Source organism: Dromaius novaehollandiae, chromosome 19, assembly GCF_036370855.1.
Source record: "Dromaius novaehollandiae isolate bDroNov1 chromosome 19, bDroNov1.hap1, whole genome shotgun sequence".
Taxonomy (NCBI): Eukaryota; Metazoa; Chordata; class Aves; order Casuariiformes; family Dromaiidae; genus Dromaius; species Dromaius novaehollandiae.
Window position 1 is genome coordinate 10,433,900 of NC_088116.1, and position 60,948 is coordinate 10,494,847.

Here is a 60,948-nt window from a genome sequence, read left to right on the forward strand (position 1 = left end):
TTGTCTCCAGCAGAGACTTGACTTCTGTTGTATTCATATGGTTAATGGAGTTCTGGATTCGCATTCTAGCAGTTCTCTAAGTTCTGATGAGCGAGCTAAAAAGGGATATTTAAGAACAATGATAAGATGGTTTCTGCTGCTCTGTGCTGTTTTTGAAAACCAGCTGTGCAGTGAAGAATAGAACTGTTCCTGATGAGAGTGTATTAGTTTAAATACAAACATTTAACATGTCTGTGCTAGCTCTCTGACCTGTAATCTGAACTGATGGGGTTTTGCCCTAAGGCCACCCAACCACTATTTTTAAGTGTTACAATTGTAATGCCTCTTGGATAGCTAGCCTGCTATTTCTAGCAGAGTCTCTAGAAGCAGAGGATTTGGTTCGAATGAAACTAGTATTTATTGAGACTGAAAGTTAATCTGATCCTATTTGTAGTTGGCATTCATATCAATCATTTGGACAACTCTGTGCAAGACCTGCTTTTTGTTCCATATTTATCCAAAGCCTACACCAACATAATCCTGATCCGTACCTGCAGTCTCGTGATGTTAACTCATGCCAGCATTTAATCATAATGATGGACCTGACACATTTCAGAAGTGTATAAGGCAGATCAAGCATTTAGAGCTGTTTCCATGAACATCTGTGCTGACAGAGTTATATCAACTATAACAGTAAAAGAGGTGCTTACCTAGCAGAATGCAAGTACTTGTTGAGCATACACTGTGGAGAACGGTAGACCACTCAGGTAAAGCAAATACGGAGGGAAGAAACGGCACTTTACGCTATAATGGAGATGTAAATAGAGTGTATACAAACTTAATAAGTGTTTCCAAATAATAACTTTAATTGTCTTTTTTTCTTGCATAGCATCTAAAAATAATAAAACTGCTATATATATTCATTTACTCCAAATAAAGGGTATCATAAGTAAAAGCATATCTAACCATAAAACGTTTTGCGACAGTGAGTGAATAGCATGGTTTCCATTTAGTTTCTAAGGAAAACAAAGACACAAGACAATACAGATATTGATTCTAGGTTTGTTTCTGTCATGGTACAAGATATAAACATTGCCATTAGAGGTAGATTCTCCTCTGGAGTCTCACTCCATGAGTGTTCACTCTGCAAAAGCCGCTTTGATTTCAGGCAGGCCAAGGTTGGTAAGAGATGTTGATGGATTTGCAGCAAAGCTGTGCAGGCCCTGCTGGATGCAATTCAGGTAAAATCACAGCCAGTTCCCAAAACGCCTATTAAAAACCACCTCTGGCAAGGTCTTGTTTTCTGCTTCTGTTTTGCCACCAGTGAGTGTCTAAGCATGCAACTTCTCTTTGCCACCTGGTGCAGTTGGGCTCCAACCTGGAAGGATTGACACCAGGGAGTCATCTGAGAGGAGTGACACCAGGGAGTGTGTTGAGACTCTAGTTGTTTCTGGCAGACATCAAGAAGGAACTGATTTATTTGCGTGGGAGGGAGGTTTTTGGACAATATTTAGAGGATGCTCCTTTGATACTGTGCTAGCAGGGTTGCACTGCATTTTTGGAGACGGTGAGAGGAGAGGACGAGCCAGCAAGGAAGCTGTTATGCCCTTCTTGTTCAGGGTGGGCTCTGTGGCAATCTGTGGCTTTGATAGCACTGCTGCTGATTTCTGTACGATCAGCCCACTGTAGATTTAGCTTTCATGTGCAGAAGATGCTGCTAGGACTTTCTCCTAAAACGTAGGGCCCGTTGATTTCAGCCCCTTCTGTCTTATAATGTTACATTGGAGCTGAATCCATGGAAGAGGATTGGTAGCTGGCATTGGTAGCTTTAGTGTTGTGAAGTGGTGCAATTTGTAAGAAGTCTGTGCTGGAGCTTAGAACTAATGTGACCCTTAAAGCAACAGGTTCATGTGTCAACATTAGAAGAGACAGTCTGGGAAGGAGGGAAATCTTCATGTTTTTCTAGACTGATAAGATGGAATCAACATCACTCACTAAAATCCTTTAAACCAGAATATTCCCATAATGTCACATATCAACTCAGGCCATAAAGCAGACAGAAAAGCATAAAGGAGCAGAGGAGGAGAATCTTGGTGAATGGAGATCTCAGGTCTTTCCACTGAGACTATTCCTTAAGCTCTCAATCGTTTGATTCAGTAGAATGGGTAGAAATAGAGTCAAGTAACCTGGTGCTGATTTTACCAGCGCCACCAACAAAAAGAAAATTGCTGCTCCCTGTTCCTGCTCTCTGCTCACTCATTGATGCTTTCAAACTTTTCTCACATTGCTTCAAGTGGGAACTGACCTTGCTACAGGGGCAGATTTTGCACCTTTTCCTAGAGCTGAGCAGCAATTGCAGCACATCACTGGAAGGGCTGGTACAGCAGGACGTGCAGGTCAGTGAGGGAGGAGGGGGGAAATCCAGCCTTCAAGAGGGAAGGTGATCTCCTGGCTCTGGGAGCCCATTGGGAGCTAGTGTTGTATCGTTCTTCATGGGCAGAGACCTGCAATCATGAAAACTTCCAGGCTTGGTGTTGCGTTGCCATGTTAGAGCCCCAGATGTGCATTATGGGAAAGCCAGTGGGAGGCAGAGCAACAAGCAGCTGCCTTCTGTTTCGTCGTAGGGAGTCTGGGCGAAGAGAAGACCAAGTCTGGTGCACCGTTCTTTATTCTCCTCTTCCTCCCCTGATTTGTGCTGCTCACTTGTGCTAGGTGTGGGACAAGGACCTTGTGTAGGATGTCTGTGTTGCTTTCTGTAGCTTTGTGCTGGTACATTCGGGAGGCCAGGACATGCCAGCCTCCGCAAGGTTTTCACCGATATACTTCTGTTGATGAAGCGCTTCGCTGGAGAGAACGGTTTGGAGACAAGAAGCTGCTCAAAGTTAGCCTCTCTTAAACCTGTATGAGGGAGGTTCATAAAAGGTACAGACCCTGTGTCAGGGTTACCAGAGATATCCAGACTGATTCTGGGGAGGCCAGCAGGTGTTTTTGGGCTGAGTGTGTGTGTCTGACAGTGCTGGTGGTGACAGCGTGGCTGGAGGGGAACAGAGGCATGGGACAGCTGAGTGCTCTTCTTGGACCTGCTCCCACCTTAGCAGGTCTTGCTTCCTAGTGTGCTGCCCAGAAAAGTTGTTTCCCTCAGTGCTCTTCTGCCTGCCCGTTGCTGAGGACAGCTGTGCCTCCAGACCGGCCGACCTCCCTGCTCGAGTAACTGCTCCTTGACTTGCTGCAATGAGCCAACGTGGCACAGGCTGTGCGGCTCCTTTGGCCTGAGCCAGGTTAAACTCCTGGACCTGGAGCCAAGAGTCGTGGCAGCTGAGCTGAGGGAGCAGCGGTGTCCTGGGGTAGGAACTGGATTTAATGGCAGTCAGTAGGGTGGTGGAGGACAGGGACATTTGTACTGTACATGGTACAAGTGCAGCCAAAACAGGACATATGTATTTTGGAAAGGTTCCTCTCCTCTCCCTTTTTTCCCCTAATCTCTGTTTTCTCATGTGTGAAATGGGGAAGGGATGTGATGCTTACCTCACTCAGAAAATACTTTCAGTCTCATAGATGAAAAGTCTTTTATAGGGCCTATGTATTATTTTTTTTCTAGGAAATCATAACTCAACCATGAAATTCCCCTTTTTTCTGGTGCTAGTTTCAATTTCTTGTGTTCTGTCCAGCAGAAATTCCCCTTGCTTCCCCCTTTAAATTAAAAAGAACTTGAAGTCACTTTGGCTTTTTGCATTTTAGTATTAAATTTTACAGTAGTAGTGTCATTGTAGCTGTAATGGTTTAAAGACATAAGCATGGCAAGTTTTATATTTGTTTAGTGCTCAAATTTTTACACTGAACAGACAAATAGAGATAGTAGAAATATTTTCCAAGACAGATGAGGTAATGCTTGAATTATTTTTAAGACAGTAATTTTAAGAAATTCTGATATTTAATTTGAACGCTATATACAGTGGATTCAATATATCAATATAGAGAATTTATTTTTTCTCTCTCCTTCTCTCTCTTCCCTCTTTTTTAATCTACCTGAGGATGTTCTGCGACACAGTTGGCCATAATGGTACCAGACATTACAGTCTATTGTGTTAATAATCCGTGAATTAAAGCATCCCCCAGCAAGCTCTTAACGTGATGGATTGCATCAATGATGTGTGTTTAAAGGGTCCCAAGCAGGCCTTGACACGACAGACCGGAGCGGTTTGGAAGGTCTGTTGTTGTCGATGATCGGCTGACTGCGGGAAGGTGTCTGGAGGGAAGGGGGAGTGGGAGGCGAAGGGAGGCTGTAAACAGCATCTTAAGCTCTGTCAGATGTTAGGGCTGCCTCTTACAAATGGAAAGCTGGCAAGAAAAACACGGCACATGGAATGAGCCTAACAGTAGGTCATGAGGGACTTCAGCGAAGGTTGAGGGTGCTCATCAGATTGCCAGGGATGAGCCCGGGGAGACCGAAATACTTAGAACCCTTGCGACGAAGAAAGGCCCAAGTCTGAACATAAAAAATAGATGCTTTTTATCTAGCACATGATACAAAATCTCTTGTGATATGATATTTTTTATTATATTTTAGCAGCTCCAAGCAGTCTTGGATTAGGCCTGTATCACAACAGTAATACACAGGAGGCTATGTTTTGTCTTGCTATGACACCAGCTACTATTGTTTTTGATCTGCAGCCTCTGAAGAGGGATGCTGCATCTTCTACGGAAGGTGTTATGAGTGCAGATTAGTTAGACAAGTGCTGGAGTGAATGCATAAGTAGTGATTTTGCATAATGAGGTATGTGAAATCCCAGTGGAGGTTGTTAAAACAGATAGACAGCCTGTGGTAAACAACAAGGAAGGTAGGCTTTGAAAACAGATGGCTTTGAAAACCTGGCAAATGACTGTTCCATACTTAAAAATCAGTTTTGTTAGTGGAAAATATCTTCTTTAAAAAAAGAAAACCTGAAAAGCTTAGCCTGCATATTTTTTATAAACCTGAATGTATTAATAAAGTTCTGTGGGTAACCATACATCAACCATCTTTCAGGCTGTACGTGCGTCTGCACGATGGAAGCGATGGACCAAATACCCTGAAATGTTCTGCGGCGGTCTGTTCGGCTTGCTCATACAGCTCCTCTTTGGCAGATGTGTTGGACCTTGTTATCACTTTGACTTTCATTGGGTGTGTACTTTGCACCAGAAGATGGATTTTGCAATCAAAGGGTTAGCTCACCTTGAAAGGTGGAGCCTATGAGTGAAATGGCAATGTGGAAAAATATTCCTACTAGTTGGAAAGGGCACAGAGAAGCCTATTGCCCAAGATATTATATAGCTATGATTAGAGCTGGGCATAAAATGAAATAAAAATAGCTGTAAAATAGATCTATCTTCATGTCCTTTCTGGTTTTGGCAGAAGCAGTAGGAGATGTAGGGCTGGGCAGCTCTCTGCTTGTTTGGGTGGTCGTGAGTGGAAGCAGCCTGGAAGGTGCTGGTGAGTCATGAGATGCCCATTTGGTTCTGGTGGACCCTGTCTGGGGTTGCACTTTGTGTTTTTCTGCAAAACGTCTGCAATGTAAGTTAGTATAGTAGTAATGCTAAATCCAACAGCTGTTGCAGTGTTTCCATGGGCCCAGTTTGGGGGCCTCCCTCTCTGAGCGGTTGGGTATCGTGATGGTCTGTTCAGCCTTCGCCCATGGCCTGGTCTGAGGATGTGAGTCCATTACAGTAGAGCAATGCCTTTCATTGTTTTCCAGTGTATGGACTTCTAAAGGATCTCCTGTGTAGGTGCAAGTTCCTCTACAGCCTGTGAGTAAATCAACTTTCATGTTTTCAGTAATTTTTTTAGCTCCCTTAGAATTAGCCCAGGACTCAGTGGACTAGATTGAAAGATAGGGTGAGCGACTGGATTTCTTTTTTTAAAAGCGGTGTTAATGCAAACAGGAGATGCCTCAGTCCCCATCACCTGCTAGGAAAAGGCAAGTGTGACTTGGGCGTCAGAGGTGGATAATCTCGTGCCCCGAAGGGAACCAAGGCCACAGGGGCTTCTCAAACACTTGTCCTGGTGCGCTGAGACTGCTGTGGTTGATCTGGGATGTGCTATAGCAAAGGTTTAGCTCCAGTGATGGCAGTTTGTGCTATTAAACCCTGGGAATCTGGAGGTGATGGCCCATGCTGTCCTTGTTTGCCAACACACTGAAAAAATGATGAAAATGGGACTGCTCCTGGGAGACTGGCCCATGATTTCTGGGAGCAGGAGCTGAAAGATACTCCTAAGAAGGAGAAATGTCCTCTTTGCATGTTGGCTTGTCCTGGTGACAACTGCTGAGGCTGGTGCTGGTTGAGGAACTGGGGCAGGCATGGGCTGGCGCTGCCCTTTTCGTGTACATCGGGTGGGGGAAGCAGGTGCTTAGAAAGTAGAAGCAAGTTTTATCCACTTCATCTTTCTGCTCATAAATTAAAGTACTTGCTGAGTAGCTCATTTCACAAGGTACCAAGTACAGCTGTTGAGAATTTTTGCCATTATGTTGCTTTTTTAATCAGAAAATGCTAATTATCCAAGCTGGGTCTGTAGGTAGGATAAGGTTGTGGGCGCTTTGCTATAATTTCCCTTTCTGAGTGTTTTCAGAATGCCCTTTTTCAATATATTCAGAACAGCAAAGTGGGCTCCTTTGTTGTTGTTTAAATTTGCTTTCAACATTTAAGGCAATAAGGATAGATGCACTGGTTTTGGTTGAAACAAACAGAATGACTGATCCGATCTTTTTTCCTTGATTGTTTTGATTCCTTGATATTCTCTGGATTTTGACTTTTAGCTGTGCCTGAAGATGGAGATCACTGAGCAGGCAACTACTGAAAATTCCCACAGGACAGGAAACTGGTTTTGTTTGGAGAGAGAAACCTTTGCTACACCAAGAAGTTCGTCAGAGCTGAGAGCTGCTGCTGCCTTCTGTGATGTATCGTATGTTTTCTGTCCTATTAGATATTTGTGCCTCTCACTGAGGCTCCCCAAGGTGCTCAGTATCATGTATACAAGCTCAGTTTTTCTGGAGAAACCAGTTCTCCACCAGGTGCTGAGAGTAACACTTTCAGGTAGCTTTTCAAAAGCACTTCAGTTATTAAGTTACTGCAAGCTTTCGCATTTTGATTGTTTATTTTTGTACCTAAAAAAGAGTTGACTGTCCTGAAAAATCTTGCCCCAAGTGTTTTCAGATTTTTCTCTGCTGTATCAAGAATGTTACAAATCTGAGATATAAGGAGTTATGGAGTAAATGAGAAGGGACAGTGCTGTCCTGTCATTGATGGGTTAAAAAAAAGGAAAAAGTCAGACATCTTTGTGCTAAAATATTCACCTGATTTTTCATTTGCTTTTCAGTTGTGGGGAACTAGGATATTTTATCTATGATGCTCCACTAGCTCTGTGGTAATGAAAACCAGAATAGCATTTTTCAGCTCTAGTGTTGCTGTTAGAAATGTTTATTACACATGGGGGCAGTAGCACACCATAAAGATGCTAAGTATGTTAATACTGGCTGGGTTGATTTATGGGCATGCAATATACAGTGGGATATTTAGTATTCATTAGCTGGCTTGTATGTTTGACAGATATTGGCAAGAAGTATTAACTTACATCCAAGTTTGTCTTAAGTAATAAGTGATGAGCAAAGAGAAGTTTGTATTTGCTGTCATAAACTGATCTGTGAACCCTTATCCTTCAAAGTTTTTGATTCCAACTTTGACACATGGCCGCTTTCATCTGTTTAAATGTTGCAGGTGCCATCAGAAGCCAAAACTGAAAAGACTGCTCTTGAGAACAACAACAACAAAAAACATTCTTGTCGTGCCTTGCAGTCAGCATTTGCATTAAGCTGCCCTATCTCATCTAAGCTGCTTCTTTTGGATATGCTTTCTGTGGAACAGTTAGTAGAAAAGTTACTTTACTTTTCTAAGGGATGACCAAATGCTTAAGTGCTTTGCTGGTTCCTTGCCAGAGCGGGCATCTTGCAGAATAGAGCCTGTGACAACTCATTTCATCCCAAAATCTCAGCTTACTTCTCAAAGCCCAGTAAGCGAAGTCTCCTGATAGCCTGGGAGTGCTGCAGCGGCGGCAGTGTCCCAGCTTTCCAGATGGCAAAGAGAGCGGTTAAATGATTTGCTCAGGGGAGTTGGGAGATGAGTGAGGCTGGGCAGATGCAGGAGGCGGACTCTGGGGATGATTTTGTTGGCTGAGTTTATTACAAGTTTGTTATATTTATGCTGCTGCCTGGGTGGTGCGATTGGGACATAATTGCCTGAGTCCATCTGTTCTGCGAGGTGTTTTCTAAGAGTGCATCAAGAGCTTTTGGGGCTGAAGACGAGGGGGCTCTGGGGCGCGTAAATGGGGCAGGTATGAACGACTGACTTCCTCCTGGAGTTGGCGGTGGGACTGACAGGAGTGATGAGTTGCAGAATGGTTGAGTGCTGATGCTGAGGTGCCCCGGGTCACCCTTGACTCTTGATGTGTGAAAGGAAATAATGGGAAAAAACGAAAGCAAGAAAGTGAACAAACAAAAACTCTCAGCAACGTGTTTTCCATCCTTGCATTTGCAATTTAAGTTAGTATTAGTAACTGCAGCCAGGAACCCACCTGAAACAATTATCTAGGGGCTTCCTGATAGTGTTCCATCAGAACACAGGGAGTCACACAGGGTATTATTTTAAGGTAATACGTTCTGTGTATTAGTCATTGGTTGTTATTGACTTGGTGACACATTGCTGTTGGTGAAATGAACTGTGATGTAATTAGGTGCAAATAATACCCAGGCATGCTGTGCTAATTATTTTTATGTGAACCCAATTCATTGCTAATATAAATAGCAATATTAATCACAGCAAGTATCAATATTTATGCAGCACGCTTCCATTTAAGTGCAGCTGTAGACGAGGATTCTTGTTACATACACTGAAGGAAGAGGCATACATGGTCTTAAATAGTCTTTTTAATCACACTAGAGGATAGAGTGTTATGTCCATTACATGACAGAAGACAAATTGTTCTGTGGTTATAACAAAGAACTGTAAAACGTTACTCCAGGCTGCTTCCCTGGCTGGGCCACTGACCCACAACCTAACCTAAAGCATGCTACTTTTTTTGTTATTGTTAGGATGGGCATGTTCCCTGTTGTGACACTGAGAGGTATTTTACTCTTTTAAAGTCATTCCAGGAGAGCAAAAAGACAATGTGGCATTAAAAGTATGAAGGGGAAAGGTATGTGGGCAAAGAGATTGAAAGCCAGATTGCAGAGCCTGCTGCAGCCCATTAGCGGTGGACTCCACTGCCAGAGTGGGTGTTAGATGGATGTCTCTGCTTTCCCTTAATGTCCACTGAAGCGGTGCGTGCTAGAAGGATGGTTGCGTGTGGAGTACCTAGGAAACACATACATCGTGAGGAAATGTTTTTGCATGGTGCAGCTCGGAGAATGCACATCCCAGAAAGGTTGCTATGTAATCCTGAAGTGATACAATAAGTTAAAACACCCCGAAATGGTTCATGCTGATGTGGATTTAGGAAGCATCCAGACCATCCCATCAGACCTCCCAAAATCTAGGTATGCAAAAGCAGGTCCAGTAGTTTGCTTTCTAGCTTTTCCTTCTAGTGAAACACAAGACATGCCCTGACCCAAGGAGGAAAAAAGCCTACCAGCTTTCTGTGCTGAGTTCCTACATACATGTGGTCCTGTGCAGGTGGAGGGAGGAAGGGCACAAGCTTCTTGGAGCCTGCAAGTTTGTTCCTGCTTCTGGCCTTGGTCCCCCTTCTGGCAGATGAAGGGTCTTGGGGGATATGTGCTGCCAGACTGTTGTGCTTGGTGCATAAGAGCATGTGTTACAAGTTGGCCTTTAGTACGGTCCCTGGTTTATGGCTCTCTCCATCTCCTCGCCCAATATCTGCTGTGATTTTTGGAGTCACCGTGGTGAGTGTGGGCCTGCACATCACAAGCCAGTGATTACTGGTTGCTTCCCTAGAAGCAGGCCTCAGACTTACCACAGAATAGACACACCTTCAGCAGCAGCTGGCCCTTGGGGAGAGGGGAGCTGGGGTGTGATTTTAACCTCATGATAACCGTGACTCCCAGTTGTATCACATCAGTCTCCCTTCCAGGCTGCAGGTGTGAAAGGTTCCTGAAGCTGACTTAGCATGGCTTACTAAAGCCCCAGGTCCTCCTCAATCTAACAAACTGAACTAATGTACTTGGAAGAAATTTGCATTTATGACTGATCGTTTTTTCCCTCCTCCCATTTCTAAACCCACAGGCTGTTACTCAGCACCTCTTGGACTGCGACTCCAATACTGAATGACTCTGGGTGCAGCAGATGTCATCAGAGGATCTGCTGCAAGAAGCACATTCTGCTCCGTTCCCATGGAAGTCCTCTTTGAACATGAAGCTAATTTGGGTGGGTCAGAATCATCTGTTTCTCAGCTTCCTCATCCTTAAAAGAGGGTTGTGATACTAGCAGGTGAGTGTGGCAGTTGGAAAACTGAACTGCCCCAGCTGGATTTTTATTCTGTAAAAAGAAAGCCAGGCGAGTTTGTGTTTGGCTGCCGGTGTGTGAGCGTGTGGATCCAGGTGCTTTGCTTGTTTGAGAGGCTCCTGCTGTGGTGCTGTCTTCCCACCTACCTATGGGTTTTCCCAGGATCTTGCTGTTAATGTGGGGGGGACTGTTTCTTGCTCAGCCTTATGCTGGTCATAAACCTGCTTTATAAAAGCAGCGTTGGACCGTGCAGGAGAGCTGCGTGAATGTAGCTTGCTGTACAGACCATGGCAGTATTGGCACGCAGGGGAGGCCCAGGGCTGGAAAAAGCAAGACTGAAGATTGGCATGTGATCCTGACCCTGGGCAGGGATGTACAGTGCACGCTGCAGAGGTGCACTCAATAAATTAGACGATGATGTATGGCATAGTACATCACATTCTTGAAGGCAAGGCATATATACTCACGAGATAATGTGGAGCATGTGAAGTATTGAATATATCAAAGAGAGATTAATCTTTATCTGGGAGTAACCCTGCACATTCTCTGTCTAGCTGAGCTGATGCTGTATAATTTAAAATGTGGGAGGAGTGTGTGTTTGCTTCTGTACTTGGACGCAGGAGGAACATATTTATGTGTTTGTTTAATCTTAGAGGGTGCCAGGGTACACATCTGTTACTTTTAATACAAGATCTCCCTCTGTTATTTTGCAGAAGAAAATGTTCTCATAGCATCTAAGGCCCTTGTCATAAATGAGGACCTGTCCCTTGTGTCAAATGCTGCCTGTGACTGGTGTGTCCTGCCCCAACAAGACTGCAGGCAGGTGAGTTTAATTCTTTCAGGTCTAACTAGAGGAAGCAGTGGCTGTAGTGCATGCTGTGCCATTAGTACACCTCTTGATACATCAACTGAAAAAATCAAAGAACAGAAAGTGACAGAATAATTACTGTGTGGTGATTTGGCAAGTATCTGCTCAAAAATATGAGCATAGCTCAGTGAAGGTGTGTGTGATTGAAAGGTTAACTAAAACTTTCCAGTGGGGGGGGGTTTGCTTGTATTTAAGGGTCAAAGTTTTGTATAGCTAAAATCCCTACAACTGTTTTCACTTTAACGATTTGCGTCTGCTATATCAACATGAAAATTTAAAACTATGGTATGATATATTAAATGATTAATTTACAGCAATTATCTTGGGTTACTAATCATTCTGTTTTTTAAGTGATAATTTTATTTGTAATCTCCATGGTTAAATTGCCATAAAATATCATAGTTACAAAGACATTCATGAGCAACTGAAAGGACATGACACATAGTAATTTAGGAATTAACGCACACATAAAAAAACATTTTCAAGAGAAAGCTACTAATATATGTACATTTTAGGAAAAACAAAGCAGGAAAAAAAAATCTGCAAAACAAGATAAGCACATGAGCATTGCAGCTCTATCACCAAATGTCAGTTTAAAGATATGGTAACTTCCAGCCCACCATTTCTGAACAAGGAGTAACAAAGGGCAGAGAAATGTAACAAAATAATCTAGTCCTGAGGGTGAGTGGTACCAGCTGGAAAACATTCACAGTCCATGCCTGATTAAGCTCTGCCTTTCTATCTCTCCATGTGGACTGCTAGAAAATGTCCCCTATTTAATAAAACTTTGACTCTTTATTTGTACTGCAGTAGCACTGGGGAGCTCCAGTAGAGGATCAGGACCCCGTATTACCAGGTGATGCAAAACAGGTTTTTTTGTTTGGGTAATCCCTAATTATAGGACATCTGAGGATAGGACAAGAGCTCCAAGGCCTGCAGTGCTCTCCAAACCTTTCCCCAAACTGCACGTGATCCATCTGCCTTCTCAGCTCCCCTGGTTGTCTGCACACCTGAAGTGGGGCAGTGGGCTTATCCTGTGGGCTGGGGACCGGGCTAGGTACCTTGCAGGCGCACAGGGCTCAGCACTGGTTTGCTGGAGCAGACCAGCTAGTTGTCACTGTGCCAGGGAGCTCGGTGATGCTGCGTCTCCCGGCGGTGCTCCTCGCGCTGTGTGATTTCCATCTAGGTTGGGCATGTCCGTGGGAGCTGCCCTGTGAAGGATGGAAATACCAGCAGTGTCAGCCAGCTCCTCTTCACCCATGTCCCTTTTTGGGTGAAATCAGCACCTTGCTGTAGTGTCATAGAAAGGAAGGAAACTATGATCTCCAAGCAATACATATAATACAAGCATTTTGTTTTTTCAGAATAACTAGTAGAAATTAGAAGAAAAAAAAAGGGAGTAAAAATCAAGATAAGGATCACAGATTTTGGTACATTTAACACGCACTTAAGTTCATGGTACAGTTGGTGGATTCATTTAGAACTGGTTACTTTACTGAAAATGACTGGTCATTTTGAACTGAATTAAAATGATTATCCTTTTTAGATCACTGTAATCGCATGAAGGAGAAATTTAGAGTTATGTTTTCCTTTTGTTGGCTATTAATAGTCTCTGCAGCTCTGCTTTAGGGGTACAGGGAGAGAACAATTTCCTTTATGGCACAAGAGAGACGTAAATTACATGGAATTAAGGAAGCTTTTTTTCACCCTATGTAGACAACCCTTTGTTATGTGTTTGTTCTTCACAGAAAACAGTTAGTCATTAATCTTACTCAGTACAGTAGGGAATTTTAAAATCAAGAGTTCAAACATGCTTTCTTTGAAGGATATTTTTACAAGGCATAGCATATCCCATGACAAAAGCCATCTATAACAGTGAAGAGAAGTTGAAAGTACTGGGGTAGAGTAGGAGCAACTCTTTGGTTACTTTGAACTGTTTTGGGAAACTGCAGTTTATACCTACAAAAGAATGGGAAGAGTTTGAAGAATGATGTGATAATATGAGATCTAGTCTGTACTTTAACAGACTTGCAGTGTTTAATGGGATCCTGGCTTGCAAACAAACTCATTTCCTTTCTCAGCGCTGCTCTTGGACACACTTGGCATTATGGGTCTTTGCTGTCACCCAGCTTTCCTTCAAGCATCCACTGTAAGTAACAATGAATATTTAAGAATGAGCAGAGGTTTCTTAATTAGCTCAATCCTGCAGGCACAACTATACTGTGTACCTTAAATTCCCCAATTCTTTTTTTCCACGATCTAGCATTACCTGATAGTACACACGCTGCCATTTATGAGAGGCTTTATAATTTAGCTGATTTAATTTTCACCCAAGGTTTCTAATGTAAAATGCTAAATGCATTTTAATTTAGTCTCCTATAAAGGGAATAACTGATCACCTTTTCTGATATGTTTATTTTATGGAAGCATATTAGCTATGATAGTACCTGGCCAGGTGATTTCTATGCCATTAACTCCTTTGAGCTGGTTATAAGTAGCTGCAAAATAAATAATCTTTGTTTCACCATCCTTTCCTTCAGCTTTCTGCAGGTTTCCTTCTATCTCTGAGAAGGAGCCTGTTTAGGCAATGTGGATTTTACTTGCCCACATCAAATTCAGAACGAGTGATTCTCTTGTCTCCAGCTTTCTCTGCATCTGCATACATGCACACTCAGTCTCTCAAAATCAGGCAGAACTTCAGCAAGCGCGAGTCAGGGTTACAGGTGGTAACAATGACCAGAATCACACTTCATCAAGCTATACAAAGCTGGTGGCAAAAAAGGTCTTTTGAATCTGTGGTTATTTAATAAAGAGGACCTGTTTGCAGAGAGGTCTGCACTGCACAAGAGCAATTTAACTGCGCACTCTGCAAAGGTAGAATAATGTAGCTATAGAAGCTGTCTCAGGCGGACCCTTCTGAAGTGTGTCCTTGGTGACCCCAACTGCCTGGTCTTCCTTTCTCCATCTGCTCACACCTTGTTTCTCCAGCAATTGAGCTCTAGCACTGTTGCTTTGTCCAGAAGGCTGTGTCGCTGCTTGACCTGGTTACTCTAATTACTGGAATTTAATCCTGTTTAGTGCAGGTTCACTGAAATGTCTTGCAGGGAGTTCACAGCAAGCACAATGAACTGAATGGGAGAGGCAATAACATTATTTTTTTAAAAAATGAGGCATTTTTTTGCTAGAACATGAAAAACTTACCAGGAGCTTCTGGGCAGCTTTTCCACTTGGTTGTAATATTCTCTTCATTGATGCTGTGTCCCAGTGATCAATAAAACTTGATTAAGGGTAATAGTGAAAAGCAGCAGTCTGCAACCTCATTAAATATAAAAATCCAGTACGGTATAGTGACTAGAGTCAAATGATCATGACTCAGAGGACAAAGATGTGGCTTCAGAGTAGAAGAAACTGAAGCTGATATTTCCTAGGTTTTTCTTCACTATCTCTGCTGCACAAGAAGAAAGCTGCCACTTCCATGAGCTGAATGTGGATTTACAGCTGGACAGGAGATGAAACTCTGATTAAGTGTCTTGTTGAAGACATGTTTTCTTTTCAAATGAAACCAGAAGGATTGTTTTAGAATGATTTGGAAAACAAAATAATTGAGAGAGAAAATATTTTCTTGAGGCTGAATGAATGCTTTGCCTAATCTGAAATGAGACATCTTATTTTTGTATTAAGTAACTTTAATCATTGTAGTCATGATTAAAAACAATTGATATTTTGGAGAGAAAAACCATTCCAAATTCTAAAATTTGAAATCTTTTTTTTCCTCTAGATATCTTTTCAAGGAAGAATGTGATGGAATAGACAGCAGATGCCAAGTATTTTGTTGCCATCGAATATGGATTTTCCCATTCCACTAAAGTTTGGGTGGCCCCAGCTCTGATGCTTTGTGATGGAAAGAAACGTGAATCTTGATTTTGGGACTGGTGAGACTTCCCCTCTTCTATGTGTGATAATAGAATTAAAAAGTTTGGTATTGCCCACTGCAAGGTTTTAAAAATAGAGCGACTTAAAAATCATGAACTATTGTTAATTGAACATTGTGGAGTCTTTTGATTTGTCTTACAGTTTCCGGGTCATTAGAGTATTCATGGTCTTTTCTCTATCTTTTCTTTACCACCACAAAGGTGTAATACTCACTTTTTCATTAAATTGGACTTTATCTAAACACATGCCCCTGGTGGCTGTGGCTTAAAACAGTGAAGCATGATTGGAGACCCAAGTTAGCAACACTGTAAACCTCTGAGATAGGAAAGTTTCTCCTATATTTTTTGGTGCTTGCGGGAGCATGAGTACCTGGTGAGGAAAGAAGTTGGCATGTCAGAAACTGCCTTTGTTCTTCAGGTTTAAACACTTTATATTGCACAAGCATTACAGACTCTTATACTAAGGCATTTGTAAAATATATTCCAGGTAGATTCTGTCTGTCAGATCCATCTGCACCTCTAAGGAAATGTTCTAATTATCACATGTGAGAAAGCAAAATGAGATATTCAGGTAGAGGTACCTGATGGATGGTAGCTTACATACAGGTCACTCCTTGTTTCAATGCAAACTTGGCATCATACTTTATAACTTGCACAGTTAATCGAGGCTGTGTTTGAAATTGTTTCTCTTTTTTCTTTTCCCCCAAATGGAAAGTTAAAATGCAATCCACTTTCTAGAAGCTGTTTTCAATTTTGACCATCCAGTAACATGCTCCAATAATGAAACCTATACCTCCATTTAAAGGTCCTTTGTGTAATTTATAGACCCTATTTTCATTCCTCATAAATTCCCACCCTACTTTCTAGGGAGGCGAAGTGTACATTAGCCACTCTCTCAGGAGACTTCCATACTGTGCATATAATAACTGTGAGATAATAACTCAGCCTAGGAGGGGCTGAGTGCATTCAGTTTCCAGCACCATGCAGAATTAGGTCTTTGGCTTGACCCCAGTATGAGCCAACAAGGGGCTATTTTTCCTCCAGGCAGTATGATTTCTGGTGTGTAATTTTTTTCTAAGACTCTGACTCACAGGAGGAGGGGCTGTGGATTTTCCTTTTGCTCAATTTACGTGCAAGTCTCTGACAGGAATGCTCCTTTGGAGTGTCTTTAGGATGCTGTAGGGCAACTATATTTCTCATTTTAAAATATTTTAAAAATGCCTAAAACCTTCAGATGTGTGTGTTTGTATTCATTACAGAATGCAAGCACCAAGATACAACTGCTGACATGCATAGAAAATCAGCTTGGTCAAGCTATGCCAGTGTGGCAGTTTCTCTTTGGTCCTGTGGTTGGGGACCTTTTAGATTAAATTCATTAGTTCATGGTAGTTTTGAGATGTAACATAAGCTTCCAAAGGGACCTTAAGCTTCTCTTTTTTTTATTAAAATGAAATCTTCCCTTGGCATTTCTCTAGGCACTTCTCCAGTCACAAATAAAAAGGGAGAGTGCTGAAGGGTATTCTGCTGTACACTTAAATGCCAGCAATCCAATTAAAGGAATGTTTAACCTTTTGTAAATAAAGCCATGGCTCGTACTGCCTTTTGGCTAAATGAAAAAAATTAACTAATTTATTATTAAGCTTCTTACCCAAGACTGATCTATGTATTCATGGTATAGTTTACAGCATTATAAGCCCGGAATACTATTAAAATTATTCTGTTCCAGAAGGTCAACTGGCTGCAGATTCAGAGACCATGTTTTCAAGACAGGCCTGCGAAGGGATGTGCTTCTCACTAGCTCACTGAGTCTTTTGCAATCTCTAGTCACAAAAGTCCTGATCCAGATGTTTGACACTTCACAACATTTTTTGTATTTCTGTTTTTGAGTTCTGATCTTTGTAAAAGTGAGGGTCATTTTCCAGTTGTAGACAGTGGATTTAGGTAGGAACGTGTTCTAAGTTCTGATGTGTTTTGTTTTGATGCTTGGTCAAAAGCCATTTTCCAAGCTAAAGAGTTCTAAATCAATTTTTGATTGCCTCTAGAAAATTTAAACAGTTTCAAAGGCTGTGTTATAATTTACCCTTACTCTTTTGCTTACCGCTTTTGCTTCTGCTCAGAAACGTAGCCTGTTGTGGTGCCCTGTCCAAGATTTGGCAGAGAAGCCAGACCAGGCCTTGCTCAGACTGGGCTGCCAGCAAACCTGACAAAGGCTCAGTGGTGGAGGAGGGGGAACATTTTCCTGTTTTCAGTGTCCTGTAGCTCTGGAGGGCTTTAAAACCAAAATCTATGGTGGTAGGAAGGTACTTTTCTAAACCCCTCTAACAGCTGTGATGGTAGAGTTGGACCAAGACAAAGTTCTGAAGTAGCAATGCTTTTACTAGACCAGCTGATATTCTTGAGGCGTAAAAGCCTACTTGACTTCTGAAATGAAAGCAGTATCCTTCAAAACTAAATACAGCTGGAGAACAACTGCTCAGCGTGAATTTCAAGTCTTCCACTTCTATTTCAGATCTGAAGAGAAGAGCCTGTGGGCCTAAAAGCTTGTGTAAGTGTTCCAGTTGAATCAGTTGGGTGAATATAGGATATCATCTCCATGTATGAGTCTTGGCTTACCTTTTTGGGTGTATTTCTTGCTTTGCTGTCATGGTATCCCTGAGAGAAGCTATACTAGAAGCAGTGGATACCTATGGTGCAGCAAAAGGCACGCCTGAGGGACTGAGCCACTTAAAGCAGCGGATACCACTATTACACTTACTACAAGGGGGCAACGGGCAAGAGATCTGAGCCTGAAGGTGAGCCCGACTGGTCAAGGGCAAATAAATGGTTCTGAGTCTACCTGAGAGCCAGCTGGCTTGGAAGCCCATGTAGGGGGGTGGCAGTGGGACAGATTACCCTGCACTGCAGTTGCCATTTCTGCTAGTTCTCTTACTTTTCTCTGCATGTTTCATTTGGTCCAAACGCTTTGCAAGCCAAGGCTGTAAATGTGACTATCCCTTATACAGAAAGAGAAGCCCTCTTCTCAGTTGCTGTATGTGCACACGCTGCATGGAAAAAGGTTAAGTGATAATGTGAAAGATCAGGCAGGAGTCCAGCACTTTGTAGCCTCTTTGGGACAGCTGTGTATTAACAGGTTTTTAAAATTCCTTGTCCATGAGGCCGCAGTATGAATAATAACAACAGCACAAAGAAGGCTGGTGAGTAGAAGAAACAGAGGCCAGTACTGCACATTACATTCATGTTAAGAATAAGGTCGTTGTTTTGTGGCCAGAAGCTGGCCAAGTGTGATTTTTCAGTCTGTGCTATCTGCTTCAGTAAAGTGTTTTGCAGCTCTGTGAATAAAAAGGTTTGTGTTAGAGGTAGTAGGAATTGCCCATATAGTTTTCTATTTTGTCCAAATTGAAAATCATAGACCAAAACCAGGCCATGTCTCACTAGCAGTCAAGGTTCAGTAGTGAGGTGCCCAGGAGAACAATAGGGGAGATCACATACAAAAATCACTGCAGCAGAAGCCTTAAAATGACCTAAAACCATAAAGAGATTTGCTCCTTGATGTGATCTCTCATTCCGGATGGATTTTGCTGCTTTTTCCCCTGTCAGTAATTATCAACAAGAAAGTTGAAGAAATGAAGATTTCTGTAAAACTATGAAGTGTCGCTGATTGAAAGTGGATTTACTTTGCTTTTGCAGAATTTCTGCAAACAGGGCTTGACTTTGAAAAACCGTAAGTCAGACTTACAGCTGAGTTGATGCTGCTTGCATTTTATGTTACCATAAAGTTCAGAGAGAATCTGGCTAGGTTCTTGTACTGTTTCACTTTTTTCAAGTAATATTCAAATGAGACTGGTTTTGCCTTTGCAGAATCTTTCCAGGTAGGGTTTTCTTAACCAAACCTGAACATATGTTGTCCTCTCCCCAGTTCCCTGAAGAACAGCAGTGCCAGAGGTTTCAGGAAGAAAACTGTCCGTTTTGAGGATTTGAGTGCCAGAAGTCACAGAGGGCCTTTCTGATGCTGTTAAGGTATTTCCATTGACCTACAATGGCATTTCTGTTCGCAGGCCTAGTAAATCAAAGCTGCTGTTGAGATTCCCTAATGCTAATATAGCACATTGTGATACTCATCCCAGTGTGCTTCAGGATGGGCCCCTGAATGTCTCTAATTGGTGAGAACACAGAGGTCCCTTGTCTGCACGTCTGCTCCGTTTGTGGTTTGCCAGCTGGCTCATTCTTTTATGTTTGTATTGCTCCTGCTTGCAGCTTGGCATGGTTTGGGGTTATTTTTTTTGTTGTTGTTTTATTTTTTGATGTTGGTTGTAAGGCAGATATGTTTTCTTTCCCTTGTAAGCTATAGAAAAACCTAAAGCTTCTTTTTTTTTTTTTAAAGCAGTTCAGCTTTTTGAAACCATGTAATTGAAGAGCTCTGAAATAATTGGCTTATTACAGTGCACCCATAAAAATGAATTTGCATCTCATTTATGAACTATTAGATTCCCTATTACATGAGACTGATTGTTCTTAATGTGACTTGCATGTAATTTAGCATTCTTTACTCAAACACTTTGTAGCTAAACACGGGGGGGCGGGGGGGAGTTCATTCCAAAATCATGGCACTAAAGCCCACGTTACAGGGCATTCACAAACTGGATCCTGCATGTTGTGCTCTCAGCATGCTGTTTATATTCCTATCCCAGTTACACATTGTATTGCAGAAGCTCAAGACTGTCCAGCTTATTCTATTCTTCCTCTTCATCCCCAGTCGGGGCTGGTCACGCTGCAGCGAGAGGTGTGGTTACTAAAGACCAATGTGACCGGCGAGCATGCAAATAATTGCCCGGTGCCCTTGACGTAGTTTTGCAGCCTGTATCAGAGCCTTTGCTGTGATTTTGAGCCAGTGATAGGGAGATTCTCGTTTGCTCAGACACGTTGCCAAGTGCGCTACAGGTAGAGAGGCTGAGTGCCTGGGTGGTGGCTGGAGCCCTCCTCTCCGAGGGTGGTTGGGTGGAGCTGCCCCAGAGCTGGGCAGCAATTCCCACTGTCAGTCTGGTGTCGCTTATGGTAAAAGCATTGACTAGACTCAGTAATGGTGTGCTGTTGCTTGAGCTAATGTGTCTGACAGTGAAGGCTCTGTGCTGCAGGTGGTTGTAATGAAGTTACACCTGTGGTCCAGGGATATGTGTGAAGACTTCTCAGTGACTACTTTTCAGCCGCTGGGCTGTGAAATCTGCGTGTATCAAAACGTTGGAAATATCCATGCTGTATAATGCTACAGAAAGCTATTCCATTAGATCAGAAAACAGGGCTCTAACGCAATCAGGCATCGTTGCCTCCTGGTATGCTTTGGTCAGCATTTCCCGTTTTGTGCATAAGCATTAGTTTAGGTGATTATAAAGTCCACTCTTGATATCTGTGACTCTGTTTTGAATCGAAGGAGGGGCAAAGATGACAAGAATAAAAGTGCAGTGAAACGCAGGGTGACCTTGTGGAGCGGAGGAGGCTTCTGAGTGACTGCTTGTACAAATAACATCGAATGATTGAAGGGAAGGTGACAAGCAGGCCCCTTGCATGAAAGTCTGCAGAAATATTGAACTGCAATTTCTGAATATCTTATTTACTGTAACTAGCAAATGGCAAAAGAAATGCGTAAGTATATCTAAGTGCTCTCCAATAGAAACAAAAAGTCACGATCTTAACAAGAGGTAAGAGACCAACATTAATCTGTCTTTGGACACAGCCAATTAAGAAAATATTGATGCTGTTTAGCAGGAGCAAGTGTAGCAAGCCCCAGGGTCATAGGTTTGAATATCAATAGTTTCAAAAATACTTGGATACTCCTGTATATGCTTTTTTTTTTTTTTTTTTTTTTTTTTCTCCCAGAGAGCTGGCAGAGAATTGAGTTTTTAATTGACCCTTATCTTTAGCTGCATCCGGTATGTAATCCTTGTGTGTGTTATGGGGCTCGCAGGTGGCTGGTGACATGGCATAGCGGGTGCTGTAAGGGGAAGGAATACTGGGCTAAAAAATTATGAAAGGACCTTATGCTCCTTCAGGCAAAATAAAATATATGCAACTCCGTTAACTTTGGGAGAATAACTAGAAATATTGTGAACAGTTGCATCAGAACAGCAGTGAAATACTTTGTATTTCCCTTGCCTTTCTTAACTGTAAATCCTTTCTGAATTTCAGTTCGGCAGGGCAATAAAAGCAACTGGAAACACATGGTAGACCAACCAGGCAGGGAAACACCACCTATCCCTCAGCCCTCTAATCCTTGTGCTATGCTAATTTATAACATGGATTAAATTCGGCATCAGAACTGTGGAGGTACTGCACCTTTAAAAGCTACCATTTTAGGTAGGGAAATTCTTCACTTTGTGCATTAGAAGAGATTAGAGATGTGTCGGTAGCGATCCTGGGTGTTTCTGTGCTGCCGCGTGGTGTTGGGGGAGCAATTACTCCGCGCTGGAGCCAAACCTGACTTTGGGGCTGCAGCTATTGCAGTGCCCGGCGCACTGCGGGAACGGGGCTGCTGTGTATCTGCGGCGTTCGGGCAATAGCCCCTTACAGCTGGTGTTAACATATTTCTTCCGCTTCCTCTGCTTTATTGCATGGCCGCTGCTGTTATTGTTTTGCTCAGAGGTGGTTTTACACCTTGGAAGCGGTGGAAGGTTGTAATAAGGATTCGTGGTTCAGGGGTTAAGCAGAATCGATCTGTTAGCTTTTCCAAGCCTGGTGCTCTGCTGCCCTGGCCTTTGAAGGATAAATGTCTTATTCGGACAAATCCACATTGCTTTTCAGAGAGATTCAGCCTGCTGCACAGCTGTTGTCAGGGAGCATGATTGCTGGGTAGAGTGGTGGCATAAGGCAGCAAAGACCTGGCTTCTACCTTTTTTTTTGGAGGAGGAGGAGGGTGGAATCATACACTTTCAAAACAGCTAGTTGTTTTACAAATGCTGTTTGTTAATTCCTGAATAAACACGTGTTTGATCTGCTGCCATCTTAGAAGGTAGGTTCTAGGCGCTTTTTGAAAAGCCTCCTTTCTGCTTCCTCTGGTTGGCAATCAAATCACCCATCAGCCTGGGTCAAAAATGCTGAGTCTGTGCTGGGGCTAAAACTCTAGTTGTGAGTAAAGAAAGAGTCAGTACAGGATCAAGGCTATTAGAGCTGTTAAAAAAAAAAAAAAAAAAAAAAAAAAAAAAAAAAAGTATTTTAGGAGGAAAACAACATTTTTACCATCAGAATTAAAGATTAGACTGCTGGAGTTTCTTTCAGGAGAAAGCCCGTTACTGTTTTGCTTCAGTGTAGCAAATGTTAGATGCCTGGGGGAGCTAAACTGTTCTGGTTTGGCTGTTTGAATGAATTTTGGCTGTTTGAAACAGCCCCCATCTCTCATGGAAGGTGCCACACAAACACATGGCGAGGCATCGTCCACGTCTCAATGCTCACTTGAAACGGAGGGGGGAAAGTGGTGGGAAAATGTTTGTCCTCGTGCCACGGAGGCGTGGAGAAGTTGTGCGGCTCTGCGGGCGCCGGGCGGGAGGTGTGCGGCGAGCTGAGGACTGAATCTCCTCAACACGCGCGTAGCTCTTGTCTCCTGGAAGTAGCAATGCTATTTGTTTGCAGATATTGCTGTTTGTTTTCTACAGCCTTTTTTTTTTTTTTTAAAGGATGCACCATGATTATTATTAAACTAAATTAAAAGGGCAAAAGTTGGAGAGAGACAGGAGAGAGCAATTTTTATACCTGTTATCATGCTCATTACTCACTACTGCTTGTGGCTTTTTTGCTGCTACAGATAACCATGCAGACATAATGCTAATTATCTGTGCAGGAGGTCGTTTTTGCATGCTAAAGGAAAACACTGGTATGTCTTGCTAATTTGATTTTAATATCTGTGCCACGCTATTGTTTGGCCTAGAAATTAGATTGCTTTTTACTAATATAATTGGCTAATTAAAACATCTTCTTCTCTAGGAGATGGGGAAGATACCCCCAGTCCTTATGTGACTTGGGACATAATAAAGTAAACATGAGCAAGTTCCTAATCCAACAAGAGCTCATTTAGAGCACAAAGAAAGGCGTATGCTCAATGCGATTTTCTTAATAAGTTTTTGAGATAGAGTCCAGTCCTCCATTTTCACAGTGGTGATACAAATGCTTATCAGACCCAGTCCTTTGGGACTTCTGTGGAGATCTCTGACAGGTAGCTGACTGTTATCAATTCTGTATATTTGCAGTATCCTGTATATTTAGTTATTGTAAATCCCTTGCAAGGGCTAGTTCTAAGATGTAAAGCAGTAAAAATGAATGAAGTTGCACCAAAACGTGCTCCCTCTCTCCCAGCAGACTACATATACCTGGGTTTGCAACCTGACCATGCAATCTTCGCATCTCTTTGCTTCCCATTACCATTTACCACCTGCTCTGAGTCCATGGAAGAGAAATTAGACCGATTAGAGGCACTGCTTTCCTCTTTCCCTCTGTTTAGAGATGATACGGAGTAGCCAGGTGGGGACTGGACAACCGTTAGCTCTGCCATAAGGGCCAAGGTGGAGCAGAATGGGCAGTGATTTTCCATAAGCAGGTTACTCCCTCATCCCTGTCTTGTTTGGCGGCTGTGAGAGCCGTAGGTCTTCCCTGAGGATGCACTTTGGATTTCACTCGAATACACCTTCAGACAGGACTCAAGGAAAAGTCACAGTCTATCTTTGAGTCTGTGAGGAGTTTTAGAGACTTATGCTAATCATATTTAATTTGTATGTGCAAATGATTTTAACTAAATGTAGGCTTCCCTTAGTATCTTCAATTAAAAGCCCTGGATGTACTCCAAAGTTACAAATTCCTTCACTAAGCCAGTAGGGAATGATAATGAATTATTGCTAATATAGCCATAAAGCTTTTATTTGCATAAGTAATATGAAGCTAATGTGTGGATAAAATTAAACTTTAAAATGAAATATTATTAAAACTGTTAATGAATTTGGACACATTACTGAGCAGGTATATTTGGCAGCTGGCTAGAACAGATAACTCTAATAAAAGTCTAGTTGAATCAAAATCAATATTGAACATTACATAACACGTTGAAGATAGTTTAGCAAGTTATGTGTGCTCATCTCCTCAATTCTGATGTGCTTCATCATTGTTAGCTTTCATAATACTGACTAAAACAAAAGAAGGTCTCAGAATGCAGGAAGGAGAAATGAATCCCTGAATTCGAGTATTTCAGTCTTTCTACTGTTATGGTTACATTGGCTTGAGAGAAAATGCTCTGAATGCTCACCAGTATGGAAGAAGAATTGAAGATTAGAAGTCATGTCATCGGTAGGTGGTGGGCATGTGTACTGCTCATACCAGCAACGTTGTTCTTATATTAATAACGTTATTACCAAGGTTGCACGTGTTTCTCCTTGAAATGTTTCGCTGATGATTTTCCATGCTTTTCCTTATTGCAGAAGTCTTTCCTCAATACCCCCTGGACTCTTTAGGCTGTGACAGTTCAGGAGAATCACTCCAGACTGAAATCATCTTAAGACCCCTATTAGTGTTAGATGAGGGTAATTATTCCAAAATAGTAAATTCTTTCTCTGTAAGTAAGCTGTAAAAGGCTACAGGGGGAAGCGTTTTCATCAGGTTTTCCTTTCTACCACTGGCACACATGAAACAGTCTAAGTAACGTTTCTCCAAGTTGGCAGATGGCATAGTGGGCTGCTTATGGTCTCTTCTGACAAAAATGCAGGCGAATTGCTTTGATTGCCTTGCTGGTGTCTCCTGAATGTGTACATCAGGCTTGCCTCTATTTTACTCATGTAAAAGCCCTTCTTCTGACTCTTACACACGTGTTACAGATTTACACAGGCTTAGCTTCACTCCTGATTTATATCCAGCTGCTCCAGTGCAGAAAGGTTCAGTTACAATTAAAATTTTAGGCTCTTGTGCTGCTTTTGTTCTATAATGTAATGTACATAAAACTGTACGAAGTAACCCCTAGATATTTTATATATTTAGATATTTTGGGGCTACAGGTTACATTGTTGCCACTGAGTAACAAACTTATTTTATCTTCTGTACAGGAGGATTCTGTATATCACCCGTTTGCAGGAGCTGAAACTCTGGTGTACCCGGAAGGACAAAAGTTGTCAACTCTCCGCTGGGGCGTCACCCGAAGTGGAAAGGCCTATGTTGACTTTCGCTGTCTATGAATCTGCCCATGTCTCTGCTTTTTCAGTGTAAGTGTTTTGGAAATAACCTAGGGAAGTTACTGCATTTCCGTGGGTCTCGCATACCTGACTTACATACACAGCTTTGAAAATCCCAGTCCTTAGCAGCTAAGATTGGATTCAGTGTTGCTTTGTGACACAGAAAAGCTCATTAGGTTTTCCTTTATTTTTTGTTCTATGTTTTATATTGAGGATGTTTTGCAGAAAAAAATTAGGAGATATTTCCCCTGGTGTTTCATTTCAGTTACTGTTTCTTCCAGAGGATAAAACTAATTCCTTTTTTGTAGTAAGGCAGAGATGTCTGTGAAGCTAAACTGAGTTGGATCTGGATAATATGATAAATCAAACTGGCTAGCTTGGCATTTATCGTTTGACTCTTACATGTACGATAACCTACCACTGTTGAGATACTGGCACATTTTGTGCCTCAAAAAGGAGATTGATATTTGGAGATTGAGTAGCAGATAATGGTGATGGTGTGTGCCTGTCTGACAGTGCGTTTAGTGCACACATCTACCACTTTTGCACATGTGTTTTCCACCTTTGCAGATGTGTGTGCCAGTTTTCTTTTTTTTACTTGGTTTCATGCCCAACTTAACAGGTACACCTTTTCTTATTCATAATTTAATTCTCTCCTAACTCAGTGATTAATGGGAAAAGCAATAGAAAGCTGGCTGTACTGAGTAAAAGTATGCTGTCCTCTGTAAAACTGTATGCAAAGCTGATCTTTGCACCTGAGAGAAGATTGCAGAATTAGCAGATGTTATTAATTTCGGGGAGATCAGTACTTGGTTTTTCTATGTACCTGGGGTTGGACCAACTCTAAGGTGTCTCACCTGGGTGCTGGTCTGTGCTACAATCAAGTTATGAAGGTTGTCCACCCTGAATTACCAGGTTAGTTAATTCGGGCGTGCTTGCACGAAAACCTCGTGAATTTTCACTGGAGACTGCGTGAGTAACCAGGGAGCAATGGGATGCTGTCCAAAGCTTCTGGGACAGCAGGCATTTCTGATGCCTTTACTGAAACACACCTGAGCTTGCTTTCCCTGGAAGAAAATGTGGTGTTCAGAGGATGTAAGCCGTAAATAGATGAAGAGGAAGGTGCAGGCCATGCTTTTTAGACCTCTGATTCAGCAACAGCTGAGTGGATTTAAACTGTGCTTTTGATAGACAGATAAGCACAAACTGTGTCTCTGTGCTGATAGCTTCAATGTCAAATTTCAGCCTTGTACACTTGGAACTGCTGACATGTTGAACCTTGGAAATTGGTCTTCATAATGGAAATAGCAACTCAGTGACCCTTAATTATAGTTGCAGCACTGGCCATGGCCTACCTTTTCACACACAAGAAGAATTCAATATAAGAGGGTGAGCACAGCAGAAGCAATTTGTCATGAGTGATATTAGTTGTGAATGTAGACTTTCTTCATGCTGATCACCTGTCTTAGTCAACCTGAGGCAAGTTGTTGAACTCAGTGGGGGCACTGTTAGTGCTAGGAGAGTAAAACAGAAACTACTTATAACCTTTTTTTGTGTGTGTTTTTAACAGTCAGGTTCAATATCTCAGTGGAAATGTGCCTGTTGTACTGCTCTGCTACTAAGATAGCTTGGGAAGATTTGATAAAGTGGTGTTAAGAAGTTAAATCGGAAACGACTCTGTTCAGATGTGAGTTTACTCATGTTTGTTCACTACTGCTCTTCAGTTTGAGAAGAAGTTGGGTGCTGACACCTAAGTCGCCCCTGTCAAATGCTCAAAGACAAGGGTGACGTTTTGCCAATTTCTGCATGTCCCAAAAGGCCTTTCTGTCGAAAAGTGTGCTTGAAACTCTGGTTTATAGGCATAAAAAGATGAATAGAATTGTAATAATTTGCTTTAAAAGCTGGCTAAGATTTGGGGAGTACGATGGAAGTCACCTATAGCCTAAGCGTTTTTCTTCTGTGTTGTTCTCCAAAGGAGTACAGTAGCAAAGTTGAAAGAGATTGCAAGGATCTGTTATATATTACTCTACAAAAGCAAACAGATGGCTTGCTGTTTCTCCTTTTTTAAATGTGTAGCTACTACTTTCTCATTAGATCTCTTGGAATGGTTTCAGATATCAATTTAGTTTGCAAAACTGAGTTGTTTGACTAATAGGTATATCACAATTTCAAATCAGTTAGAAATATCACTCGCCAGAGGAGGAGATGGTTTACTTGAATGTCAATAATAAAATTGTGTAGGCCATGAGAATTACTCTGGACTATTTAACATTATTACTTTTCTCTGCAGCAGGGACAGCTGAGCTGATATTAGTTGGCAGGAGTTGCTAGAGATGGGGTAGGCTCATTAATGACTGGATGTAAAGTAGCTCTCGGCAGCCTTTGAGGGACTTCCACTGTCTCTTGGAGTGATTCCCTCTCTTTAGCTGCTCCCAACCTTTTTCCCATTCCTCCAGCCTGTCCTGTTCTGCACTTGCTGCTGGAAGGACCAAGGTAGGGTCCTTGCTTTAGGCTGCAGTAAGCTGCAGTCAGTGCACAACTGTTACTTTTTTTTCCCCCCTCCTGTATTTGCTATTATCTTAGTATGTTATTTTCTTTTCTGGATCAAGAAGTAGGAAATATAGATAAGCAGTTTCTCGTATAGTGCGAACTGTAACTAAGGGTTGTGCCCAGGACAGTCTTTTGGTAATCTGGCTTGTCTCTCATAATTATGTATTTCATAAAAGTCCTCCTGACAGAATAAAATTATACCTGAGAATCTAATTTTTAAGAGGAGGGGATTGAATGAGGTGATATGTGTGGGTTTTAAAATCCTAGGTGAATGATTGCATTATCAGTGTTCTTCCTAGAACCGTGTTGATCTTTATAATCCAGTCTGCAGTACATTTATTTCTTCAAGTCCCACTGACACAAAAGCACTTGCTTAAATCCACTTCTGTCTGATGAAGCAACGTTTCTCTGGTTAACTTTCACGGAAATTAGTTGGCCTCAAATGTCTACATTAGGTGTGGGCATTTGTACTACGGCATGAATGTGCTTTGGGAATGTGCTCTGTCTTCCTGATTAATCGTAATTTTCAACGCAATTCATCGGTAACAGAGAACAAGAAAGCAAGGACTTAATGCACAACAGGAGTACATGCAGTTCTTCTGCCACATGGCAGGACACGTTTTATGGACTTTTGAAAACTTCTCCTTTGCAGCCTGCCTGGCAGCTGCCTGCGGGGGTTTGACCTGGAGCGTACGGGCTTTTTAATAGCTGGGAAGTGCTGGGATTGCATGAGAAAATTTGTAAATAAATAGGTATTGGGTTTTTTTCCCCCTCCAGCGTAATCTGCAATAGATGAGAGATATGAGTTGGCCCAGCTTTGCATGCAGGAAACGAGCATTGAGATCTGAGTTGGGATAACGTGGTGAGAGCAGAACGCGGGCTGTGAGGCCCCCGTGTCACTGAAATAAGGCAGAAAGGTTTTGACACATAGGCTTGGGGAACCGTGAGCCAATCTCGGCTTTCTTTGTATTGCCTCTTTGGGGTTGTATTTCAAGGGCAGCAGCTGAGGTTGAGGAAGCATTAGTTTTTAAATTAGCACGGGCCAGTTCATTTTCTGTACTCCAACCTGCTCTGCAAAGCAATCCATCCTAACAGAAAAGGGGGGAGAAGTTTCTCTGTCCCCTCTATGGAAACCACTTCTCTTGACCTCTCTAGCAGTAACAGTAGGACCACTGGAAAATATTGCATTAAATTCTCCTTTGTCCTGCAGTCAGGGCAGCGTGCAAGTGGATAAGCAAGCTGCAAGGTAGCTGCTTTTTTAGCTTAATGGGTATCTTCTGCTGAGATGCAACATAAAGCAGCATGCGGGGCCTCCTGCAGAGACTTCTTCAGTCGTGGAAAATCAGACGGACTATGCCATGATTTGAGTCCTTTGGGATAGACTAAGAGCAGATGAGTCGAGAAAATTCAGGTTTCCTACCTGTTGTGTTGTTTAGGGCCGCAGTGACAGGATATGGCGCAATGCACGCTGCCCGGCTGGCCAGAACGATGGCCTTTGGCCCTGGGCTTTGAACTTTGTGTAGCGTTTATCTTTATTAGACAACTTAAGCTGAATCAATAGCTTTGTCCGTGTGCCTGCCCGGTGTTTGATCACAGGAAGCATTTTTTTCTCCTTTTCCATTTATGTTGTGGTTAATATTTCCAACAACTTTTTACCCCCCGGGGCTGCAGCGAGTGAGGTCAGCCTGGGTCAATGCACAGGCTTTTTGGTGTGTTTTTTTTTCTTTTCTTTCTTCTGTTGGCATCGATCTCTGGAAGACAGTGAAAATATTTATTCAGCATAGGCACGGTGACAGATATCTCTTGTATGAAGAACTATTTGATGAGCCGTTAGTTTTGAGTGCCTTTCCTATTCATTGAACTAATTAGCTCTACAAATCTTGCTGTCAACCAGTCATATAACCACTTATTTATTTCCCCATGTGCAGAATTTTTATTTTGCTGCATATACACAGGGCTATAAAACCAAATGCACCAAAAATTGTCTCTTAGTTGGATATAAATGGAAACAAAATACGCTTGGAATTATTATTACATGTGCCATTAATTTTTATTTGAACTGTCTTATAAAAATGCCAGACTGCTCTCACTGTTTTTCAGTGTTGCACTCATGTAAGTGTAGAAAGTTTTGGGTTTTTTTCCCCCCCTCCCCTTTTAATGCTGTTTAACAGTCTTCAGTGGGAGAGTGTAAAAATGACTATTTCCAAGTCAGGGAGAAAGCAGGTTTTAATGCTTGCGTGGGTACCGGGACTCTCCTGCTATCCCTGGTTGCTGTCTCTCTTTAAAATAATTATTTGCTTTTAACCTCCTCTCATGGTCTCCTTCCCTCTGCAATTGTGGCATTTTTGGCAGCCTTTTCTACATCATAGTAAGTGGATTTAAGTGTTTCATGCAATTAAGGCGTTTCTAGCTCATGAAAACGTAACCGCAAACCCTGACCTGTGTTGTGTTTAGTCGCAGCGGGTCTGGTCGTTTCTGGTATTGATGGCACACGGTGCATTATCATGAAAGATATTGAGAAAATGGATTTTGTGGGAAGCAAAAATATATGAATGGTGTAATTCCTGGCATGTGTTCCTCTTGTGATTTGACTGCTGTTGCTTTTCTTACTTGGGACAGTATTACACAGGCTCCAGAGACTTAGTGGTATTTGGCAATAAGCAGAGCTGCTCTTCTGAAACAACGTGGTGCAGCCTAGCAGGTATGTGATCACCCCGTGAAATATGGCCTGATGTTACATAGCGACGCAGTTGCATTTAAATGTTGCCGGTGATCCCAGGAAGTTGTGCAAAGCAATGGCCCGCTGGGATCGTGCTGCCTGTTGGGAAGGGATTTTCTATTTTGCAGTCTGATGCACTCGAAGTCCTCAAAGCCAAGATTCCTCTTTTACAAAAGCAGCATCCTCTGCTGCTGAGCCTGGAAAATGGAGCTTTTTGCCTATTGGAAAGTTATGCTACCGGCATGCTGTGCTGAAATGGCCACGTACTATCAATTTTTTTCCTCATATCAAGCAAATTTTCTGTTGTTTTTATGCCATCCCCTTCCCCTGGAAATCTTAACTACACCTCATTTTGGAAGCAAAGGTAATGGGATTTTGCAAGATCCTCCTACAAGCACATGAATTAAACTGTATTTGAAAGAATGAATGCATTTACATTTTTTTTCCTTCCAACCAAAAAAGCCCAGTTCAAATGAAGCATAGACAGAGTGTGTGCAGCCCAAAGGCAATGAGTGGTGAAAGCATAGCTGTAAAATGGAAAACTGCTAAATAGAACTGCACTAATTAGCTCCAGAGTGCTGTTATTTAACTATTAGAAATGTGTGTCCAATTTTGATGTGTGAACTTCAAAAAGGGTGTTGGCAGAGTGGAAAGGGTTTGGGAAAGGGTTACAGGAAAGATTTGAAAATCATGCTGTCTAAAGTGAGACTTAGCCTCTTAATCTCTTTATCTGGTTGAAAAGAATAAAAGATTACTTGGGGAAGAGATCTGTGATAATAGTGTCTCTTTAATCTAATGTTAGAAAGCACAAGAGCCAATGTTTGGCAGCAGTAGCCAGATGTGGTTAACGTATACTTTTTTGACTGTGGGTGTAATTGGAAATTTGAGCAATTTACTCAGGGGTGTTGTGGCTTGTGTGTACTACTTGAAGTCTGTGTTGTCAAGACTGAATACTCCAAGCTGTCGATTTGATGAAGTTCTGGAAGAAGTGCTCTGGTTCGTGTTACACAAGTCATAGTTGTAGGGGAGCAGTGGGGAAAATGATGTACCTCGCTTTAAGATGGAACTTGACAAGCTTGTGAATGTGGTTATGGGATGTGACCACCTTTGGTATCTGTGGAAGATACACAGATGCCAAGGTGATGGCAATAAAACAAAAATTAGTAAGCTCAAGATTGAGAGGGAGACTTCAGGTCTGTTTCGGTTCGTTCTCTGATTCTCTTGATGCATTATTGAATGATGATGAGAAGAAGTCACGTCTTTAAATCTCTGTAACATCACAAGTGTGTAATATCTCTCTTTAGAGAGAAAGAAGGCTATGGATGATGGAAAGTTATTTAAACCAGCACAAAACCCTTGAGTTAGAACTCTTTTTCATGTGAGGGTCTGTGTAAGAGCCTCGCTGAAGTGGGGCCTGTAGTGAAAAGTTTGAAGTTACAGCCTATGTATATACACTTCTGATGGGGGGGGGGGGGGGGTGGGCAGAAGGGGGCTGTAGGCTCTGTCCTGTAGGCATTGGTCAGAAATAAAGTCCTCTTTTTGTTGTGCTCCCGCTGATTTAAGTGGAGCTGAGCATTTCTTGTTTTGCTGAGGTTTGGGTCTCCTGAGCCCCAGAGATTACTATGAATTAGCCAAATATATAGTAAGAGATTTCATTTTATTTTGCTTGTTCGTTTCCTCTTGTTCTTTCCCAGCTTGTTATTCCCCGTTAGGGTTTCTGTCCATTTAATTTAGTATGAGTGAGTGATGGATTTGTGGTAGGAGTTTAAATTCCCTCTTAGTGAGTGTCATCTATTTGCAAGATTTGAAATGGGAGACCTTCAAGTAATCCACCTTCACATGTCGTTGGTTGGCAGGTACTAGCTGGACAAAGCCTCCTTTCCTTTTGTGCCATTTTCTTTTGCTGCCATAACATGTTTTGTGCATTCTCTCTCTTCTCCCTAAATATCCTTCCCGTTAACCAAACCTTATCCTGTGCAGTTCTGGTCAGTATGTTTTCATTTTGGTAACTTTGTAAATTGTCCTTCTGCATGTGAGCAGGTATACTGAAGACTCTCCAGCTTTTTGCCAGATGTGACTGTAACCCCAACCCTTGACTCTGGCTGAAGCAAGCAGAAATTGGACTTGAACTGTAACATCTCGGCTGTGATCACCTCAAGGTTAGTGACATTTAGACCTAAGGTTTTAACTTGGGCCCTCATCTAGTTATTAACACCAATTCCTAAAGGTTAATAACTTGTTAACTATATTAACTAATTGACCTAAACATTTAGAAATGTCTCTTCTTTGGCACTATAGCCCCTTTTGGTCATCATAAGAGCACAGTATGTTACTTTGATTTCCTTTTTTATGCATCTAATCCAGACCATAGTTTCACTTGACGCTCTCCTCAAAAGAAAGCTCTCTATTATTGTACCTAGTTCGGCAAAACTTCTGGAGAGGAGAGTAATTAACAGCTTGTTGAGGTAAATGGAAAGATTTGTTTTGACCTATGTGGGCCTCGGATCAGACAGGTTAATTGGAAAGACATTTAGACAACATGCTTAAGGAATAGGAATTGACTTTAAAGGGAGATACATAGTGCACTAGCCTTAAGTACAGTGTAATGTTGTTTGATAAAGCAGGGTTTATAACAGTTGAAACTGGAGCGGTCTTCTAACCCGCGATGCCTGTCCTCTTATTTTAATAGTGAATTTTACAAAACCTACTGCAAAGCAAACTGCAGAAGATGTAACTTATTTGAATTACAATTTAAAACCAAATAACTTACCTGTAGCCAGTTTAAAGTAGGTGAGGCATTATGTTAAAAACATATATCCTTATGGACTGTTTCTGCTGGTGGCCAATCTCAGTGCTACCATTTTTCAGATGTGTTTGATTATAAGTCATGTTTATACCTCAAAATACAGATAATTGAGTGTTCTGGTATAGTGGTTATTAGAGATCTTTGAATTTTAACTCAATTTATAATACGTGTAGCATTTTCTTTATTCCCAATGCATTAGTACAGTTTTGAAGCGTTTCTTTGATGATAAGCATTTCTGCCATGGCAATACTAGAAGTGTTTTTCCCTATCAGCAATGGTGCATGAATGCTGAAAACTCACTAGAGAATTGCACTGTGTGCTGAGAGAGATCTTAACTCAAAAAAGGGGGGGGAAGGGGGTGCAAATAAATAACTGGTAATTGCATTTAGAAAATTACTGCAGTAAAATTAAGAATTAGTCGTCTTTGATGCAGAGTTTGATTTTAATCATTATACACGCAGCCCTCGTCATATCCTACAACCTTTGAATGTGTTTCCGTGAACATGCCGTACTCAGGCTGCTGCCAGGGGAAGAATTTACTGGTTTTAAAACATAGTTTCCAAAATGGCTTATTTGCAGGTAGCCACACATGGCAGCACGCAGGTGAGCTATGTACGCAGCATGCAGAAGTACCTTGCCATGGCTTCACTGAGCACATCCATCTGGCCCTGGACTTGCCGCCCTCTGATCTCGTGCCACTGCAAATAGGAGTTTCAAGAACTACCATGGGAGACGAGGAGCGTTTGCCTCAAACACACAAATCATGTTCCATTCATGACAGTTTCTCTTTTATTCTTACACTAACTTACAACAGCCTTGCCTTGCCTCCGAGACTGAGTTCCCTCTCTTTCACCAGCATGTGAGCAGTGTTTTGAAAGCTGATGTGTGTTTTCCAGACAGGCTGTCAGAGACCTGCAGGCAGAGCTGTTGTAGGATATAGACACGGTCACAAACTGAAGCAGCTTTTTGTCATGTTCCTCAGAAAAACTAATACTAAGAAAAGCCAAGGCTAATTTTTTTTAAAAAAGTTGATATTCATCACCTAGAATTTAGCAGCTATAATAAAATTTGGGGAAGCAACAACTGTTCTCGATGAAACATCAGAGCAAATCTCCCTTGGACTTTTTATTGCCATGCTGGTTAGCTCTGCTGGAGGAGGTGGGCAAAACCTCTGGGAGGGCTACACTGAATACTGTATTTAACAGGAGAGGGTAAAAAAATAGTAAAGTTTTTACTAATGTTGGCTTGAAGGGTAATTTTCTTGTCAACTATATAATTAATGCACCATACATTACAGTAGCCTATTGTTATTCTAGAACGCCAGGATACATTTCAAACTGAATAGCTGTTTAACAAAACACTTGGCAGATTTATTACCCTTAGGTGATTCTGTCAGTCAGCATTTTCACACGTTTAGCCTGAAGTAGGCAGAATCAATTTTGGTATCTGTTCTGTGAAATGCAAAACTGTTTAAATTAACACCCCCTCTCCACCCCCCCGAAGAAAATCAGGACTTGTATTGGATCTTCACCTATTAGCAATGAAACAAGAATTACCCTTGCAAGCTCCTTGGGTTTTTCTTCCGCAGTCAAGGCATCGTCTGCCACTTCCAATATCTACAAAGAGGTATTTTGCGGTCATTTTCAGATAACGTCTTTGGCGTTATGTTTGTCTCTTCTTTACTTCACAGAACACTTACTTGGCCACTTCAGAAACTAAGGTTCAGCAGTAACTGTGTGCGTAATGGGAATTTTTAAACAAGGAAACATCAAGTTGAATTTTGTGTTGCCAGTTCTGTGAAAGAAATCAAGTTGCAACTGAATGGGGGGAGGCAAGTGGTATCTTCTGAATTTAGTGATACTCTCATGATAGGCATAGCACTTTTTCCAAAAGATGCTGGTTTGACTTTCTTGCTACAAAGAAATTAAGAGTTCAGGAATGGAATTATGTTATTTTTCATTTTTCAATAGGAGGAGATACAGGTTTGAAGTAGGAGCCTAAGGAAGAATACAAAATCAAGGACTCAGGTGGGAAATGAAAAATGTATGTTGCAAATCTGAAGCAGCAAAACATCAAGTAACAAAATTTTCACGTTTTCAGTGTTGCTTTTAATTGGAAAGGATTGGGGCAGCACAATTTTTCACTCTTTTTAAATACTCTGAAATACTGTTGGGGAAAATTTTACTTTAAATTAACATGAAAAAGGAATACCTTGAGTATATCCATTTTTTCCTCACTGTCAGATTTCTGTCATATTTCTTTTGTTACTCTGCTTTCTTAAAATTTCTTTTTTACTTTTGAAAAATTGTGAACTGCCAGAACTGTAATTTCTTTCCTGCTTCCCGATAGATATCTTTGCCAGAGGCTGAAAAGTCAGCAAATGGCACAGGCAAGAATGGGGAGAAAATCTTAGTTCCCACAGCTGATCTTAAGTGATCTCCTATGGACAGCTTAAAAAAGAGAGACTTGTACTAAAAATAAGAAGTCAACAACTCATTCCATTGCCCAATACTCAAGTAGTTTTAAAATATTTAAATTTTTGCTTTTAACTTAAAAAAAAAAAAAAAAAAAAAAAAGTGTTGTTCATTGCACAGCAAAGCCTAGGGAAGAAGAACAACATTTGAAATAAAAGGACTGTAGATGAAGAACTTCAGCCAGCTTAAGTTTTTTCTTCTTGTCCACAAGTTGGGCACCTAGATACTGCACCTGCTGAACTGCTGGTAAGATCAAATTCACTTACCTGAGAAATGAAGGTGCATGAAGCAGGCCAGGCTGGTTGCTGTGAGGTTGTTCAGGTGTTAGTTGTAGTCACCTCCAACCCCAGCTGGTGGCAATCCATCTGTGCCATCAGACTGGGTGGTGGTTACAGTCACTCCTGCTTCAAGCGGCCAAAGTAGTCTGCTGTGAATCTGGCCATAGCACTGGACCTTGCCACAGAGAGAGGCTTCTCAAATATGACCAATTTGGATAGTTTTGATTAAGGACCAGCACATGCATATGTGCATGTAGCAGTAGCTGGCAGACAGCTTTCTTGGGAGGTGGAGGGTGGGTGGGAGGAAGGGACTGTGACCTTCCCCCTTTCTGCTGCCCTGCAGGACCAGGCAACGTGGATCATGCTCTCGTTGTTCCTCCCTTGTAGCTTGAGGCTGCGTTGTCCTATGGGCAGTGCACTAAGGAAGGAGTTTGCGACACTGAGGCAAGGTAACATCAGTCGTTCTACAGCAATAGAAGATGGGGAGGTTTGGGGATCTTGAGAGCTCCAATGGTTGTTGCTGGTCTTCAGTTGTGGACAGGATACTCTGTCCCATCTGGCACTTCCTAACCATAGCAGGTAATTTTTTCACTCTGGTTTTCAAAGCAGCTTTGGTTCTTGGTGTACTGTACAGAGGTATTGGAAAATGATGGATTTGACCTCATATAAATGCACAGTAAGAGTCCTCAGGCCAACAAATTTACACAGGTTAAGGACTACCTAGGCCAAGGCAGCAGTATCATCAGACTGCTGAAGTGTGACTGAGCTTAAGGTCTCCTGGAAGAGCTGCTAGGTGTCAAGTCCTAGTCCAGTGCATCAGCCACAAGGCTGTCCTCCTTCATTTCTAAAAATCTTTCTTAAAGTCCAACCAACGTTTTGGAGCCTGATTCTATATGCTGCAGTATGTAGGAGGAAGTCAATGCATGGAGCAGATTTCTGGATGAGTTCAGCAATAGGAGAAGTATGAGATTTAAACCATCAGAATTGGTTGTTGCATGATTCTTATGATTTAAACATGTCATAAAAAACGTGCTTTAAAAAAAGAGCTCCTAAAAGTGACAATGGGAAATTCATTCCCTTTCTCCATTCAGCTATACTTGTTTGTGTGTGTTAACTTCCATATGTCCACCTGCAGTTGACCCTATGGCTGTGCGTCGGGCACCCGTGGAAATGCTTTGTAACCCAGCACTGCAAGAGGTGTTGCCAGCTGAGCTTGTAAGTCATAAACTGTTTTTATTCTGTAAATTCTTAAAAAAGTATCTAACTTTCACTAACTTTGAGTAATCTGAAGTTCTTTTTTTCCTCTCTGCTACTGATTTTTGGTGAAACCAAGTCATCTCAGGAAAATAAGACACTTGCACTTCATTTTGCATTTTTATGGAATCCATTTCAATTTCTGGTAAAATAAATAAAAATAAAAAAAAATGAAATAGAAGGTGTGAAACTCTGACCCCAATGGTTAATACTGAGACCCTGTACTGCCTCTTGTGACTTTCAGAGAGGAAGAATAGATCTTATGCTAGTCTGCGTCTTTTTTTGTTGTTGTTTTTTTTTTTTAACTCTTTAGCAGTCTTGATTTTGGGGGCATGTTTTTGTTTTGCTTACTTCTTATTTTCCTTAGCAACAAGCGGTTTCTAGATACCTTGTTAATCTCTGGCTAAGTTGTATTTACTACCTTGTGTGCTATGGGTTGTATCCACTAGAATTGAGTTACAGTATACAACAGCTGGATAAATGAATCAGGAGCGCTGGCCAAGAATTCTTGCAGATGGAGATGATTTCATGGGACAAATCCCTCCCTGGAGTAGAATGACTTCACTGGAGTTATCTTACAGATTATCTGACCTGCAGTGCTGACACTGCAGCAAATATGCGTGCAAGTGCTGTGGCTTTCTGGAGCCAGAAGCTGCATCTCCATGGTTAGGTTTAATAACTATTTATCCTCCATGACACATGTCCAATCCCTGGGGACTCTTTGCCCCCCCCCCCCCTTTTTTTTCTCCCCCACGGTCTTGTGGCAGTGGGTTGGTTGGTTTGTCACTGGTGTCCCAAAGCTCTTGTGTGAGGTATACATTTTTTTCCTTACTCAGTTTTTTGTGCTGTTTGTAATTTCACAGGCTTCTAGTGTGTCAGATTCTCTCCTGAGCCCTTGTGCTTGTCTTTTGGCAAAGCAAACCTAAGTATGGTAAACCTGTAAATGATGCTACATAATGCACAATAAAATATTGCTCAGATCCTTTGGTATGCAATGAATATGCAGTTGGGTGCAGTATGCTGGACACTAATGGAGAGATTTTCCAAGTTTTGGGTCTGGCATATTCTTAGCAAAACATGTAGTCCTAAAGATTTCAACAGATAGAGTTTCAAGCATACCCTGAGGTACGTTGCTTTGGTAGCTAATTATCCTAAAAATGTATGCCTTATTTTCCATTCGAGTGTGCTGAGTTTCAGCTTGCAGGCATTGGGTCATATTAAAATTTTGTCCGTTAGATTAAAACACACTGTGCTGTAAGTGGTGTCTGCTTGCATAGACTCTTCTAGCCATTGATCGAGGGACCTCTTATCCCTCTTTTTGATGAGCAAAAGTGCTTGAGCGTCATTGCGGGTACGTCTGCCTTTGGTGCACCGTGTGGACACGTGCCTGAGGGGGTGCTGCTGTGGGCGCTGTGCAGCGGGAGGGCTTGGTGGTTACTGTCCCTCCCCTTGTCACCCTTCCCGCAGGGCAGGTGCTGCGCCTGGGACCCGCAACAGCAGAAAACGTGCGCTTCACCCAGCATAGCTTCCCCTCGGAGAGGAGTTCAGCTACAACGCCAGGCTGAAGGAACTGCTGAAGCACAGGCACGTGTTCCCCTCGCTGTCTCTCCAGCACTGTGTCTATTGACAACACAACTCGGCAGTACCGGGCCATGAGCAAACTGGTGGAAGCTGGCTCTGTTTTGAGCTGGGGGTTTGACAAGAGAACTCCAGAGGTCCCTCCCATTTTGAAATTATCCTGTGGTGCTGCTGCACTACTAGATAATAGATCTACAAGAAAAAAAAGAACTTGAAGAAAGCAACTGGTACTCTAACAAGTTTTTTTAATGGAAAAATGAATTTTGTACAGATTTGGTTTTGCATTTTGTGTTTTCATTCCTTACTAATGCAATTACCTCATTTTAATCCAGGTCTGTTCTGTTGCACTTGTTCCTGAATGGAAAGCTTTCCCAGAGACTTCTCAAAAAGACAGCAAAGGTATGGTTGTGTTTGCCAGCCATCTGAATGGGAACAAATATGTTGATCTAAATTTGTTCAGCTTTACTCAAGACCAATGAACCCACTTTGTATTTCTTCAGTTGGCGTTGTATGAATGGATGAGCATTAAGCTTGTTTTCGAGGTAGAAGAAAATTCATGCAGAGAACTAAAATGGCATATTTTTACATTGCAATATATGTGAATGTGAACTAGGAAGAACTTCCCTTGCTTTTAGCAAGCAGGATAAATCCCTCTTACTTGAATTTTATTTTATATGCTTCCACTTGCTCTGTACCTCAAGGCATCCGTGAGCCATCCTGAAGTATCAAATGATAAAGAAATAAAACAAAAGAGCAGCCCCACATTTGTTCTCTCAGTATTGCCATGCAGGTGTTGGAACGAGTCTTCTCTGTTCCTCACAGAACATCCCTTTCTTATTCCACAAACAGCATCTTTGCTGTGGCATTGTCTGTTATTTTCATAATTCATAATTATCTTGGTTCTTAAAAATTTAGACATACATTTAAAAGCATGATCCAATCTTTCCTGATTGCCACCACATTGTGTTCGAAGTAATTACCATTCATTTGGCTTTTGAGGCTGTTGAATGAATTTTCCACATGAGATTCCTTAATTTGTACATATTTTATTGCTATAAAATAGGTATTGGCAAGCTGCCTAAACTGTAGTGAGGGCCTTTAATTCCTATCCCTATGTGATGAAACAAATTAAGTGCAAACAGGGATGCAGAAGATAGACTATTTAAAATGTATTTTGCTAGCATTTCTAAATTGTCCTTACACAGGTGCAAATGCACAGGTAAAATGAAGGTAGCCTAGTTCTGCGCTAAGGAGCCAAAAATGGTTAGTTTTCGTACAAGAAAGATAATGTTCCTATATAATATAAAAACTCTATTTCTATCCTTGAGCTATTATCCCCAAGAGAAAATGTACTCTGCTTGAAGAGGTTATTAGTGCCTTTGTGCTGGCTTCCTGCATACTAAGGAAAACCTTCCAGAATATTAATCTTTCTCCTCCTCCTGCACACCTATTCTCTGATGGCTGAGCAAGACTGGCCTGCTAGCTGGGTTTTTAGAGGTACTTTTTCGAATATTCTGAATATAGTTTGTCCCACCAAACTGGAGGTGTCTGACTGTTGTAAGATAGCAGCTATTAGTGGAGGTGAAATGGCAAGGAAACACCCAGTATTGGGTATGGGGCTCAGGTCTCCCCCCGTTAAGTTGGCACTATATCCTTTGGGTACCTACAGATAAGTTTCCGTACATAAGAATGTTGTAAATAGAGAGCAAATTATAAAACTGTTCTTAAAGCATGCCGGGTTTTATAGCTGTGTTTTACTAAACAATGTTGTATTTGTTGTTCATTTGCGTTAAAGAACTGCAGGGAAGTTGATGCATTTCCCCAATTCCCTGTCAGAGCACTTCAGGTATGGCCTCTAAGAAAAAAAAACCAACAAAAAATCAAAATAACAATTCTTGATATGTTCCCTTGTATAGACATAATTGGTACACAATTCTGCCCAGCCTAAACTAACAAAGCCGTCCCTAGTGATCTAGCATTTCATGTTTATCGTAATCACAAGGTTCTCATAAATTAAACAGCAGGAGCATAGAGGCTTTGGATCTGACTAATGAGCACTTGTTGACAATCAGCTATTCTTTGTGAAATCAAGCCTTGCTTCATGCTTCTAATGGGAAAGTACAGTAGCTCCAGAAATGCAGAGCTTGCTAAGAAACATGGCTAATTGTATGTATCTGAAGCAAAAGGCTTACAAATCAAGAGACGTGCTAGACACACCAGGGCTTCCAGTTAGGGATAATTTTTAGTGAGTGGTGTAAACACCAAGTGTGACTGGTGGCTATGTTGGGTTGCGTGGTCAGAAGGTAGGCTCTAAACAGGTTGGCTTATTCTGTTTCAGACAGACCTGCTGCTCTGAGGTCTCACTGATGTCAATATAATATAGGGTTTGAATTTGAGGACCGGATTTGCAACTTTGAATTTAAGGAATACTTCAAAACCAGCAATGTGCCTGACACTGGATTTCATAGGGAACAGCACATCCTCCCCTTCCAGCAGCTTCCAGTCAAACTGAATGAAGCCTGTTGGGGTTGTGTGCTATTTGTACCTTACATTTGAGTAAATGACAATAAAATTTCACACAAAATAATGATTTCATGAGGTTTCCTCCCTCCCCCCTTGCATCCATTCAGGATAAACCAGCTGTCAAAGGCACTTTTTTCTTAATAGTACTAAAGCTGTCTTTACCTGCTCAAAACACTCATGTCCTGGCGTTCTCATTTGCAGTGTTCAGCATCTCTGCTGGCCTGGGAGGAAGATCATGGAAGCATGTGGCGTGCTCCAGGCCTCAGTGCTGAATTAGTCTTGCTGTATATGAAGACATATGAACTAGAGCACAGTGCTTCATGGGTGGTTGTGCAGAGGTGCCTGGGAGATGCAATTTCTTTCCGGGCTGATGTTTCAGTGCTAGCCGTTTCAGTATCAGTTCCAAGAAGCCTGCAGTTTCTCTGCCGGCGAAGAGTAGCCTTGATGGCAGCAGATATTGGCACCTTGAAAATAACAGGATGTAAAATGGCCTGTGTCTCAGGTGGGATTTTGCCTTTGTTTCTCAGTTACAGCCAGGCTGTAACTGAGCCTGGCTCAGTTACTGGATTTGCAAGCTGACCTTGCGTTCTCGGTTCCAGCTCCAGAGCACGCTTGGCAGCGGCTGGTTCATGTGTTGTTGCACTGTGCTGTTGTATGCATGGCCCTTGTTTTACCTGCAGATCAGAATAAGTCAAAAGGCTTGGTCACGCAGTGTAGAAGAAAATACACTATCGGATTGTTAAGGTAATCGTTATACTCTTACGACCTTCTTTTTTCTGTGATCTCTTCCTCTGGGAATATTCATAGCTCCTTTGATGACTCTTCACTAAGAAAGAGAATCCCAAAGAGGACGAATGCTCTGTTTTATTATGGCAATACATAACTTAATTTTGAGGCAGATCACAGATTTCTGTCTGACATTTCTACCTTTCAACTGTTGCAAGTTTTTCAGCAAACAGTGAAAGAATTGGAAAAAGACAGAGCCACCATGTTAAATGTTAATACGCTTTTCTTCTCCCTCTGGAGGTAGGCCTCGATAAAACGAGTAACAGTTTTAAATCTTGTTTCAATACGTTTTTATGTGAAAATATATGAAGTGTAGTCTGAAAGGACAAAAGAAAATTCTCATTTGTCCTTTAGGCAAAGCTTTTTAAAGTGTTCATACATAAAATATTATAGAGAATACCAGTGGCATTTCAACTAGAGACAAAAGAAAACAAGGGTAAAAATCTCCTGGATTATTCTGAAAGCAGAAGTTTTTTTTCCTAGGTTCTTTGTGAAGAGCTTGTAAAGTGGTGCAGGATACACTGAACGGCTGAATGCAAACTTAGTTGAAGAGAGAATTCAGCGAGGGTAATGCTAGCTGTGGGTGGTGCGTCTATCCGTGGTAATAGCTGGTCTGTCACCTGGTTTGCTGATGGCCTTTGTCTTCTGAAAACAGACGAACATACAAATTTAATAATCAGCTGAGCTTCCACATTAACCTTAAACTCATAGGAACATTCTCTGCAATTTGGCTTCACCACATAAAAGCAAACAGTGGTCCTGGACTCAAGTCATAGTGCACTGAAATCTGAATGTAACAACCTTCAGTCCTTTGGCTTGGAAAAATATTTCTTATGTTTCTCAAAGCAGCAACGCTCTATCAGAGGGGGGCTGTGGTTAAGAAAACAGCATGGGTAAACTTTGGAATATGTGTTTTAGAGAAAGAAAAATATCGTTTGGGTGTCAGGTGCTTCCTGCCTCTGGGGATATGGTTTTGCTGTATGCTGGAGCACCTCTTGCTGTTTCATAGCTGCTCTCTAGATTTGGTCAGTTATGAAACTGTGGAATGCAAAAGTGAGTAATTCTTTGATTTGTGCCTTTTTCTGGGGGGAAGAGGAAGGACCACTTGTGTCTCACCCTGTCTTGGTAAAGGGGGCTGCCTTTTTAGCTCTCACGATTTCTAACCTAGCTGCAGCTGTCATGCTTTGGGTTGGCTGGAGCCTGCAGCAGAAGCTGAGAGGAAAGTTCAGATAGGTTGATTGTACCAGAGAATCTCAAAAAATATTATTATCTGTTTATCTTATACCTTGCTTCCCTCGATAGACCCAGCTGCGTGAGCAACTGAGGCCCTGAAGTTGCCAATACCATTGGCTCATGCCTGTGAGCAAAGAGGGGGAAGATACTGGAATCCTTTCAGGTAACGCAAGACATCTTGGTTTTGAATCCCCTGTCTGTCCTCTCTGCCCAGATCAGCATAGCCCCTTCTGCGGTAAAGCTATCCCCAGTTTGGAGCAATGCTGGCTAGCAGCGTGATGAGGTCTTGTGTGCACGGTCTTTGACACTAATGGGAGCACAATGTGTTTGTAGTGAGGCTTGTTTTATCTGAGAAGCCAATATAATGACATTGTGGGCATTAGAGGGATTTGCCAGAACACCTGTAGCTATCGAGGCAGCCTAGAAAACCTGCTTGGCTGAAGGTGAGACCTCACTCAGCAGTGCAGGCCACAGTTTACTGACAGGCTGGATGAGGTAATGAACTGCCAGATCAAGCAAAACCGCCTTTCAGGTCCCCTCTGACTTTGCATTCCTACATGGGTAACACCATATATGCCCAGTTTCCATATGTATATTTTATTTTGAACAATTTTTATCCTCCTGTTATTGACATATCATAATTTCTGTAGCAGTAGCTGTTTATTTTGATTTTTTTATTATTTGCAATACAAACTGACCTTTTACTACATAACCACTTGAAGAAGAGATGTCCTGCTCGCATAAGCAATGCCTCAAGAGAAGGGCAGCCCTGCATAATTTCCTATCCTTTCACAGAAAGCATTCATATTGGAAAACTGGGGAATATTACTTTCTGGCCCTGCACACTCTCCTGAGTAGAAAGGTCCTGAAACACAATTTATTGTAAAACACACAGTGGTTACAGAGCTAGCACAGTCAATGATATTCCTTTTATTACCACTCAGATGAGAACACAAAATGACATTGGAAAGCAGTGAACTCACCAGAAGGGCAGAGAAAGCCATTAAATTCAACACGCATCATATTTCATAATCAGAATCCTGCAGTCAGAGCTGACACCACTGAATGAGTTTGTTGCAGTCATGATAATATAAAACCCACTGCATCTGCTTCCCTTGGCACTTTTCTTTGTAGACCCTTGCAGTGTATGGGCAATTAATCATCAGTAGCCAGGGACACTGCAGACCAATGCACTTTGTATTGCATAAATTGAAAATGCATCACTATTAGAGAGAAAACTGCCTTCTGTACATCTCTATTTAGATAAGCAGTTTCCTAAAGGGCTGCCATGCTATTATGGCTAACCACTTAATTGGAGTTCTTTCCACAACCTAGTAATTGGGGTTGGGGGGGGGGAGTAATGCAATCTTTTATATAAAAAGTATGAGAACAACGAAGGGAAAATGTTGCTTTCCTTACCTAGGAAGCCTGACAAGGCTCAAGCTGGAGCTGAGAAAATGCAGTCAAATATACTGCATCATTTAACCTCACTAAATTGACTTCAGAAATAAGAAGGCTTGAGCGTACCTGTGAGGGGGGAGAAGGATGTTGTTTAACCTGTGTGTTAATGAATTTTCAATATTCAACAGATCACCAGAGAGGAGGTGTTGCCTTTCCTTCCATGCTGTTAGCTCTGCTCCCAGAAGAAGAGAGTAAGCTAAGGTTTAGGAGGGGGAAAAAAAAAGTTGCAGTGGCAACCTGAGAAAAGGCAATTGCAAATTCAGCACTCAAAAATTGATCTGTTTAAAGAGAACCCATTTTATTCTACCATCATTTGTCCAAGTTTTCATATGTAATGAGCAAAGATCAGTAACTAATGAAAGCAGAGGAAATTTGAAGTAATTTAACAATGAAAATATAGCTTTAAAACTGCATTTGTTTAACTCTAAATTACTGCATGGTATAATTATTTTCTCTTGAAGGACTGTGACAGCATTTGCAACTTCATAGATCTTCAGTTATAAGCTGCCCACACTTAATTCTAATTCTAATTACATCTACCATCCTCTGTTGGTCTTGCTTCCTAGTGTGTGCAACAGGTGATGTGTTTAAGCAGGACTTTTTCTGATAGCATGGTAATTATGTGAACTTGTGTGGAATCCCATGTTTTCTGATATTGGCTGACTCAGGTTGGTGAAAGTGCTTAGGTCAGGTGCAAATCAGAACCAAGTTTAAATGGGACCTAGGTTAAAATACACAGAGCTGGTTCCCAACTGTGATCATCATCTCCTCCCCCAGCATCCGGTTGCTTTGTAACTTGGAAGCATTTGAATTTCTGCTGTGTTTCTTCACTTGACTTCTTTGGCAAATGTTCTCCAGAAAGTTGTACTTCTGTCTAGGACCAAAAATATTTCGGTCTTGACTGATCTGAGCAGTTCAGGATCTCCTGTCACTCAGGTGCTACCTTGAAGTGATGTGTGCTGGGGAGATGTTTTCAGAGCAAGTCTTGTGGGGAGGTTATTACCTAGCCACAGGAGAAGAGGAGGCTAGGATATCACATGAGAAGGTGGCACTTTGATTATATTGATTAAAGGATGGAGAGGGAGGGTTAGGCTCTAGCTCATGTTCACAGGCTTTTGTTTGTATGTACATTAACAGTGAGACATAGGAGTGGTGCCCTGAGCCTGAATCTGGTTGGGCTGGCTGACTTGTCTGGCACAACTTGCTTCTCCATAAGGCCCTGGTTCTGATGAAGAGCTGAGAGGTTTATGAGTGGCCCCTCCATGCAGACAAGAAAGTGGGGGCATGGCAAAATCCTTCCCAGAAGTGTGACTCCTCACTTATTTGAGGAGAAGTTGGTACATGTCATTCTCATCTAAATCATATGCTGGAGAACATCATCTTTACAAGGGTCAGTTCCCTCCAGTGGAGAAAACATTAGAGACTGAACTTTGAAGAAATCTGAAATTAGATCTACTTGGTTAAAAAAAATAAAAACAACAGAAGTTGGTTAGTCGTCTTTATCCTGCTAAGTTTAACGAGAATTTCATTCTAGGTCAACTGGTGGGGAGTTAAAACCAACTCTAGTTGTCAGCTGTGTGGTAAAGCAGTCAGCTGATCTAAAAGAATACATTGCCAGCTTTAATTGGAGGTAACACGGAATGTGTTTTGTTTTTAAGTAATTGTGTGGTTTTCTGTGATGTAATCAGGGAAGGAGAACCAGGGCAGGAGTGGAAAGCAGTTTGAGTCTGGGACCACTGCCTGCTTTTGATGCCTCTATCTAGTACCTAAACAGTAATGAAACCTATAGCAAAAGGCAAAAATGGATTTGGGGAACTTCTAATGCTCTCTGCTATCTCCTACAAAGGACTTGGAAGCCTTGAGAGTTACCTTATACTGATTAAAAAATGGTAAATATGCAATAACAATATTTAGGTTAAGAAAAAGCCCTTTTGAAAGACAAGGAATACTATTTGCTCACAGTATTCCTGCTCCTTAATATTGATTTCTATAAAAGGAACTATTCAAAATTATTGAACATTTTTCTTTAAGGGAAAAAAAAGCAATGCATACACACACACTCAGACTTAAAAATATCTGTGTTTAAACTTTAGCTTTGAATACAGGTCGTTTTGCAAAAACTAACAACATCAAGACACCGAAATATCTTGTTGAAACACATAAATTATTATGCAGAGGTTTCCTAAATAATTTAACAGAGTAAACAAAAATTATGACTTTTTACCAAAAAAACACAACCTGCTAGCATTTTGTTCCTGTGATAACAGATGAGGGTTCTGTGTTTTATTCACACTGTACTGTCCTTGGTCAGAGCCATGTTGCAGATGCAGAGTGATGTCCAGAAAGCCTTGTCAAATGTTGAGGTTGGCGGCCTTTTTCAAGTTTCTACTATGAATTAAAGTAGCTGTACACTAATATTCTAGTCTTTACTAGGTAACTAATGCTTTACTTTATAACATAAAATATTCTGATATCAACCACAATCTGCTGATAGGCTTTTTGTGAATATTATTTTTAAAATGGCTTTGCTACATGGCCTTTGCTACATATAAAACTATATTTAATATCAATACAAGATCCTCCTTTGGCATTAGATGGAGAAGTTATTCATGAGAAGACAAATACCAGTCAAAAGGAAATGCTTCTGAAGGATAGGAAGTTTTCGTTCTTCATGTACATAATTACTTTTCTCATCAGTATTGGTAATGGGAGATTAGGAATCGCACTGTCAATCTATCATAAGACTTTGCAACAAGTGCAGTAAGTTACTGCAGCAAAGTCAGGTTTTACGTTTATTTGGTCCTTGGGGTGATATTGGAATTAAGACTAGAAGTAAATGAGGCCTCACTGATTTAGTGTACAGTGCCTCACATGTGTTAACCAGTTAGTGTGATTTATGTGTTTCCTTCCTCACACACACCCTCCATAAAAGAAAATCTAATCAAGATTAAAGTTATGCTGTTTTTATTGCTTTGATTCTGATGAATTATTTCATTTTTTTATTATACATGAAAGAAAAGCCAAGCAAAACAAATTACCACAAAATATTTCAATTAAAGCTATATTTAACCCATAATGCTATGCTATATGTTTTATACCTTGTTTTGCATGCTATTAGCAACACCTCAAACTGAGAAACTGATTGCAGTAACTACTACCTACACATGCAGACCAAGAGCCCATACCGTTAATGGGTAGGAAGAAAGAATAACCCCCACTTCTATATAGTTTGGGAACACAGAAAAATGAACCAAGGAGTCTGTGCCAGAGCCAAGAAGAGAAATTAGCTTCCCTCACTCACTCTACGTTGTAAAGAAACTCATGCCCAACCAGCAGGACTAAGTAGTAGTTTTCTAGGCTGATAACCTCCCACAGCATCCTTCAAGGTGAGCTACACCAGGGAGAAGTACCCATTGCCCGTGGTGCTGGGGAGAAGGAAGAGAAGGGACAGCAGATAGAGCAATTGTCTTTCTGAGGATAATTCACCACAAGTTCAGCAAACTTTCCTTTCCTTGCTTTTCCATTTTTGTATTATTTTAACTCACCTTTTCTTTTTCTCCAGTGTGCAGAATAATAGTAAGCAGGTCCATCTGCCTTTGGAGAGCAGGAATGGGAAGTGCCTTGGCCTCACCCCGCAGCGAGTGGCTGCAGCTGCGTGCCAAGGGGGAAGAGCAGTCTGACTGGATGGACATCTGGGTCAACCATTGCTGCTCCAGGGACCGAGAAGGAGGAGAGGAACCCTGTCCCCAAGGTGCAACCGATTTACACTGCACGGGGAATGGTACACTTTGTGTAACACCATTTATCTGCCCAAGGCTGTGTTAAAGTGACAAGCAGTGTGGCCCTGTACGTGGTGAAGCTGAACATGGATTTCACTTTGCTCTCTGTATTGGAGTAAATTGAAGACGAATGAATTCAGAGTGCCACTGCCCTCCCGAAGAGGGGCAAGTTCAGCCTGAGCCTTGTCTGCTCAGCGGAGAGGGAGAGCAGCAGGGGAAAAGTGTGCCATTAGTACTCTGCGAGACACACGGGTACTAGCCTGGTATTTTAGGCACTTAAGAGATGTCAGTGTGAACTGCACAGCAAAATTGTCACTGCAGATCTGTCTGGTAGTAGTTTGTTTGCAGGCTTATGGTCTGGGAATCCCTCCTTCCAGTGCCGCTGGTCCTTCTGATCTAGTGCCGTCCCCTGACAAAGGGATGCGAAGCTGATTGCCTTTCAGACTTCGGCTGTGCATCCCACTGGCTTCACGAAGGCAGATGGGAATAACAGCTAGCTTGATTTGGCAGTAGCCGGGTATTTTCACTATGGGGAAAACAGCTTTAAAATCATCTAGTTATTTTGGTGGAACAATGTGTTCAAGATTGATTACTTGCTTCTGGAAGCTGCTGCAGCTGCAAGTGTAGCTGTTTAAAGACTTACAGGTGCATTAATAGGATGCAGCAAGTCAGGGTCATCCATGTAAATCATTGCCTGCTGTTGACAAGAAATTTAACAGTTTAGGCTAGTTAGGAGAACATGCACAATGCTGAAATCTTAATGGTGCTTTTCCCTATTATTTGATACAACTAGTAAAAAAAAAAAAAAAACCCCAAACAATAATAATTTCTCACCACAGGCTTTAATTATTTTAAGAAGTCAAAAGAAATGTCTCAACATGTCTTAGATTTAACATTTTGAGAAAGCTTTAGTTGATCAAAACCAGATTCCTCCTTCTGTGTGTACACAAATTATTGATTTTTGTTCATTTAATACTTTTAACTAGCTATATTTGGAAAATCACTATCACAAGCTTCCTAGCAGGAGGACTGGGGATCAGAGGACATACTGCAGTTATGAAATGACAGAGGTGGGTACTGCAAGTTAAGGAAGATGCCTGCAGTGGGAGAAGAGAAGGCAGAGTCTTCTGCTCGTCTGCCTGTTGATATGACTCACTCCCTGCTTTGCTCTAGGGCAGTTTCCATACAGCAAACGAATTAGTTCATGTTCGTACTCCTTTCTAGAGTAAGCCCGAGCTAATCCCAGAGGAAAGCATAAAACTATTTTTAAGGTTAGTTTGTTATTAACTCTGCCCCAGACGATACGGATATATCCAACACTAATTTGGCTTTTCCACGCAGGAGAGGTGTTTGATGATATACCAGGGTAGTGATGTGCACTCAGATGTCACCACATGCTATCAGGCATGTGCTTTCTGCATCATGCTGTAAAAACATTACTCTGATAAGCACCCTTATTTTGACTATTTTGAACCAAAAAAAACTGGAAAGTGATGTTTCAAGGCCAGAAGGTCTCAGAGAGCACCCAGATCAAATACTGTGGGCTGTGGATGTGGCCAGCCTTTTCAAACTAGTGTTGGTTCTGGGAAATTGGGATGCGAGGTCCATTTTTTTCCCCTGGTGCAGCTGATAAATGCAGTATGCACCTTAGGATACCCAGGAGCTAGATTCAAATTTCCAAGCACACCTCATCTTAAATGGACTTCCCGCTTGTATGCTTTCTTACTAAACAAGAAGTGCTTTAAGAGAGGTTTATAAACCTCTTTTAAAGAGTTGCATGGTCTGAATTATGGAGAAAGTCAGACCCGTCCTTTCTGGTTTTATAATCTACAGTATTTCCTAGATTTTCATTTAATGAAGTGTTTATCTGTCATCTTTCAGTTTACCGCTTCATCCAGGCATTAGCCACAGCCAGCTCATGACAGATGTAAAACTAGTTCTCTTCAGCGCTAAGGAAAAGTATCTTGAAATCTATATTTAATGAAAGAAAAGTCTCCTTCAGCCAAAGGTGGAAATATTTGGCAAATTACCGTACTGAAAGTCTTCCACGGTATGTCAGTCAGCTTCAGTAAGTTCTCATTAAGCAAGCAATTTACTGTAAGGTAAGTGATTTGAAAGATTTACAGTGTCAGCACTGGCTACGGAATCAGTCAGTTCTCAGGTGTAAGGTTAGCCGGGAAGCTTTTGCATAAACCAGCAGACCCCACTATCACTAAAGAGAGCTGTAGTCATTAGGGCTGGATGAAAATTAGCAAATTATGGAGGGATAGGGGGTAGAAATCCTACCTCATTTTGTTTGAAAGCAAAAGGATTTTTGAAAAGTTTCCATAAAAGCAGAAAGTATGGAGGAAAGAGATTCTTTAGAAACATTTTTAAAACTTAAAATTTAAAGTGGTCAGCCACAAGCCAGTAAATTTCTGGCCTTGTTGATGAAATGTTAAAAGCGATGATTAAAAATGGTCCCTAAGTGCATGAGTGTTTCTTTTTTAGATTTAGCTATCGGTGCCTCTCGGTGCAGAATGTAAACTGGCACTTTTTAGTGTCACTTGAAAACAAAAATTCTTTTAAAGCGTTTATATATGTATGGTGCCAGTTGTCAGAAGTGAGCAATTCAGAGAGGAGGCTGCAGGAAGGAGGTATTCCAGCTCCTGGAGTTCTGGGATGTGCTTATTAGAGGTTTCAGTGATGAGTCTCCAGCCCTGGAGATTTTATGCAATTATATTGGGTTCAACAGTGCAGAAGTTTACGTTACCATATAGACTAATCCACAAGCTCTGAGTAAAATGTTGGCCGTAGTTTAATATGTAACTTTTGTTTCCATGCAGTTGCCAAATGATTTCTTTGGCCAAACTGAAAAACAGTCTCTTAAGAAATAGCTACCCTGACTGGTGGCAATTTGGTTTTGTACCAAGATAGCAAAACAGCTTCTGTTGCCTCTGTCACTGTACAAATTTGAATAAGAATTTTTTATTCCTGAGTATGGGTGGCTTTGCCACTTGTCTGTTTCTAGAGAGACAACATAGTCAAAATTTATAAAGTGCCAAAATCTGTTCACACTGAAGTCTAAGGGTTGAATAGTTAGCTGTAAATAAAAAGAATAATTCAAGTGGTAAGGCAGAAGTTAGATCCCAAAATTCTGTGATTTTGGGGGTGGATCAGGCATGAAAATTAGACCTAGATTTGAATTTCTGCCATGAGAGCTCTTATTTAGATAATAAAAGTGCGAGCAAGCATGTGTACTTTGAAGCTGTGTGATTTTTTTTTTAAAGCATGTTAGCCATAATAAACTAATTTAATCTGAAATTGTCTATCTTAATAAGCAGTAGCCTGAAAGCATACCTAATCCAAAAAGTGTTTTCTATCAGCTAATATACACATTACTAAATGTTTTAGGCTTAAAGCATCAATGAAGCCACTGAATGTGCAGAGACACCCACAACCCTACTTTATGAAAACTTACCTTAGAGGTCTTTATGGCTACTGAAGGGGAATTGAGAAATTACAGGGGCCTGCAGGTTTGTCTGGAAAGGAAATTTTGTCAACAAAGAAACTGGAAATTATGACGGTGGATTTGGATTATGACAATTTTGCTTCCTTTATGAAAGGCATTAGGAAAAGAGCACTTGATACTGAAAATATAGTGACTCCTCTGAAATGTTAACTTCAGGAACTCTAGGAGACATTCAGCCCTCCATAAAAGCAAATGTTTCATAACTGAAAAGTGATTCAGCTACAGAAAGGTACAAGATTAACTTAATGCTCTGAAACAGGGCAAAGCATGAATCAATAAATTAAGGACAGTGCACTAACGTCTTATAAAACCAGCACAGATAGTGTAAAAGCTGGCCTTCGTGAGGAAAGCTGACTGCAAGGAGCGATCTGAGACAGGATGCAAAGCAAGGACCCAATGCTTCATTTTATGGTAGTCTCTGAATGCTGGTTCATTTTTAACCATTTCTCTCTTAAACAGCCACGGAGGTTGTCGAGGCCATTGGAACTGTAGCAATCAAATACGTTTGCTTTTATTCAAGATTTTTGCTTTCTCTAAGTTACTTAAAACCAACAGCACTATTTCTTTTGGGTTAGTAATTTATAACTAGTAGACAGTTTCATGCCTTTTCTGGCAAAGTTGCACACCTGAAACACATGATACATACAGATGAGCACTTATCTGTATATTCATTAAGTCTAATGTATCTGAACTTGGGCACATAAATCATTCTAAGTTACCGAACATTATGGTTTCTTTTTAGTACTTCCCGTTCTGATGCTCGTTCAGGTTTTATGCCAGCTAAGGAAGCTGCAGCAGGCACACAGCAAACGTGACGGGACGAGACAGGCAATGTGAATAAAAGTACTGTTTTATTTGAAATGTGGGTTGTGATCGAGTACAATCCCTTTTACCAGCAATACCCTTCATACCTCCTTCCCTCCCACCCCCAAGATAATAATGCTGAGAGTTAGATTTTGAATTTTAACAAGCTGCGGTTTTGCAAATAAAAGTGAAACGGTATTCTGATTTGAGTTAGATTTATAATGTTAAAAAAAATTGCCATCTTGTTTGGCTTCTCTTGTAGAAGTTTCAAACATTGTTCTCCCAAAAGACCGAATGCATAGTGTGTGTTTGCAAAGCAAAACCAACAGAATTATGATAGCAATTTTTACTGCTGCAGCTTCTGAAATCATTGTACAGAATAACAGAAGTCTCATGTTAAACGGGAAGAGGGGGAGGAAAAGGTCAAGACTTTCCACAAAACAACTTTGTATATAAAGCATGATCCACAAAGCAGAACAAAGAATATTTTTGGGTGTAACCACAGATCAGTGTTTTCTATGAACTGTTTATAGCAATTCCAAGGTAACCTAAATAAACTCCTTAGAAAACATGCTAGCTTTTGAGCAACAAAATATTGTGTTTTCCTAACGCTGTTGTTTACACTGTTTTGTCTGGGGCTTTGTCCACTAATTCTCTGCCGGATTTTTCTTGGGCTCTTTAAAGATCCCTCTTTAAAGTTACATGGATCTTAAAGTCGTAGTGAAACAACGATTTCATATCACAGTTGAATATTTCGATTAAACTATGGAGTAGTCATTTGCATTAATTGTAGCCTATTAGTTGCAAATGACAACATTTTATTTTGTTGTACTTAAAGATTTTATTAGTAACAGACGCTTTTAGTTAGTTTTTGTTGCCCCAAGAGCTTTGGAGGAACTGATTTTCTGTCAGAAAAGATTGGAATCAATTGCATTCCTCCCTTCCAGATAGTGCTAAAACATTTATTTAAAGGTTTATATGCTCACCCTGCCTTATCTGTATTCCAAGTCACTTGTCCAATGAAATAAAATTCATTCATGCCTTCCTTCACTGTGTTATTGACAAAGTGTAAGCTTTATGTGACTGGAAGCCAGAATTCTGTCTTTTGGGAATACCTCTCTCTAAACTTGTCTGAAAGAATTATTTTATTGCATTTTTCATGCCAGTTCAAGTATGTTTGAATGGTAAATCCTAGGAGCTGGGCTGTCTGTGACCATATCAGCCTTTTGAATTAGCAGCAGGCACAGCATGATAGAAATATTAGATTCTAAGGAAGCAGTCTGTGTGCTACATAATTTTTTTTTATTAAGTAGGGGTTTTTTTTTGCACATAATAAACTGCGTGTCACTTGGATCTACAAATCAAAAACTAGGTCAAGTCAGTTTTCTAAATGCTTGGCATTATGCTGATGGAAAAGTTTACCATTGCTGTGTGTTTCCTTAGCCTGTTCTCCATGAAAGAGCAGTGTCTGGAGAGCAAGTGCTGAAGACTATTTATGCTGTGTTTCATTTGGGGAAAATTACAGCTTCAGCAGCTGCTTTGTGCATCCATGCAGCAAGGGCTGCAGGAGCGATGCTGAACCGTCTGCTGGGGACAGAACACGAAGTGGATGTTACGATCCAAGTGCGCTCTCATCCAAAAGGCAGAGTAGGTCATCACTGAATTAAATACTTAACAAAACAAAACAACCTGGCCTTGCAACCGCAATACTGATTAAAGAGTCCAGAAGCACGAGATGTGTGTGACCTAACTGTCATTTCTCTTCACTTCTGCATTAGGATAACTCTTGTAAGGCCAAGGAGAGGTAGAGGTAAGAGGAGAATTTAACAGCGCTGTGCTGATCTGAGACTAGCAAGTGGGAGGAGAAAGTAATAAGGTTACCTTCTCCTTTTGTCACTCAGCACACTCACGGAGCTGACCCTGGAGAGAACATTGTGCATAGAGGCACCAGGGTATTGCAGCATATAATTCCACTACCTCAACCACAAACTTATTAAAAAAAAAAAAACCCAATTCTCCCAAACCCCTGCCTCTTTGTTTCATTTCCTTCCCAGGCAGGACTTCAGTTTAAATTAGACATCCTTTGGGGACTTTGCAATGAATAAAACTATTTGAGTTTTTAGAGTTTTCTTAAGCTTTCTTCAGAGAAACTATCCAGGTGTTTAGCAATGTGCATGGGCTGAAAAGCTGGATGCATCTGTCTGAGTTCTCAAAACTGAGAGCTGAGAGAAGGGGCTGGAGAGAGGAATTAAAATTTATCACTTTCTTGCACAGAAGCTGCTAAAGCTCTAACGATGCCATTGAGATGAGCGTGCTCGTGGGAGCCGAGCGGAGGAGGTTACCTGAGCAGCTCTCGGAGACAGGACGGGCTCCGGAGCTGCAGATAATGGGAGCTCTCAGGGATGCAGGTGATGCCAGCAGAGCAGGTTTGTTTTATTTTTGTACAGTAGTGTTGTTTTAGGAACTTGTTATGTTTCCTAGGCTTGCCAATTAGGAACACATCAGTCTAACGCTAGCTCATTTGAGGACATTAAAAGACAAATTGGCTTTGAATAGATCTTACTTGCTTATAGCTATTACTCCTCAGTGATGCTCTTCTACGCATCTCTATGGACCAGTCTCTCTTTCTGTTGCTGTTTGTTTCATTTCTGATCATATTTTCTTAACAGGCCTGTCATAATCCGTACCGAGACTTGGAACAGGGGAGTGCTGTTCTGGGGGGAAAGAGGAGAGAGATTAACCTGAACAGAAGTGCAGTGCCATCTATCTTCAAGTTCCTACAAACAGGTACTAGATTATTCAGGGACGTGACTTGGGTAGTTGTGTTTTTTTTTCTTTTTATTAAAGCAATGTACAAAGAAAATCATTAAGGGACTTGGAAGATTTGGGCATAAGGATAAATGCATATTTCTATGCTAACTCTTTCTTACTGTGCTAGTGAGATCAGGCTGTGATGTTTAACTTACAGCTTGTGTTCATCCTGTTGTAGTGTGACTCTTTCCACAGCTTAGCTCCTTGTGGCTGGTTGCTTCTGAAGAGAGGTCCTTGCTGTCATGGCTAGTGACCAGAAAGAATATGCTCTTGTATCTGGTAGTAGAGCCTTCTATTTTGGGGCAACAATCCTTTTTCATTTGGCATCACAGCGAAGAGAAACCTGATGGTCTGCTTGGGGGATGAAAGAGCAGGGGACTCTGCCAGTGAGGATGGGGAGCAGCCATTTCTCCTTCAAGGTAAGCTGTTGAGGCCAGGTGCACTTAGCCTGGAGAAGTCTCATGTTCCCTAATTGGATTTATCAGCGCTCCTCCAGGAGAGATCAAAGGCTCAGCACCTGCCTCACATCCTCCTCAGTGACAAGGATTAGGCTCACTATGTCAAAGAGGAGCAACAGCTCTGCATGCTTTCAGAAAAGTAGTGCTGAAGGCAGCCCTGGCAGAGATAGCTGTAAACTGTGCAGTGATTCACATGTTTTTGTTCTTGGGTCATAAATAAAGTTGGGCAGAAACCTTCTGTTTCTGTACTGTCAGATGAAATAACAATAAATGATTGCAGGGGATCATAGTCCCACGCAGACTGGGTAGCCTATGCCAAGTTATGCTGAACAACTCAACTTCCAGGCTCTGATTCTGGAAATTCAAGGAACCTTTTCAAATATTACGTTTGTTAGAGATTAGTCAGTCTGCTACAGTCCTGAATCATTTGGGGCTTAAGGCAGTGAAACACCAGCCACAGCACAGTGTAAAGCCTTTTATTTGTTTAACCCTACTTCAAAATCAAGCCGCTGCTGTAACAGAGAAAGCAGACCTAAGGTAGGCATTTGAGGACACTTTACCTTGTTCTCCTTCTTTCAGAAAAAGCCCCTACATTTAGAAACCCTGTTATTTAGTCATAGAGGCTGTCTGCGTGCGGGGAGAATGGATCCTAACTCTACGTTAAAGCTCAGGGCTCTCTTTATTTTTCAGCATGCCTTTGGAGGCTATGTGCTCTCCTTTAGCCATGCCATTTCTATAATGCGTCCCCATGGGAATTTGCCCCCTTGAAATATAAGCTGGGGAGCCCATTCATGTCCAACTCCTTTCACTGGATATCTTTCTGGTTAAGCTTTCCAGAGTTCACGAATACAAATGCAGGAGCCAGGCTCGGTAGGCCCAGTTGGGAATGACTCTCCTGCTCAAACACACTCACGCCCACCAAAGTCGTGTTCCCAAAACATGATTAGCGATGTCTGCACAAGTCTTTTGTCAGTTCTCACACTTCCCCGTTCATCCCGGAGCTCACCCTGACCTCTGGAGAGAGCTCTAACACAAATACTTTGCTAACAAGCTGACCTCTCAATAAGCAACCTTTTTTGAAGCATCCATAAAGCACCTAATGTGGTCCTGCTCTATCGCTGGGAGACCTTGGTCTAGCTCCAGCACAAGTGATTAACCTTAATAGCCATAAAATACATTTCTTACAGCATGAGGGAGAGGAAACGTTCTGTCCAGTCCTCTCCTTTGGAGCAGACAACTGAGAGAACCTGCTACTGCCAAAGAGCGCGGTGGTGTCAGCGTTAGTAATGTTAACAGGCCTCCCCCTCCCCTTCACTAACGCACGCGGACTGTGCACAGCATCGCACAAGGTTAAGCGTTGTACCCTGCTTGCCTGGAGGCAGTTGTTGGCTCAGCGGACGGGATCGGTCGAAGGCAGGAACCGTAACCTCAGTGGGAGAACGGGAGCTCCTAACAAATGCCGTGAACTCCTTCCGGCAATCCAGACAGGCCCCAGGAGCTAGGTTTTGCGTGACCTAGATTGCCCTCTGTTGTTACACATTCGTTTCTGCGGCACTATTTCACCGGCAAAAAAAAAAGAAATTCAAATATGACTAATCGAAGACAAAATGCTGCTTTCAGCTGCCAGTTGGCAGCTTTTGCCCTTGTGGTGGGTAGGTGGTTAAAGAAGTAGAAAGCAAATATTTGGATTCTGAAAACCCTCTTACTGCACCTTTTTTTTTGTGTTTATGTTTAAATAAGCTGCCAGCTGAATAGATGATTAATCCTAGAGAGATGGATACATATGAATGTAAAAAGGTCATTTTTGCTTTCAAGCCACCTTGCTAAGGCTGAGCTGATATTCTGTCTACTGGCAAAACTGATTTTCCATGTTTACATGAAAAGAGTCAAACATCTTGAGATGGGGTAAGCTCCTGGTAGTTGTTTTTTAGGGGGAGATTTTTACTTGATGTTTTTACTTGATGTTTTTACTCGAGGAGGGGGGGGAGGTAAGCAAACTCTGTAGAGAACTCCCAAATGTCTCTATAACCAGATTAAATACATGACCATTCTCATCCTAAAGTGTCTGTGCCAAATTTTATCATGCCTAAGAATCTGCTCACAATAAAGGGAGAAATATATGAAATAGGTACAAACAGGTCCTGAATCAGATGTTTTCTGTATGCAATGAGAGCATCATTACACATAGCTCCTGACACTCGTCACTCTGGTCCTCAATGCAGCTGAGATCACTCCTTTCTTATGGAGAGCAGTCAAACAGATTCCCACTTTCCCTTTTGGCCAGAAATAGGCTATTCTGAAGTGTGGGGTTTTTTTTGTTTGGTTTTTTTAAGCAGGTATTTTCTGAGATTCTGAATGCTGATCTGCACTGGGCTGTGTGAAGCCAAAACTTTTTAGGGCTAGCTACTGTTCTTAATCCTTACATATTTAAAGCCATGTAGAGAAGAATGAAGTTGCTGTAAAGTGATAGCATGTCAAACCTGGGAATATGGTATGCTCTGTTTTACTTATTTAAAAAAAAAAAAAGCGCTATGCTAGGCAGGAAGCAAGGATATCAGAAACTTCCCTCATCCCCCAATTTTGGATCTAGTTCTGAATTTTAAAAGCTTTCAAGTAACAAGTATTGATGCAGTCGACCCTGCACATAGCCTTTCTTACTGTCAAGGCACTGGAGCATGCATAAGGCAGGCCTCTGACTAGCAATCATTACTAATTCTACAGAACAGAGATATTTCTATGCAGCAAGTAGTGAACAAGAGACAGTCACCTTTCTTAGGGTCTGAACAATCTATGGAGCAGTTTGCTTAGAACAAACTTCGGCTCGCTCATCTTGGAAAGGTGAAATTGAGCAGGAATCTATGTAGTCCAAGGGAAGGAGGCTGGGAGAGAGATCTACACCAAATAGGAAGCCAGCAAGAGGATTCCTTGTAAGCCCTTGGAGACTCCAAAATGCTTTGTTTGACCCTGCTTTACCCTGTAATTTAGAGAGCTGTATGAAATAATAAGTAACAGGAGAAAATGAACGCTCTGAACTTTTCAAATGTCAACAGACTTGATCAGAGACTCAGGCTGATTGCTGTGAGGATGAAGGAATTGGTCGGAGACACTCAGTTGAATAACCAGACTAGTGGGAGTCCTCACAAACGTTAAGGGAGGGAGACCTCTTCCCCCAGTGTTCCGACTAGGATGGCCAGGGCCGGATTTGTGTGGCCTCACATAGCCTCTTCAATAAAAGTGGTCTTGTTTCTTAGAGAAGGAGGCACTCACCAGTCCCAACCCTTTTAAGGTTAATGAATTTAGTTCAGAGCCTGGTTTTCAGATGTGCTCACTGGAGAAAATGCTTACTACTATGAGTAGTGAAGCAGATGGGAAAATAACTCTATCAAGTTTACCCAGAAATCTGTGGTTAGACTTCCCCTTGCCTTGTCTTGGTTTAACTCGTCGTAATGTACGCCTTTCACAAAGGAACAAGGATTGGTGCGGTGGGTTTTCCTAGTAACAGACTACATAGATGGTTCACAAATGTCAGAAAACATGTAAAACCAAGTCGAGCCTTCTGTTAGCTGTTCCCTAGCTAACAATTTGTCTTCAAATTCTCTTTTAGAGCAGGGAAACCCACATTGTGACCGTAGCCTCACTTCTGCGAGCATCCCCCTTGTATGTAAGGTAGACTATGCAGTAAGATAAAGCAGCTCTTCTCATTCGAGCAAAGTCTCAGCTATACTAATGCTGGACACATTTGAAGGGCAAAGATTGAAAGTGATAAAAACAAACTCCCACGACACAGACATCATCTTCAGGATCCAGGAAGGAATCAGCTGCCCCAACATTTCCATACACAGACTTCCAAAGCGTTAGATCTATGCAAAAATATCCTTGATGGGAAAAGCAACAGCCCCAGGGTTTTTTGTTGTTGTTTCCATATGATTAGAGAGATATAACTTCTTGGTAGGCATGACCCTCTCTGCTTCAAATATTTTGTAATGGATTTTATTGAGCCAAAACCTTTCTTTTTTAATTACAGAGATTAAATTGTTTTCTCATTATAGTCCTTTTAGTATTAATTGTTGCTTTGTTTTCTGATGCTTTCGGTGTGTTTGTTTTCAGCTAGAAGAAAAGGCACTTGGGAAGTCTGCTAAACCCAGGTAAATTTAATAACATACAAGAGATGACAAATTTTGGCATTTAAAGTGTTGGCTTATTAGCTTGACTTCAGAAAGATGAGTTGGTATGTCAAGAAGAGACAGGGAGAATTTGTTTCACCTATGAGACTGAAGACCAGAGGAAAAAGGAAACACTTTCCCTGGTCATTTGGAACAAAGTCCAGCCTCCCCCCGCTATATAGCACAAAGGCTATGAATTAAAGCTTCTTTTTAATATAAAAGGCTGCTGATCTTAATAGAGAAGACAACTACTCAACAAGAAAATCCATTTTTAGGAGCAAGACATTCTAAAAACAGACTCAG

General features: G+C 41.5%; 2 long non-coding RNA genes across 2 annotated transcripts; both read left to right on the forward strand.

Moving 5' to 3' along the window:
- Positions 1–7,741: 7,741 nt before the first annotated feature.
- Positions 7,742–35,559, forward strand: LOC112987382 (uncharacterized). The gene is made up of 11 exons (XR_010392212.1): positions 7,742–7,874; positions 10,246–10,449; positions 11,178–11,287; positions 13,414–13,481; positions 15,111–15,264; positions 17,774–17,809; positions 19,181–19,281; positions 25,332–25,487; positions 30,627–30,708; positions 32,767–32,885; positions 35,503–35,559. It is a non-coding gene; the product is annotated as an uncharacterized LOC112987382 (long non-coding RNA).
- Positions 35,560–36,638: 1,079 nt separating this feature from the next.
- LOC135330289 (uncharacterized) lies at positions 36,639–39,129 on the forward strand. The gene is made up of 3 exons (XR_010392213.1): positions 36,639–36,733; positions 37,420–37,499; positions 39,006–39,129. It is a non-coding gene; the product is annotated as an uncharacterized LOC135330289 (long non-coding RNA).
- The last annotated feature ends 21,819 nt before the right edge of the window (positions 39,130–60,948 follow it).